Here is a 60,948-nt window from a genome sequence, read left to right as displayed (position 1 = left end):
TCTAAGTTGTATGCTAATGTTTCGAACTTCCTCAATTTCATTAAGGCAAAAATCAAAATTGAGAATTTCTTGTTGCATTTTCAACACTCCCTCTCCGCAAGAAAGGGATTATCAACCACCCTTATCTTGCACCTGTGTAATGTATTGCATGCAACACCTCTCACTATTTATTTTGTTACTACAACATCTACAATTGAGAGCATCCAAAAAAACGAACTGAATCAACTATGTCTACGACTGTCTATTGGGAAAATTGTGTTGTTGTTGACTCTACTAGTAAGCCTCCTCCTCTGTCATCAACATTCCTTTGCAGTCCGCAGTATCTGAATCACATTGATCCTCCTACTAGTGAATATTGTGGGACCCCGTAGCAAGGTAATGATCCATGAGGAGAATGACTTCATGGAGCCTGCCCACATTTCTGCAACTCTTGGACTAAGGATCTACATCACTCCATGATCTGAAAGGGGGGTTTGATAAATTTTTATGCTTACAAGAACCTCCCACTCAGTTAAACAAATAAATGATCTAGCTTATATATGACATTTGCGGAATTAAATACTTGAAACTGGTGTATGTCTTTTGATTTTTAAACTATTTAAGTGTTTTAAGTCCATTTGTTTTTGCTTATATTAAACACATATAACAAACATATAATGCAACAAATAAACATATACACATAACAACAAATTTAATCTAGGAGTTCACCCAAATATCGTGGGTTACGTCTCCTTGAGATTTTATCATCTTGATGGGCTCTCTGGGATTATGGTAAAGTTTCTTTTACAAGTTCCACACTTAACTCCAAAGGTTACTGAACTAAACCAATGGACTTAGAATACCATCTATATCCCTGTCATGGCTGTCATCACTTTGAAAACATATCTAAGCTCCCTTAGACTTGATTCATTCAATTAAGGCTTCCATATCATTTGTCCAACCAAGGCTCTAGGAACTAATAAATCAATCCACAACCATAATGAACATGGGCGCCAATATGAAAATAAATGGGAAAATACACATCATGTCTATCTAGGAAATGGAAAGGCTAGGTAAAGCCATTGTCAATCTAGGCAATCCTCCATGGCAATGACAAACCATAACCAAATAATCACATGCATATACCATGCATTCCAAAAATAGCAAGGAAATCATACATGCAACTCAGTACTTACAAAGAAAAGCTGTTATAATTGTTGATCCCACTATCCCCTTGCGCTTTGCTTCTTTTATGTTGCCTTCTTTCTCCAAATCCAAAGTGTACGAGAATCCTCCAAGAGTGCTCCAAAAAAAATCTAAGTGTGAAAGAGTATGAGAGAGAGAATAAAATGAGAGTGCCAAAGACTGAACTGATCCTTAAATGTATTTTTATCATTGAGGTCTATATTTTCTTCATTTTCCTCTATTTTCCTTCAATTTTCCTCGCATGCAATTTTGTGAACTTTCACCTTCCTTTTCTCCTATTTTCCATTATTTTCATAAGTAAATGTCAATTAATTCCACTTTACCTTTGCCACTTCATTTGAAAATTTCCATAGCCATAAATTAATCACAAGTGATCCCCATCGCTATGTTTTTGCCCAACATTCAACTTGAAATATGGGTCCCATGACCTTGGTCATATTATTCCTTTATTATCATTATTAGATGTGAGATTTGAAACTGCTCATGAAATTTACTAAATCACAAGACATGAAGCTACTCTACTGATATGTAGAAGTTAATTCACCATTTAAAACAAAAATCACAGACATGAAAAAGAAACATCACAAATGCATAAATATTTATCTAGAGGAAATCAACTTTTCAAAACCCCTTCCAACCTATATTGCATTAATCAGATAATACATACGAAATACATATGCTTGCTTAAGCCTAAGAACAACCTGCAAGTGTATAGTATATTCATTTGCCTATTTGACTAAATTTTTCCAACACTTAGCTAATTTTCTAGCCCTCCAAGTTCTTAATTCCTTGCACTATTCCTTGAGGAATTAGGCCTCTATTAATTGGGAAATTCCCTCATATGGATTGTGCAATTTCTTTAGGTCCTTCCTCTAACTGCGTGCACCACTTGTAAACTTCAGAATAGTCTACAACTGATAGTACACTGCCTTGAAAGCTCCATCTCAATTGGGTAATTTGAATTCTCTACACACATGAGCTAACTTAGGCTGATTGATTAGTTATTTGTATGATCACCGCGTGTGGTTTAAGTTCCACTTCCATAACTTGACCTTCCACTAGTTCCTCCAACAATTATAACTAGTTAAACTGACCATAGCTAAATTTAACTGAAATAAATTGCTACAACTGAAATAAGCTCAACCTAGGCTCCTAAAATTTAGGAACCTACTGCACACAACTGAACTTCATGTCCCTAACTCGAATTAACTAAGCTAAACTCCTATGTTTTAGGAATCAACTGAAGTGAACTGAAGTTCAACTCATTAACTAAAATTGAGTATTTTTAACTGTGTGACAAGAGCCATGTCACCTCAATTAACTCCTCTAAGTTGTATGCTAATGTTTCGAACTTCCTCAATTTGATTAAGGCAAAAATCAAAATTGAGACTTTCTTGTTGCATTTTCAACACTCCCTCTCCGCAAGAAAGGGATTATCAACCACCCTTATCCTGCACCTGTGTAATGTACTGCATGCAACACCTCTCACTGTTTATTTTCTTACTGCAACATCTACAATTGAGAAGCATCCAAAAAAACGAACTGAATCAACTATGTCTACGACTGTCTATTGGGAAAATTGTGTTGTTGTTGACTCTACTAGTAAGCCTCCTCCTCTGTCGTCAACATTCCTCTGCAGTCCGCAGTATCTGAATCACATTGATCCTCCTACTAGTGAATATTGTGGGACCCCGTAGCAAGGTAATGATCCATGAGGAGAATGACTTCATGGAGCCTGCCCACATTTCTGCAACTCTTGGACTAAGGATCTACATCACTCCATGATCTAAAAGGGGGGTTTGATAAATTTTTATGCTTACAAGAACCTCCCACTTAGTTAAACAAATAAATGATCTAGCTTATATATGACATTTGCGGAATTAAATACTTGAAACTGGTGTATGTCTTTTGATTTTTAAACTATTTAAGTGTTTTAAGTCCATTTTTTTTTTGCTTATATTAAACACATATAACAAACATATAATGCAAAAAATAAACATCTACACATAACAACAAATTTAATCTAGGAGTTCACCCAAATATCGTGGGTTACGTCTCCTTGAGATTTTATCATCTTGACTGGGCTCTGTGGGATTATGGTAAAGTTTCTTTTACAAGTTCCACACTTAACTCCAAAGGTTACTGAACTGAACCAATGGACTTAGAATACCATCTATATCCCTGTCATGGTTGTCATCACTTTGCAAACAGATCTAAGCTCCCTTAGACTTGATTCATTCAATTAAGGCTTCCATATCATTTGTCCAACCAAGGCTCTAGGAACTAATAAATCAACCCACAACCATAATGAACATGGGCGCCAATATGAAAATAAATGGGAAAATACACATCATGTCTATCTAGGAAATGGAAAGGCTAGGCAAAACCATTGTCAATCTAGGCAATCCTCCATGGCAATGACAAATCATAACCAAATAATCACATGCATATACCATGCATTCCAAAAATAGCAAGGAAATCATACATGCAACTCAGTACTTACAAAGAAAAGCTGTTATAATTGTTGATCCCACTATCCCCTTGCACTTTGCTTCTTTTCCGTTGCCTTCTTTCTCCAAATCCAAAGTGTACGAGAATCCTCCAAGAGTGCTCCAAAAAAAATCTAAGTGTGAAAGAGTATGAGAGAGAGAATAAAATGAGAGTGCCAAAGATTGAACTGATCCTCAAAAGTATTTTTATCATTGAGGTCTATATTTTCTTCATTTTCCTCTATTTTCCTTCAATTTTCCTCGCATTCAATTTTGTGAACTTTCACCTTCCATTTCTCCTATTTTCCATTATTTTCATAAGTAAATGTCAACTAATTCCACTTTACCTTTGCCACTTCATTTGCAAATTTCAATAGCCATAAATTAATCACAAGTGATCCCCATCGCTATGTTTTTGCCCAACATTCAACTTGAAATATGGGTCCCATGACCTTGGTCATATTATTCCTTTATTATCATTATTAGATGGATTTTTAACCAGGGTCATTACACTACCACTCACAAATATAAATATGGAAGTGTTGCTGCTCCTAGCCTTCAACAACCTACAAGGTTGACACCACAAAAATTGGAGGAAAAAGGAGAAAAAGGGCTTTGTTATAGTTGTGATTACAAATACACTAAAGGTCATAAATGTGCCAAGAAGAAGTTATTTTACATAGATTATGAAGAGGAGGAAAAAAAGGAACAAGAAACATCAAAAGAAGAGGATATATACCATGAACCAACCCTAGAGAAATAAGAAATGAATCCGACCATATCTTGTAATGCAATATTGGCAGGATTACCACTCTTGAAACTCTCAAGATAAAAGGCTATATCAAGAAGAAAAAGGTAATAGTGTTGACTGATTTAGGTAATACCCATAATTTTATTCATTGTACGATATCGAAGGAATTGGATTGATTTCTATATCCAACGCTAGAGTTTAGAGTGATGGTTGCAAATGGTGGAACTATAAATTTCTCTAGAAAGTGCCATTATATTAAGCTAACCATTCCAATGGGTGGTGCTGTGTTGTACTAGGAGTCAAATGGTTACAATATTTGGGGACAATAACCTTTAATTTTCAAGAACTTTTCTTGAAATTTTTTTTGGGAAGGAAATGAAATTGAATCAAGGGGTATCATAGGGAAACTAGGGAAGATAATCAGCTCCAATGGCATGAAAATTATTTTGAAGAAATAAATTCATGAAGTAATTGCACAATTATGTTCACTAGACGTTCAAACATGGAAATCATCTATTTCTCAGAATCTACAAAAAGTCTTGGAAAATAATTCCAAGGTGTTTGAGACTCCCAAAGGCCTCCTATCTATTTGTGATTATGATCATGCTATTCACTTGATTCGAGGAAGTGTTACTCCAAACATCATGCCTTATAGATATCCCTATGCCCAAAAGAGTGAAATTGAACATATGGTTGCAGAAATGTTAGCAGCTATAATTCAACCTAGTCAAAGTTATTTCTTTGCTCCAATAGTGTTCGTGCATAAGAAGGATGGGTCAAGGCATATGTGTTTATATTATAGGGAGCTCAACAAGCTCAATATTAAAGATAAATTTCCCATTCCTATCATTGATTAATTGTTGGATGAATTACATAGAGCAATTTACTTCACAAAGTTGGATCTTGATTCAGGATATCATCAAATTAGAATGAAGACCGAAGACATTTCAAAAACAACATTCTTAACTCATGAAGATCATTATGAGTTTTTGGTCATGCCTTTTTTCCTTACTAATGCACCTTCCACATTTCAGGGTTTGATGAATTCCATTTTCAAACCCTTCATTTAAAATTTGTGTTAGTATTTTTTGATGATATACTAATATACAGTAAGTCTTGCAAGGATCATGTTCAACATGTTGACAGGGTGCTCAAACTATTGAAGAAGAAACAATTATATGAAAAACCTCCACATGTTTCTTTGGAGTACAAGAGATGGAATATTTTGGTCATATTATATTTCATGAGGGTGTTAAGGTAGACCCTAAAAAATATAAAGCCATTAAGGAATGAAAAATCCCCACAACCCTAAATCATCTTTGAGGATTTCTTGGGTTGATAGGGTATTATCTCAAGTTTGTTAAGAATTATGGGAGAATATCAATGCCTCTAACAACACTACTGAAGAAATATGCATTTTCTTGGACTCTCGAAGCAACTAAGGTCTTTGAACATCTTAAACAAGAAATGTACCAAGCATTGGTCTTATCTATACCTGACTTCTCAAAAACCATTATTGTGGAATGTGATGCCTTGGGAAATGTAATTGATGTTGTTTTAATGCAAGAAGGAAGGCCCATTTCTTTTGAAAGTCATCCAATCAAGGGAAAGTATTTACACAAACCTATTTACGATAAGGAAGTGTTGGCAATACTACATGCACTAAAGAAATGGCGACCTTACCTAATGGGAAGACACTTCAAGATAAAAATTGATCATGATAGTCTTAAATAATTTTTGGAACTAGATTATCTTTAGAAGAGCAACAAAAATGGGTCACAAAGATGTTGGGTTATGACTTTGAAATAATCTACAAAAAAGGAAGCAAAATGTTGTTGCAGATGCACTCTCAAGAAAGGACGAGGATGTGGAAGCATTGATATGTGCCATTTCTATTATTCAATCTGATTGGATAACTAAAGCAAGGGATGAATGGAAGAATGACGAAGATGTGTGGACACTTATTCAAAATTTGCAGCAAGATCTGAGTAGATCTGATACATTTATCTAGAAAACTGATTCATTATGGTACAAAGATTGTTTATATCTTTGTAAGAATTCCCAACTCAAACAAAACATTCTTTTGGAATTGCACACCTACCCCTTAGGAAGGCACTAATGATTTTTAAAAACTTATCAAAAGGTCAAGAAGATTTCTTTTTGGGATGGCCTTAAATATGATATTCATAAGTTTGTGGCAAAATGTTTGGCTTGCCAACAAAATAAAGTTGAGACAATTAAGACCCATGGTCTGTTACAACCTTTAGCCATTCCAAGTCAGCGCTGGGAGGAGATCTGAATGGATTTTGTCATAGGTTTACCCAAGTATCAAGGAAATACTGTCATCATGGTGGTAGCTGATAAAATTACCAAATATGCACAATTTTGTGCATTATATCATGCTTTTAAAGGCAATATAATTGCTACCATTTATGGAAATAATTCAAAAGCCACATGGAAACCCAAAGATTATTGTAAGTGACAGAGATTCCATTTTCACTGGAAATTTTTGGAAAGAATTATTTTCTTGTCTTGGTACTCAATTAGCTCTTATCTCATCTTATCATCCTCAATCTGACGGGCAAACTAAGATAGTGAAAAAATGTTCGAAATGTTATCTTCATTTCTTTGTATCTGATAAACAACACAATGGGTCAAGTGGTTGCCTCTAGTTGAATGGTGGTATAACACTTCCTTGCATACTACAACAAAAATGACCCCATTTATGGCACTTTATGGGTATCATCCACCATCCATCTCATCATCTTTAAGAGAAAATTCTAAGGTTCAAGCAGTGGAATATCACATTGAGCATCAACAACAAGTTATTCAACTCTTAAAGGATAACCTCACTCTAGTGTAGAATCCAATGAAACAATAGGCATATCAACATCGCAGTGAAAGAAGTTTTGATGTAGGTGACTAGGTATTTTTAAGGCTCCAACCATACAAACAAATTTCATTCAAGCAAGCTAAGAAGGATAATAAATTATCACCCAAGTAATATGATTCTTACAAAGTGTTGCAAAATATTGGTACTATGAGATACAAATTGGAGATGCTCGCATCTTCCCGGGTACACCCAATTTTCCATGTTTCATGCTTAAAGAAGGTTATTAATGAGAAGCTCCCAGTTCAAACATTATTGCCAAAACTTGTTGAAGAAGGAAAAGTCATATTGGGGCCTAAAGCAGTCATAGAAATGAGAACCTGAAAGTTACAAATCGATCAGTTTCAAACTATCTCATTAAGTGGAAGAACTTACTTTTTGAAGATTCCACATGGCAGGATGAGAATTTTATATAGAAGCCTCCAAAAGTACTCAAGTGTTGAGGACAACATTTTTTTGAAGGAGAGGGGCATGTTAGGTCCCTATAATACTAGTGTATCTGTTGGTTTGAGGTACCATCGGATGTGCTCTAGATAGGAAAATTGGTGGAGAGTCTAATGAACATAAGATCTCCAATACCCAGAACACCAAGTTCTGAAGCAATATGTTGTATTTACACAAGAGATCCATTGATTACCTCCACACATGGAAGTGGATTTCTCCATATAATTGCTTCTAGGAAATGCACCAACATCTAAAGTTATATACTCGATGATTACCCCAAAACACATGGAACTGAAACTATTAGCTGAAAGAAATGTTGGACAACGGATACATCAAGCCAAGTGTGTCATAATAGGGTGCACTAGTCTTATTTGTGAAAAATAAAGATGGAACACTCAGACTGTGTATAGACTACAAGAATTTGAATAAAGCTACCATAAAAAAACAAATACCCATTACCTTGAATCAATGGCTTATTTGATCAATTGTGGGGAGCAACATTGTTCTAAAAAATCGATATAAGATCTAGTTATCACCATGTGTGTATATGGTTATCCTTTGTGTTGGAAACCATCATACATAGTAATTATAAATCAAGATACACATTAAATAAGATTGTTAATTTCAATAGAAAAAGAAAAATCAAACAAGAACTCTGTGCCTGCACAAGTAACAAGTGATATTCACTTAGAATAAATTAATATTCACTTAGACTAAATTAAAACTATTTACCTTAATAAAAAAGACAATCTTGGCTTATAGTTTGATATCCACATCCTAATTAAACGTATATGATTCTCTCAAATTGAATGTATTGTGTATCTCATGATTATCTACTATTTACCAACCTAGATCCAACTTAACTCTAGATCTATCAACCGCCAAGAGGGATCAAATCTCTCAAGGTGAAAACCTCTTTTTTTGAGTGCAAAACTTGAAGAAAGATTTGCACCTCGAGATATTTGATTCCTCTCGACGCTTGATATATCTAGAGTTAAGAATGATCTAGGTTAGTTTCATTATTAATAATTAATTATTATTATTATTATTATTATTTAATTTAATTTATTTTTATTTTTATGTAATTTGACCGAGTCAAAATGTTTACATAACATAACATAGCTTGACAACATCTCTTCCATACCAGGTCGGAGAGCGCCTCTCTGCGCAATTATTTTATGTTAAATTTTAACTCTCAAATCAAATCCACACTCAAAGAAATATAACCTACAACTAGAACTAGAAAACAATATTCAATAAATATAAGAGTAGAACAACCATATTTTGTGAGCTAATTCAAAACAAAATATAACTTTGCCTTGATGGGATTTCCCTAGGTGGTATGACTTAACAATGTAAAATGTTGTTAGATATTGGCTAGGGTCCAAGTATATTGAATGGTGTATTATTTCTAAAGTGTGAGTTAGAGAAGGGGTGGGTGGGGTACTATATACATCTTTGCTGATCAAACCTGTTTTTAATATTTGATAAGGTATTAATCATGTAATAGTCTTTTGGTGATGCATCCTAGTCCCAGGTTGAGCTTTTATCCTATCAATATGTTGTTATCATGGTGGGGTTATCACTAGAAAGAATAAATTAGTTACGTGATACAAAAATTATTTGAGCTCACCACCCTTATTAGCACACTTCTTGAGGGCACCCTTCTCTTCTACAAATGGTTTGGGAAGTTAGTTGACCATTTTGGCACTTCTTCCAAGGGCACACTTCATATGGAAGATATTTTATATTTGATGATTGGTTGAGGCAATTACATGGCACAATCTTCTAGGGCACACCCTCATAAGTGATCTCTCTTAATTATTGCATGGATATTTCAACTACACTTAGCATTATTTGACCTCTATTAGTGAGAACCCTCACATAGTTGGCTTAGCACATAAAACATTTTATTTGGAGGTTGTTATGGAGTTTTCATGTGGCATGTTAAGAGGACATATGTCCACTTCAATGCATCTTGCATGGACTAGAAGCTTGAGGGCCATACATCACTTTACATGCATGCATATTGGATAACACTATCTATGAGGACCTATAACATCATGTCTCGATTACTGTGCCTATTTTTATTGGTGCACCCTCAGTTACATATTCATATTTTTGTTCCTCTACCGAGAGGAGGGTGACCTCTTTTGGAGAGTCTAATGTGTACATATATTGATTTATGTGAATTGCACGACGTCGGGTATAGTGGAACCCACAATTACATAGCTCCTAACGTGGAGGGCATGACGAAGGATAACATCACACCAACATTTAAGACTAGTGACATCACCCTAAACCCTGGGTATATTGAATGGAGCACATAGTAGAACTCATGGGATTTAATTCCCTGGGTGACCTAGCACATGGGGCCTATTTGGTGGGGTCAAACACGACATAGCATGAATTGTTTTGCTTAAAAGTCAAGAGGGAGGCTAATCTTGTCACAAGTTGTATGTTTCCATGTAACCCTGACAAGGTCATGCCTAGTGGCTTCACCCGAGCTTTTATTCTTGAGAAGAGGTGGCTAGGGAGGGGCCCACACTTGCTTAACCTGCCTATGTCTATGTATGAGTGTTCATTTGTTTATAAGGGTATGTCATATGAGTGAATCAATAGTGGATACATGTGACCCAGTATAAGAACATGTCAACAACTTCGATGTGGCCCGATGTGGACAATCACGTAGGAACTGCATGGCAGGCCTGATGACGTGGTGCAATTTGATTGACCAAGACTTTAATCAACCACATCTTTTGATGGAGTCAAATTGGAGAAAAAAAATTATTGTTGCAAAGGTCTTGATGAGATGAAAAAAACAATGTTATCCAATTTAAGTTATGATATGCTTGAAAAATATCGAAAAATTTAGACCCCATTTCCATAATGGGACATTTGAGGTCAGGTCAACGTTGTAAAATGTTGTTAAATATTTCCTAGGGGTTAAGTGTATTGAATGATGTATTATTTCTAAAGTTTGAGTTAGAGAAGGGGGTTACTATAGACATCTTTGGTGATCAAGCCTCTTTTTATTATTTAATAAGGTATTAATCATGTAATAGTCCTTCAGTGATGCATCCTAGATTCAATCCTAGGTTGAGCTTTTATCCTATCAATATGTTGTTATCATGGTGGGTTTATCATTAGGGAAGATAACTTAGTTTCAAAATACAACAATTATTGGAGAACACCCCCCTTATTAGCACCCTTCTTTAGGGCACCCTTCTCTTCTGCAAATGGTTTGGGAAGTTAGTTGACCATTTTGGCACTTCTTCCAAGGGCACAATCCATATAGGATATTTCATATTTGATGAATGGTTGAGGTAATTACATGACACAATATTCTTGGGCACACCCCTCCTAAACACCCTCTCTTCATTATTGCATGGATATTTCAGCTACACTTAGCATTATTTGACCTCGATTGGCGAGCACACTCATGTCTTTGACTTAGCACATAAAATATTTTATCTGGAGGTTATTATGGAGTTTACATGTGGCATGTTAAGAGGACATATGTCTCCTTACAAAGAGGGTTTTTTAAACTTCTTGATTACTATAAGTTGTTCTCCATTCATCCTCTCACTATTGGGCAATGGTGGGGAACACTTCTTTGGGAGCGCACATTCAATTCCAACAATTCAAAATGAGTAGGGGCACACGTATTATTGGCAGTTACTACACATAAAGTTATCGATGTGATTCATCTTTCAACTGTGTTAAGATTGAGAATAATGTCAACTTGTTGTCATACCTTTTTATAAAGCAAGAATTTACATGATTGTTGTTGGAAATCATTCTTATCCTACTTTTCAAATTACAAATTCATATAGATGAAACCTAATCATTTCATTATTTTGATATTCTATGCATTTTTTTCTCTTTTCTCACATAATGCATTTCTCAAATAAATGCATCAAACACTTATTAGTCCAAGGATGATGTCCACAGTAAATTAAATTCTTCTTGACTCAAGGTTAAATCAATGTCTCAACAATAAACTCACACAAACACATCACAAAGTAAAGAAGAGAGAACTCTCAACCACTCAATCTACACCCTATGACCGCCAAACATGATGTTTAATTTGCATTATCAACTTAAATTTATACTTGTACACTAAAGTTCAATCAACTATTAAGAAAGCATGTATCATGTGTTAAAATTTAACACCCTTACTCTTCCTTTCCTTATTTAACATCCTTACTCTTCTTTTCCTTTTAGTTCTAGATAGTATTAGCAAACTTCTAAAAAAAAAAAGGGGCTTTATGGAATATTAAAGGGATTAAGAATAACAACAATTATATTATCTCACATATTTTAATTGTTGATGATATTCTAACTATTGATATTAATTTTATCAAAAACGTTGAAGCTATTAAATCTTTTTTGAGATTGTTATGTTTGGCACTACAAACATTGCCAAGTGTATCACTTGTTTCCATTTAATCCCTCCCTCAAGGAGGCAAGCTATTAACCAATTTTAGCTTTAGAAGATCACAACTTTGATGAAGGCTTCAAATAATATAGTTTTTCAGTTAAAGTAAATGATTATTTGTGAAGGAAATATATTTGGGTAAGGAACGAATCAAGAAAAAGATATCTTTAAGGTGTTATTAAGTACCCCATAGATCTCCCTGGCTAAGAATGAGAGAGACGAGAGAGAATGGGTAAAATGAGAGAAATGTTGTAATGTTATATTATATTACGTAAACATTTTTTATTTTCCTTTTTTTTGAAAAGATAAATATATTTTATGCTCATCATGGGTTCTAGCTGAGTCTTCATTCTCAGAAAAGTGTGTGCAGAAGGTTGATTTGTCAAAGGAGATTCAAGAGTTGACTACACAAAACTTCTAATTCATCATTTTGTCTTGTAAGCTTTGCTTCGAGGACTAGTTTTCCTCTTACACTTTTTTTTTCAAGGAGATTCAAGAGTTGACTACATAGAACTTCTAATTCACATTTTATCTAGCAAGTTTTGCTTCAAGGACTAGTTTTCCTCTTACACTTTTTTTTGCCAATCAGAAAAGACTCTTTCTATTAATAGTAAAAAAAGTGATTACAAACATAGAACTTGTATTTGGACTAAAAACAAAGTATGTTAATCAGTATTTCCTCTTGCACTTGGACAGTGGACATCATATAATCTTTTGTCTTCAAATTGAGAACCAATAAATCAACTTTCATAGAATCAATCTTCAGTTCAACTGTGCAACAATATCCAAGTTGACAAAGTGATATTCCAGTTTTGGAATCGGGATTAATTTAGCAAGAGCTTTGCCTCCCACCACCCACAAAGGACCCTCCCGCTTCAATTCAGAAATTTTGATTATCGTTCCACCTGCAATCGCCAGGATGAAAATGGGTTTTTCAGCCCAAGCTGTACCCAAGTAGGTAGGCATAGAGACTGCAAGACATGCCTAAATCCACAGCCAATGTTGTGCATGCTTGAAAATGATGAGTTATTGTGTCTGCATAGGGGAGGGGCCATCTTGAAATGACGCAGCCTGACGAACCACCTGTAGGGAGATTTAATGACATCAACTTGTTCATAATTCGTATGCCATGGACATCCATCATGCTTTCAAAAAGAAATTGAGTATTAGGGGGTTTACGCAGTGCATTATATTAGATGTCATTTTGGGATTCAACTGCATTAAGTAAGTCATTAACATATGACCATTTCCATGAGAGGTAGTCATAACTGACTAATTTCTCATGATTTTTGAATAGTTGACTTAGCACTCGTTGCATCGGGTGATGCTCACAGGGGTGAAGAAGTGGGATTGAAACTAGTGAAAAGAATCACATAGCGTCAATCATCACTTCCAGATGATTTTTGAATAGTTCACTTAGCACTCATTACATCGGGTGATGCTCACAGGGGTGAAGAAGTGGGATTGAAACTAGTGAAAAGAATCACATAGCGTCAATCATCACTTCCGGGGCTTTCACCCGGTAACCAGGACTTCCCGGGATGTCACCCATCCCAAATCGCCTCTGGCTCAAGCGCGCTTAACTGTGGAGTTTTCCCCACAATCAAGCCCACTTAGCTTGCTACCCCATTTGCAAAACTTTAGCAAGTATTGTGCCTCATGAACTATTCAAGTAGAGATCCCTTCACTCTTTTTGAATTTAAGTATTAGGGGGTTTACACAGTGCATTATATTAGATGTCATTTTGGGATTCAACTGTGTTAAGTAAGTCATTAACGTATGACCATTTCCATGAGAGGTAGTCGTAACTGACTAATTTCTCATGATTTTTGAATAGTTGACTTAGCACTCATTGCATCGGGTGATGCTCACAGGGGTGAAGAAGTGGGATTGAAACTAGTGAAAAGAATCACATAGCATCAATCATCACTTCCGGGGCTTTCACCTGGTAACCAGGCTTTCCCGGGAGGTCACCCATCCCAGATCGCCTCTGGCTCAAGCGCGCTTAAACGGTGGAATTACAATTTAATAAGGTGTGATTAGCGTTAGCGTAATGGTGAAGGTAATAATGTAATGCCATAATCAGGTGCAGTCTCCCTGCCACTTGTGGTGATTGATTCCCCATAATTAAGATTAGCACTAGAATGTTTTGCCTCTAAACTGGAGAAATTTTGTGGGTGTGGATCTTAGTATGCTTTATAACCATATGATTGAGTTTGAGGTTATGGTAAATTAAACCAACCTTGGGTGCTATTGGTTTCTAATTGCTTAACTTTGAGCTGAGAAGTTTGATTAGCACACTTATTAACCTCACTATTTTGTTTCTTTAAAATATAGAAGAAAAGCTTTAAAGGATAATTCTTCAAGCAACATTTTAATTTTAATTTTTTATTTTTTTATTATTAAATTTGGTAAATGATTTTCTTTTAGCTAGGTGTTTTTGTGGAGATGTTGAATAACCAGAAGTGAGTCTCCAAAGATGGTTACATTAGATACTCAAAGGATTCTTGGGAGCAACATGCCATGCAATTCAACCTGATTTTTGATAATAGAGCCCAATCCCTAAGCATACCTTCTATTCAAATTTTCATCAGGGTTGGTCATTGAACTCAATCCCCAAGCATACCTTGTATTCAATTTTCCTTCAGGGTTGTACAAAAACTTTCCCCTTCCTACCACCCTTATGTTATCTAAACAATTGATTTGGTTAAATTACATTTAAAAAAAAATAAAATAAAATTAATAATAAAAATAAAATTGTCATAAAATAGTACATATACCATTGGAAATTTTGGGTTGCAAATTTGACAACCCAAGTTTTTCCAATGGTATTATTCTCTATTGTAGTCCAATGGTATTCTTCTCTAATGTAGTCTATTTAAAGGTAATTTTTGCAACTAAAGCTTAAAAACTAAAAATCATAATTATGTGTATAGTATTGCACCTCCACCACAAACCTTGGGCAATTTTCATATCTAACAAAGAGAACCACTCAGTACAAATATAACCCAAAGACTTGTAGCTGTGAGGATGCATGTCTTCCACGTAAAATTTGGGAAGCACAATATTTGCCCATTATTTTCCTTATGAGTCCATTGAGTCCTTTTTTGCTTAAATTTGAACTTCATGGTTTGGGATTTCTATATTTCTCCTGATTTTACCTTGTAGATATCCCATGATTTTTTATTCTACAAAACCTAGTTATATGACTGAATTGTGATTTTACTAAACACTTATGTATGTTGGGCTCGACTAATGGCTCGTATCTACAAAACCTAATTATGAATAAATTGTGGGTTTTGTAAGTGTTTTAAGAACATTGGGATGCTAATGACTCATATATTAAATTGCCCTTTCTTTTTATGATAAATTTGGGTTTTGTGGTAAAAATTATCCATTATTTTCCTTGAGCCTTTTCCAACTTCCAATTCTATTAATCAAGTTCTTTTATGAGATAATTTGATTTTTTGGGATTTCTATTTTTCTCCAAATTTTACCATGTAGATATCTTATATTGTGGGGCTTCACTCAAAGCCTAAAATAATGATGACTACAAACTTAATACTCATAGATATTTTAATAAAGAATGTCATAAAGGGAATACACATATTATAGCTCATTTACAATCATCCCTAAATTTATTATGAATAAGTTCACCTAAATTTCCAATAGATTTCTATGGTCTAGAAGGAAAAAGCTAGCATCCCACTAAGTGGACATCCATTTACCAACCCAAAATTATGGGGATTAGGCACTAAATGACTCTTCCTTATTCATTCAAGCATTAGTCACAAAATCTATTTGACATTTGTTTTCTTCTTTAAGGATCTAGCATAAGATCATAAAAATGTCTCCTCTTTCACTCCCTATTCAAGCATCACTATTCTAAAGAGTTATAATTATATTATCCCCTCCTAAGAAGATAACTAAGTAATTTCAGTAGAAATGGGGAGTCTACTATATTAAGAGGTGACTCCTATAGTAGTGTAGATTATAAATTCCAAGCCAATGATGAATTTCTTTAGAGTTGGAACCAATGGGCATATATACAATGACAAATCCTTCAATGAAGTTACCAACTAATCCACCCACATTTAGGTTGAAGCAAGAAGTAGCATTGAAGTGGAGATTCCTAATCATCTCAAGATTTCATAAGACTTTTAAGAATCAACTAATCAGATAAAGCACCACATTAAGATGAGAGTTAAAAAATTATCAGTTAGGTCATAGTAGATTAATCATACACACTTTACAACAACCACAAAAAAACCCTTATTGGTCCTCCATGTAAAAGGCCAAGGATCAATTAACAGTAAGAATATGCTCTTAAATACAATGAAAAAGAAACTATTAACATATAAAACAAACAACTTCAAGATTCTAACTATTAGGCCTAAGGAAAAACCATTCAACGCTAAATAACAATATACTCTTAAATACAATGAAAAAGAAACTATTAACATATAATAGATTACCAAAAACAAACAACTTCAAAGTTCTAACTATTAGGCTTACAGAAAAATAATTCAACATTAATTTAAACATTGTCAAATGTTTTAGTCCAAATATCTAAGCATGAAGTAAACCATATAAACTTGAAATGAAAGATAAAAAACCTTGAAAAATAACATTTAAACCTAGATTAACAATGAAGCCTAGAAAAAAAATATGAAAAGAGCTAGCATATGGAATACACAAAACCTACGAACAATAATGGATTAAATAATTCAAGCATGAAATAAAGGGCTTGAAACAATAATAAACGTAGTAAATAGTACTGTAACATATAACAACAAAATGAGTTATTGTAAACCTATAAATCCTCGAAAGTTCAGCAAACTTGGAACCCTAAACTCTGGAGCTTAATTTTCCATACCTGTCGAAAGGGATTTATACCTAAAACAATATTTGAACAGGGCACACTACGAACAGAATTGATTTAAGACCTATATATATCTATAGAGTATTCACTAATAAGTTCCAAATTGGCTTTAGTAGAAAACAAAAATGCCCCCAGAGGAATAAAATTTTGTAGTTTAAACACTTTACCAATTAAAAATCACCAGATAACTTACCAACTAAATATATTTCTTTGGGTTTTACTATTAGTTTGAAGATAACTTACCAACTAAATATATTTCTTTGGGTTTTACTATTAGTTTGAATAAACACTGAAAAGTGCTTTACACTTTCCCACAAAGTTTTCCTTTTATTCTATAGATATATACATGCATGTTCCCCTCCCTAAGAATTTACAGCTCTGTAACGCCCAAGCAAATGCATGATCGTACGAAAAGTGCATAGCGCAATGGAGTTCAAGAACTACTGAAGATGATGTGCGGAAACAAAAAATGTGATCAATTCGGTTTGAAACAAAGAAGTGCGGGTATAGTTGTGCATTACGTAGTGCATAGGAGAAAAAGCATACTCGCCAGCTTCTGGATCAACATATTAATCAAAGATCAAATATAAACCCTAAACGAATTTAGCAGAGGAGAAAAAACATTGTCGCCGGGATCAACATATTAATCAAAGATCAAATATTAACCCTAAACAAATAAAGGGTTTGTTCACTTACCTCAGTTTGTTTGTTTGGCCTAGTATTGAGGTTCGTGCACTTTTCTTCTGCTATTATTTACCAGTTTCCACTGCCAAACTCGAATTCAGAAATTAAGATTGCGTCCACGGCCAAACTCGAAGTCAGACAATTAAGACTGAGTGATTGAGAGCTTAATGGTATGATTTATATATTTATACATTTATTTTTCAGGTTAAAGTGTTTATCTATAATCTTATTTTCACATATTAGATGTCACTTGGCATGAAAAAAACCCATGAACCATTGCCATTAATTAGCTAGATTCATTTTAATTCTAGGATTACTAAGTGTGGCATCAAATCTGAATATAATCATGAAGCTTGGTAGCTATAACTCAGATTTCCCAAAATTTTGGTCAGATTTTTGCCAAAATCATACTGAAATTTTCACTATTTTGCAGGCAAAATTGTGGCCTCCTTCCACTATGTCATCTCTTTTACTCTAAAAAAAAGTTTGCATCTAATATCTCTCGGAATTTGGTGGATCTAGAGTTAAAATGAATTTATGTTGGTTTTATTATTAATTATATTTATTACTTTTTATTTTTATTTTTAGTTTTAGTTTTATGTAATTTGAGGTAGTCAAATTTTTTATGACGATGGATATATGGTTAGCCAATCCTGAAAACTGGTCATCTACTTATGAGGATGGATATATGGTTAGCCAATCCTGAAAACTGGTCATCTACCATCTCACGTATTGATGGGTGATTCCGACCCGTCCCCATCCCTCTCTCCGTGAAAACTAGTCTTTTTTACTCTAAAAGATATTTGCATCTAAAAAATATTGATATTCTCTCCGATTTTGGTGGATCAAGAAGTAATATGGATTTATGTTGGTGTTATTATTGATTATATTTATTAATTTTTATTTTTATTTTTATGTAATTTGATGCAGTATGTTTTATGAAGATGGATACATGCTTAGCCAATCCCGAAAATTGACCGTCTACCATCTCACCTATTGATGGGTGATTCCAGCTCCTCCCCGCTCCTTTCTCAGTGAAAATTAGTCATTTTTACTCTAAAAGAGGTTTGCACCTAAAAAATATTGATATCTCTCCGATTTTACTGGAACAAGAAGTAAAATTGATTTATGTTGGTTTTATTATTAATTATATTTATTAATTTTTATTTTTATTTTTGAGTTTTATGTAATTTGAGGTAGTCAAATGTTTTATGAGGATGGTTACATACTTAACCAATAGCGAAAACTGGTCGTTTACCATTTCACCTATTGATAAGTGATTCTTGAACTGGTCATCTACCATCTCACCCATTAATGAATGATTCCCGCCCCTCGGTTAATTGCCTCTCTCCTGCCTTTGGTGGTATTTTCCCCACCTCAACCCCACTCCCACCCCACCTTCATAAATCTTATAATCATTTCCAAAAAAAATCATCATTTCAAATTGGAGGTTTTCTTTAACTTTATTTCTTAGATTATATTTCCTATTTAATTTAAATTAAATTGATCATCATCTTTAACCTCCCCTCTTTAATCAAACTTGATTAAATTTATTTAAAATTGGTTTAGTAATATTATTAGTTTTCTCGTTTATTTCTAAACCATTTTTACTTCATTATTTAATTAATTTTTAATTTACTTTCTAATGTTTCAATATAACATTATTAGAATTGGACTTACGAGAATTTGGTCATTCCTTTAATTAATTCTTAATTTATTAAATTTATTTTTGATTAAATTTATTTTTGTGACTTTGTTTAACTGTGGTGAAATAACGGTTTTAATCATTATTTATTTTTATCTGTTTTAACATTTATTACTAATTATTTTATTTTATACTTTTTAATTTTGGCCAAATTACGGTTTTAATCATTAGTTACTTTTTCTAATTTAATATTTATTTCTAATAAAATTTAATTTTACCAAATTTATTCCTCGCTAATCTTTAATCAAATGGGTACTTGACTTCTTTCTATAAATAGTCTCTTTAGCACTAGCTTATTCTTAAAGTTCTTTGTTACATTATATAGTTCACTTCAACTTCTTTTTATAAATAGTCTTTTTAGCACTAGTTTATTCTTAAAGCTCTTTGGTTGGGATCAAAAACATTACATAGTTCACTTTCGGAAATCTCCAATGATAATTATTATTATTAATATTTATTATTTATTTACTAGATAATTAGCAATTTTTTATTATTTTTTAATTGAACCAATATTTGGGTAAGTGTATTGATAAGCCATGGTAGTGGCCCATGGTATTGTAACAAAGCCTCTTTACAAGTTAATAATATCTATGGTAAAATAAGATGAATATCGATGGTTAAGAATCTTGTTATATGGCAAGTTTATTGTAAATATCGAGTTTTAATTTTAAAAATGGTATAAAAATAAAATAAATAAAAATATTTATAAAACATTTTGATTTTGAAATGAGTTATTGGTTTTAGGCATGTGGTATTGATAAGCCATGGTATTGGCCCATGGCATTGTAACAAAACTTATTTAGAAATTAATAATATCCATGGTAGAAGTTAATAATATCCATCCATCCAATATTCATGGTTAAGAATCTTGTTTCTTTTCCGAAGAAAAAGCGAACTTTTTATTAAGAGAATAAAAAGTTACATTGCATATGCTGAGCATTTCCGAAATTGCTGCTTGCTAGACCAAGCAATCAAAACAAAAAATCTCCTTTCTGTCTTTTTGATCACAGAATTCAGAGCAGTTTTTGCTGTAGTAATCAGCTGTGGCAATACAGCCAAGACCATAATATGACCTCGTCTGAAGAGACAGATCAAAAAACATTAAAACAGCATACATTCAAGTCTTTGGGTCTCCTCAACAGAGAGGAAAACAACCCACAAAAATATATAAAAATATGTATCAGAGTTTAGTATAAAGAGAAGTCTGTGTGAAATAGTCTAAGCATATAGATAAGAGATAAAAACAAAGACAAAAACATCAGCTGAAGAGTTATATATAAGGCGGCACATCTGATGATACGATCTGTCCTTGACAGTCTTCCACTATTTTCCACCCTCCCAAAGCTTGCTGCAAACCTTCCTTAGAAAGCTTGTCCGCGGCATCGTTGCTGTCCCTGTAGATATGGCATATGGAGAAAGAGTTAAAAGATGACTTTAATACCTGAAGTTCTTCCAGCATGGGTTTCAAAAATTGGTTTTTGCAAGTACTTTTTCCGTTAACCCAGTTTACAACATTGAGGGAGTCTCCAAAGATCTGAATAGTGAAGGTGTTTCTTTGAATAAGCCAACATAGGAGCAGTCTCAGGGCTGACAATTCTGCAAAATTATTTGTTCCTGACCCCAATCCGACTGAGGCTTTGAGGGAGTGATGTGCATTAATATGAATGACGATTCCTGCGCCTGCTATGTTGTTTTGGGATGCTCCGTCAAAAAACGCCCAAGGAATACCATCTTTGATTTGCACTGTCTTGTTTGGATTTTGAGGTCTTTTTTCTTCTGGTTCTGGGATGGAAGAGAATATGGAGACCGCTTGGATGGCTGTGACAGAGGGTTGGGTTCCCTTATCTTGGAAAATAGCTCTGTTTCTAGCAAGCCAGACTCCCCAGCAAATGATGGGCGGGAGGTTTCTCAGGTTCCCATCCGGATATTGCTGCCACCAATTTGACCAAGCCTCGTCCAGATTCCCATTTCCCCACTGAAATTTTTTATTCAACAGCTTTTCAACCTCCCTCCAGATTTTTGCAGTTTCCGAGCAGTGTAGGAACAGATGGTTTATTGTTTCCTCTTCATCTTTACAAAGGGAGCACCTCCCAGGGCCATACATGAATCTAGCCTGGAGGATGTCCCAGGTAGGAACTTTCCTTCTGAGGAGACACCAGAGAAAGAGTCTGGCCTTAGCTGGGCATTTGAGCTTCCAAATTTGTTTTGACCACCACTCTGGATTTCCCCACCCTTTCCTGGATTGAATGAACTTGTATCCATCTTTGGGGGAGTAATCGCCAGTTTCTCCATGGGCCCAGATCAGGCTATCCGGAGTGTCTTTTATTCTTACATTGGAGCGAACAAGTTCTTGTGTGAAAGAAGACCATTCATTCCACCACCTCTGATCCAGCTGAAGGTCCTCTCCATCTTTCCATGCCTGACACCAAATGCTCGAATGACCCACCTTTTCCACCTGGTCTAGAGTAAAAATGTTTTTGCCTTCTAAATGCCTAATTAGTCCAGGTGATAGGGCATAGTTTTCATTGCAGCCGATCCACGGATCTTTCCCAATCTTCAGGTTTCTGCCGTTCCCAATCTTCCATGCCAAACCTTGTTCAATTACCTTGAAAGAATCCACTGTTGCCTTCCATATCACCGATGCATTCTGCTTGTTCTTTTCCGGGTTCCTTATCCAATCCTCCAATGGGACCGGGTCTATATATTTTCTTCTTATCACTCTGGTCCATAAGTTTTCCATCTTTATCAGCCTCCAGCCCGACTTTGCTGCCAGAGAAAGACTGAAATCTGGAAGATTTTTAATCCCCCAACCACCCCAATCTTTGGACCTTGCCACTTTGTCCCAGCCCACCCATGGTAGCACTGGGTTTTCCTTGGAACCATCCCATAGAAATCTGCTGCAAAGTCTTCTGATCTTTTCCATGATACCCTTGGGGACCCACGTTAGAGCAGCCCAGTAAACTGGAATGGCCAAAAGCACTGATTTTATAAGAGTCAATCGGCCCGCTCTCGAGAGCCATTTGAAGCTCCAATGGGAGATCCTAGATTCAATTTTTGCAATCAGCCAGTTCCAGTCCTCCTTCTTGTAAGCATTTGGCTTTAGCCAGAAACCCAAGTACTTGAAAGGGAGTTCCAAAGTACTTGGCTGGAAAGGTAAGACAGATTGAAGCCTTCCCCTCTCCTGAACTGCTAGACCTGTCATTATCAGCTGGGATTTCCTATGATTTATCTGCATGCCAGTTGCTTTCAGAAACAGATCTAAAATAGATTTTAGTTCCTTTATTTCAATGAGCTCAGAATTTGTGAAGATCAATATATCATCAACAAAAAGGAGATGAGAGATAAATAAATTTGTGGCTACCTCAATACCTTTTACCTTCCCCTCTCTTCTGGCCTTATGGATCAGCTGGCTGAGACCTTCCGCAACTAGTAGGAAGAGCAGAGGGGACAAGGGGCACCCCTGCCTCAGACCCCTTTGACCTTTGAAGAATGGAGTGGCTGCTCCATTGATGAGAATTGCATAGCTTACATTCGAAATACAGCCCATTATCCAACTGATGAAAGCAGGTTTAAAGCCAAGGTGAGTTAGAAGCAACCTGAGATATAACCAATTTATCCTGTCATATGCCTTTGATAAATCAATTTTAATAACAGCACCCTTCTTATTCTTCTGCCTCACACTATGCATGACCTCCTGAGCAACTCCTATGGCTTCATGAATTTGTCTTCCCGATAAGAACCCAAATTGTTCCATTGATATATGTCGAGACAAAATTGGTTTGATTCTGTTTGCTATCACTTTTGCTATGATTTTGTAGATACTATTACATAGCGAGATTGGCCTGAAGTCTTCAAAACTTTCCGGGACTTCCTTCTTTGGAATAAGGGCTATAAACGTGGCGTTAAAAGGGCTATAGACTTCACCTTTTTTCCTGGCCTCCTCCACCACTTCTGTAATTTCTGCTCCTATAAGTTCAAAAAAGTGGAGGAAAAGCTCTATGGACCATCCATCTGGTCCAGGGCTTTTCTCTTTTGCCATGGATTTTATTGTAGCTTCCACTTCCTCCTTTGAAACCTCACAGTTTAGGTCCTCCGCTTCGTCCTCCTCCAAGAATCTCGGGAAGCATTGAGCTGTCCTTATTACCTCAGCAATAGTAGTCGCTCCTGGATCTGCAAAGAGATTTTGGAAGTGTCTCTGACCTAAATTTGACAAAGATTGAAAAGTCTGCACTTCCCTTCCTTCTTCATTTTTTAGGGCCCATATAGTATTTGCCGATTTCCTCCCTTTGGCATAATTGTGGAAAAACCTGGTATTTTCATCTCCAGCTTTAAGCCAGATTGCCCTACTCTTTAATCGCCATTCTTCTTCTTTATCCAGAAGGATTTTAGACTTAAGTTTCTCAAGATGGAGAATTTTTTCCTTTGAAGCCTGCGACAGATAGCCATCCTCCTCTATGCTTTCCAACTTTTTAAGTTCCTCACTTATCTTTGTGAATTCCTCATTCTGGGCTTCCTTTCTAGCCTTTGCCCAGCTTATGGTGGCTTTCTTCAATCTTTTGAGGTTTTCCATAAACAAGAAGCCTTTATCCTCTGGTGCATTGACTTCCGGGTGCTTCCATGTTTGTTTGAAAAGATTTGTAAAAGACTCCTCTTGTAGCCAAGAAGAGTTAAACTTGAAAGGGGCAGGGGGCTTAGGAGGGGGGGAGGAGAATTCTAAGAATATAGGGAAGTGATCTGATAGCCCTCCTTCTTCAATCCATTGTCTGAACATAGGGATCTTGACTGCCAGCTCCTCATTTATGAGAAAACGATCTAGCCTTTTTGCCACTCTAGCCTCCCCAGTTCTCCTGTTCCTCCAAGTAGGCTTTAATTTGAGCAAGTTTATGTCTAGTAGATTGTTGACAGTGAACATATTTAAGAAAAAGTCTGACAAGGGGTCTTCCCTGGCCGAAGGACCCCATGCCTCCGCTCTACCTATAGAGAAATTTAAATCCCCTCCTAGCACCAAATTTTTGCCCTTCAAGAAAGATTTTGACATCAGATCATTCCAGAAAGACACCCTATCCTGACAGGGGCCGTAAACATTGCAAATGGAAAGGGGAAAGGCAAGTTCTGAGGTCTGAACTTCCATTCCCATGGCCTGTTTCATCCCCCACAGATTGCTGACCTTTATCCTCCCTTCCTTATAGCCAATTGCCAACCCTCCAGAGTGGCCTTCTGAATCTATTGCTATGAATCTCCATCCAGGCATCAAAGCATTTAAGGCTGTTTCCACTTCAACTCCACTTCCAAGAGTCTCTTGGAGAAAAAGGATATCAGTTTTAGAGTTTAGAAACATCTCCCGCAAAACCAGTTTTTTGGGTTTACTGGCTAAACCCCTACAGTTCCATGAGGACAAGATCATTTGATAACCTCTTCTGGGGGTTGCGCTGCTCTAAGTGCCCCTGGGATAGACTGTTGTTTTCCATCTGCTACATCAAACTTTGCTTTTATCTGCGCCATGGAGAGGTTGGATTTTCTACCTCTTTTTTTCCTAGATTGGCTTTGGGAGGGGAGAGGGCCAATACCTCCTACTGAGACGGGGGTGATGGGCTTTTGATCGAGGGAACGAAGATTGTATGGGCAAGAAGGGAGAAGAGCCGAGGGCCCAGGATCATTAGAAACACCTTCACTGTTCAGATCAAGGGAGGGTAAGGCGGCCGAGATATCTTCTATGCCAGGTCCCTCATTAATTTCTTCATGATTTAATATACTATCCTTTATTTTTGAAGAAACAAAATTATTCGAAGGGGAATGCTCCATACAAACATCCATGGATTCAGCAATATGAACTGGAGGAATGGATGAATCAGAACACATACCCATTACTCCTTCAGATGGTTGCGACGTCCTTTCAGGTAGCTGTTCCTTTGCTGAGGCTTTCTCCAGGTCTAATTCCTTGTCCGTCGAGGTGACCTGATTGTCCTGATGAGCATGTTCCGTCGGCAGCACTTCCATCTGGGCCACTGTCTCCTTATCAGCATCATTCAGATCAGATGGGAGGTTCTGACCTTGAAAATGTTGGAATGGACTGTAAACGTTCTCCCACTGAGCCGACGCCTTTTGAAATCTCCGCCTTCGCCTTCCAAGAGGGCATTCCTTTGCCAGATGCCCGTACTCGTGACACCTGTGACACCTGAAGGGCAGATATTCGTAGTCCAATATCTGCTCGAAAACCATATCCTTGTATTGCAGGTTTATCTTCTTTGCAAGTCCTTTGCCAGGGTTCAAGCTGACTAGTATTCGAGCCATGGCTTTGTTTCGAGTTTGTTTAAAGGTCATGTCAGCTTCCAGAAAATTTCCCAGTCTATCCCCTATAGCTTTGAACACTGCTTCCGTCCATAAAAAATGGGGCAAACCAGGAGCCCTAACCCAGACAGGGTAGACATCAGTTTTCTCACGGCCTGCATCAAACAGCGGTGTCCATTTCTTCAAGAGGATAGGGATATTCCCAATCACCCAATTCCTTGCAATCACCCAATCAGCCGCATCTTTGCTCTCAAATCTGAACAAAAACCAACCTTTTGCCAGGGTTGAGGCTTCGAAAGCCCTTTCTTCTCCTACCATCCAGTTCTTTTCTCCCCATTCTTGCAGAAAACTAGAAGAAAATTTCTTCCCTCTCGCCCTGCCCACCACTGTGCAGTCGGCCACCTCCAAAGATTCTTCAATGCTCACCTCCATCCCCAAGACCAAATTCCCTTCCAACTCCTGCTCGCCAATGGGTCTTTGTTTTTTCCGCTTCTCACCTCTTTTCCTCCCGCCAATATCCTCCTCCCGAACCTCTCTGTTTACGTCGGCCCTTTCTGAACAAGGGTTTGAAAGATTGAACCCTGACTCGGGTCTATGAGAAAAAGGAAGATCCTCAGCCTCCCGGAAAGAATTATCAGTAGGAGGAAGGGTTACCTGAAAGCCCGGGACCTCTGCATGAGTTTCCACTTGTGGATCTGAGGATGCTGCTATCGCTTTTTCCGGCCGACCTCCATATCCTTTTGGGACGCCCTGTTCTTTCCCAATGGAAACCCTTGTTATGGCTGAGACTCTTCCGGCCTTTTTCTCACCCGTCCGCTCTGCGCTTGTAATGAAATTGACAATGTCTTCTAGGCCCCCGGATAACACTGGCTCTTCAATGGGCAATTTCCCTTTACTGCCATGGCTCGAGTGACGGAAGCTTGCATGCAGGGATCCTTCACCTGGGTTGGCTGGATGCTGTGCGCCGAGGAAATCTTGATGAAGAAACTCATTCTCTTCATATCCTTGGGTCAGTTGGATGAAAGATTGATGAATTCTGTGCGATTCTGGCGAAAGGGCTCCAGTTCTGCATGACCCGGTCTCTCCAAAGTACCTTTCAATGTTTTTTGCTGTCGGGTCTTTACCCCATACTGACAGTATGTCTTCCATAACCGGGTCCAGATCCACGAGCTCGTTGGATTTTACCATGGTTACAAAAGAGGATCACAGGGTAGAAACGAAAACGGGTTTACCGCCAGCGCTGAGGTCAAAGAGTTTTTACCCTTATTCCCAGCTGTCCTCCCAAACCAATAAGATATTACCTCCAGCTGCCCGTTCCTCCTTTACTGGTTACTGTGTACCCCTGAGCGTCTTACTCTCATCCTCCGGTCGACGCGCCCAATGGTAACCCTAGCCCTGTTCAGTCAGGACCTGGCTCCGTCCAGACCCGCGTTCGAACCCTCCGCCTTCCCATCGCTCCCCAAAAAATGAAATCATTTTTTTTTAAGTAGATATAGATTCACCCGGTTAAGAATCTTGTTATCTTATAAGTATTAAATATTTATGTGCCTATTAATTTAATTTAAATTTAGTTATGTAATCATTATTTTAATGTGTATGATAAAATGGATCTTAATTTATCACTACTATTTATATATATGTTATATATTTTAATGTGATATGTATATTATAATTTTCTTTTATCTAAAATTTTATTAATAAAAACAAAACTGCAATATAAAATGTTTACATCTAACACCTACACATCTCCCCACTACTAGGTTGTAGAGCAGCACCTTTGGATGGAATCATTGCTCTATCCACCTTTGCAAACCTATATTGTGTTTGTATAAAGTCCAAGTGTTGTTGCTAATTAGTAATTTTGATAGTTTGTTCTATTTAACATTAATAGATGATGATGAACCAAAGTTGTTGGTTCGAAACGCGTTGGCCAAAAAATACTCTCATGTGATTTCTACCAAAAGACATGAGTATAAATTTGAAAGTTATTAAAATATCTAGACATTCCATTTAACATTATGCTTGTACTTGTTAATATGTGATTTAGTGAAAAAATATAATTCTATGAAGTCATATTTTTAGCAATGGGGTTCTGCCATAAATTATGTTAGTGGAATAAAGGGTCTTTCAGTGCTAATGTTTTGTGATGATTTCTAATGAATAAATTACAATAGGAGTTGTATATTTGTTCAAAGAGAAGGAGGTGGATAATTGATACTAGTAGGCATTGTGGATGCTTGAACATTGGTGTTTAAATAGCTGGACTACTATTAATTATTGTTACTAAGCTTACACTAATGTAGAAATTAATGTGAGATTCGAAACTGCTCATGAAATTTACTAAATCAAAAAACGTGAAGCTACTCTACTGATATGTAGAATTTAATTCACCATCTAGAACAAAAATCACAAACATGAAAAGGAAACATCAAAAATGCATAAATATTTATCTAGAGGAATCAACTTCTCAAAACCCCTTCCAACCTATATTGCATTAATCAGAGAATACATCTGAAATACATATGCTTGCTTAAGCCTAAGAACAACCTACAAGTGTATAGTATATTCATCTGCCTATTTGACTAACTTTTGCCAACACTTAGCCAATTTTCTAGCCCTCCAAGCTCTTAATTCCTTGCACTATTCCTTAAGGAATTAGGACTCTATTAATTGGGAAATTCCCTCATATGGATTGTGCAATTTCTTTAGGTCCTTCCTCTCACTGCATGCACCACTTGTACACTTCAGAATAGTCTACAACTGATAGTACACTGCCTTGAAAGCTCCATCTCAATTGGGTAACTTGAATTCTCTACATGCATGAGCTAACTTAGGCTAATTGATTAGTTATTTGTATGATCACTGCGTTTGGTTTAAGTTCCACTTCCACAACTTGACCTTCCACTAGTTCCTCCAACAATTAGAACTAGTTAAACAGACCATAGCTAAATTTAACTCAATTAAATTGCTACAACTAAAATAAGCTCAACCTAGGCTCCTAAAATTTAGGAACCTACTGCACACAACTGAAATTCATGTCCCTAACTCGAATTAACTAAGCTAAACTCCTATGTTTTAGGAATCCACTGAAGTGAACTGAAGTTCAACTCATTAACTCAAATTGAATATTTTTAACTATGTGACAAGAGCCATGTCACCTCAATTAACTCCTCTAAGTTGTCTACTAATGTTTCAAACTTCCTCAATTTGATTAAGGAAAAAATCAAAATTGGGACTTTCTTGTTGCATTTTCAACACTCCCTCTCAGCAAGAAAGGGATTATCAACCACCCTTATCTTGCACCTATGTAATGTACTGCATGCAACACCTCTCACTGTTTATTTTGTTACTGCAACATCTACAACTGAGAAGCATCCAAAAAAATGAACTGAATCAACTATGTCTACAACTATCTATTGGGAAAATTGTGTTGTTGTTGACTCTACTACTAAGCCTCCTCCTCTGTCTTCAACATTCCTTTGCAGTCCTCATTATCTGAATCATATTGATCCTCCTACTAGTGAATATTGTGGGACCCCATAGCAAGGTAATGATCCATGAGGAGAATGACTCCATGATCTGAAATGGGGGTTTGATAAATTGTTATGCTTACAAGAACCTCCCACTCAGTTAAACAAATAAATGATCTAGCTTATATATGGTATTTGCGGAATTAAATACTTGAAACTGGTGTATGTATTTTGATTTTTAAACTATTTAAGTGTTTTAAGTCCATTTGTTTTTGCTGATATTAAACACATATAACAACCATATAATGCAGCAAATAACATCTACACATAACAACAAATTTAATCTAGGAGTTCACCCGAATATCGTGGGTTACGTCTCCTTGAGATTTTGTCATCTTGACTGGGCTCTCTGGGATTATGGTAAAGTTTCTTTTACAAGTTCCACACTTAACTTCAAAGGTTACTGAACTGAACCAATGGACTTAGAATACCATCTATATCCTTGTCATGGCTGTCATCACTTTGAAAACAGATCTAAGCTCCCATAGACTTGATTCATTCAATTAAGGCTTCCATATCATTTGTCCAACCAAGGCTCCAGGAACTAATAAATCAACCCACAACCATAATGAACATGGGCGCCAATATGAAAATAAATGGGAAAATACACATCATGTCTATCTAGGAAATGGAAAGGCTAGGCAAAACCATTGTCAATCTAGGCAATCCTCCATGGAAATGAAAAATCATAACCAAATAATCACATGCATATACCATGCATTCCAAAAATAGCAAGGAAATCATACATGCAACTCAGTAATTACAAATAAAACATGTTGTAATTGTTGATCCCATTGTCCCCTTGTCCTTTGCTTCTTTTCCTTTGCCTTCTTTCTCCAAATCCAAAGTGTACGAGAATCCTCCAAGAGTGCTCCAAAAAAATCTAATTGTGAAAGAGTATGAGAGAGAGAATAAAATGAGAGTGCCAAAGACTAAACTGATCCTCAAAAGTCTTTTTATCATTGAGGTCTATATTTTCTTCATTTTCCTCTATTTTCCTTCAATTTTCCTAGCATGCAATTTTGTGAACTTTCACCTTCCTTTTCTCCTATTTTCCATTATTTTCATAAGTAAATGTCAATTAATTCCACTTTACCTTTGCCACTTCATTTGCAAATTTCCATGGCCATAAATTAATCACAAGTGGTCCCCATCGCTATGTTTTTACCCAACATTCAACTTGAAATACGGGTCCCATGACCTTGGTCTTATTTTTCCTTTATTATCATTATTAGATGGATTTTTAACCAAGTTTGTTACACTACCACTCACAAATATAAATATGGAAGTGTTGTTGCTCCTAGCCTTCAACAACCTACAAGGTTGACACCACAAAAATTGGAGGAAAAAGGAGAAAAGGGGCTTTGTTATAGTTGTGATTGCAAATACACTGAAGGTCATAAGTGTTCCAAGAAGAAGTTATTTTACATAGATTATGAAGAGGAGGAAAAAAAAGGAACAAGAAACATCAAAAGAAGAGGATATATACCAAGAGCCAACCCTAGAGATATAAGAAATGAATCCGGCCATATCTTGTAATGCAATATTGGTAGGATTACCACTCCTGAAACTCTCAAGATAAAAGGCTATATCAAGAAGAAAAAGGCAATAGTGTTGATTGATTTAGGTAATACCCATAATTTTATTCATCGTACGATATCGAAGGAATTGAATTGATTTCTATATCCAACGCTATAGTTTAGAGTGATGGTTGCAAATGGAGGAACTATAAATTTCTCTAGAAAGTGCCATTATATTAAGCTAACCATTCCAATGGGTGGTGCTGTGTTGTACTAGGAGTCAAATGGTTACAATATTTGGGGACAATAACCTTTAATTTTGAAGAACTTTTCTTGAATTTTTTTTTGGGAAGGAAATGAAATTGAATCAAGGGGTATCATAGGGAAACCAGGGAAGATAATCAGCTCCAATGGCATGAAAAGTATTTTGAAGAAATAAATTCAGGAAGTAATTGGACAATTATGCTCACTAGACGTTCAAACATGGAAATCATCTATTTCTCGGAATCTACAAAAAGTCTTGGAAAATAATTCCAAGGTATTTGAGACTCCCAAAGGCCTCCTATCTATTTGTGATTATGATCATGCTATTCACTTGATTCCAGGAAGTGTTACTCCAAACATCATGCCTTACAGATATCCATATGCCCAAAAGAGTGAAATTGAACATATGGTTGCAGAAATGTTAGAGGCCGTATAATTCAACCTTGTCAAAGTTATTTCTTTGCTCCAGTAGTGTTGGTGCATAAGAAGGATGGGTCAAGGCATATGTGTTTATATTATAGGGAGCTCAATAAGCTCACTATTAAAGATAAATTTCCCATTCCTGCCATTGATTAATTGTTGGATGAATTACATAGAGCAATTTACTTGACAAAGTTGGATCTTGATTCAAGATATCATCAAATTAGAATGAAGACCAAAGACATTTCAAGACCAACATTCATAACTCATGAAGATCATTATGAGTTTTTGGTCACGCCTTTCTGCCTTACTAATGCACCTTCCACATTTCAGGTTTTGATGAATTCCGTTTTCAAACCCTTCATTTAAAATTTGTGTTAGTATTTTTTGATGATATACTAATATACAGTAAGTCTTGCAAGGATCATGTTCAACATGTTGACAGGGTGCTCAAACTATTGAAGAAGAAACAATTATATGAAAAACCTCCACATGTTTCTTTGGAGTACAAGAGGTGGAATATTTTGGTCATATTATATCTCATGAGGGTGTTAAGGTAGACCCTAACAAATATAAATCCATTAAGGAATGAAAAAACCCCACAACCCTAAATTATCTTTGAGGATTTCTTAGGTTGACAGGGTATTGTCTCAACTTTGTTAAGAATTATGGGAGAATATCAGCGCCTCTAACAACATTACTGAAGAAATATGCATTTTCTTGGACTCTGGAAGCAACTAAGGTATTTGAACATCTTAAACAGGCAATGTACCAAGCATTGGTCTTATCTATACTCGACTTCTCAAAAACCATTATTGTGGAATGTGATGCCTCAGGAAATGGAATTGATGTTGTTATAATGCAAGAAGGAAGACCCATTTCTTTTAAAAGTCATCCAATCAAGGGAAAGTATTTACACAAACCTATTTACTATAAGGAAGTGTTGGCAATACTACATGCACTAAAGAAATGGCGACCTTACCTAATGGGAAGACACTTCAAGATAAAAATTGATCATGATAGTCTTAAATAATTTTTCGAACAAAGATTATCTTCAGAAGAGCAACAAAAATGGCTCACAAAGATGTTGGGTTATGACTTTGAAATAATCTACAAAAAAGGAAGCAAAATTTTATTGCAGATGCACTCTTAAGAAAGGACGAGGATGTGGAAGCATTGCTCTGTGCCATTTCTATTATTCAATCTGATTGGATAACTAAAGCAAGGGATGAATGAAAGAATGACGAAGATGTGTGGACACTCATTCAAAATTTGTAGCAAGATCTGAGTAGATCTAATACATTTAACTGGAAAACTGATTCATTATGGTACAAAGATTGTTTATATCTTTGTAAGAATTCCCAACTCAAACAAAAGATTCTTTTGGAATTTCACACATACCCCTTAGGAGGGCACTAATGATTTTTAAGAACTTATCAAAAGTTCAAGAAGATTTCTTTTTGGGATGGCCTTAAATATGATATTCATAAGTTTGTGGCAAAATGTTTGGCTTGCCAACAAAATAAAGTTGAGACAATTAAGACCCATGGTCTATTACAACCTTTAGCCATTCCAAGTCAGCGTTGGGAGGAGATCTGAATGGATTTTATCACAGGTTTACCCAAGTATCAAGGAAAGAGTGTCATCATGGTGGTAGTTGATAAAATTACCAAATATGCACAATTTTGTGCATTATATCATCCTTTTAAAGGCAATACAATTGCTACCATTTATGGAAATAATTCAAAAGCTACATGGAAACCCAAAGATTATTGTAAGTGACAGAGATTCCATTTTCACTGGAAATTTTTGGAAAGAATTATTTTCTTGTCTTGGTACTCAATTATCTCTTATCTCATCTTATCATCCTCAATCTGACGGGCAAACTAAGATAGTGAACAAATGTTTGAAATGTTATCTTCATTTCTTTGTATCTAATAAACAACACAATGGGTCAAGTGGTTGGCTCTAGTTGAATGGTGGTATAACACTTCCACCATACTACAACAAAAATGACCCCATTTATGGCACTTTATGGGTATCATCCACCATCCATCTCATCATCTTTAAGAGAAAATTCTAAGGTTCAAGCAGTGGAATATCACATCGAGCATCAACAACAAGTTATTCAACTCTTAAAGGATAACCTCACTCTAGTGCAGAATCCAATGAAACAATAGGCATATCAACATCGCAGTGAAAGAAGTTTTGATGTAGGTGACTAGGTATTTTTAAGGCTCCAACCATACAAACAAATTTCATTCAAGCAAGCTAAGAAGGATAATAAATTATCACCCAAGTAATATGGTTCTTACAAAGTGTTGCAAAATATTGGTACTATGGCATACAAATTGGAGATGCTCGCATCTTTGCGGGTACACCCAATTTTCCATGTTTCATGCTTAAAGAAGGCTATTAATGAGAAGCTCCCAGTTCAAACATTATTGCCAAAACTTTTCGAAGAAGGAAAAGTCATATTGGGGCCTGAAGCAGTCATAGAAACGAGAACTTGAAAGTTACAAAATCAATCAATTTCAAAGTATCTCATTAAGTGGAAGAACTTACTTGTTGAAGATTCCACATGGCAGGATGAAAATTTTATATAGAAGCCTCCAAAAGTACTCAAGTGTTGAGGACAACATTTTTTGAAAGAGAGGGGCATGTGAGGTCCCTATAATACTAGTGTATCTGTTGGTTTGGGGTAGCATCAGATGTGATATAGCCACGAAAATTGGTGGAGATTCTAAATAACATAAGATCTCCAATACCCAGAAATGGTTTGGACAAAATCTCACCAGTTTGGGAGATATTCAAATAATTAATATTTTTTAATGGAGTCCCTAAGTATAAACTTAGGGAAAATAAAATATTGATGTGAATTGATATAAAACTAAGTTAGAATGGTCCAAAATTCATGGATCAAGCAAGATATAATCTTAGCCATTGGTTATGGACTTAATCTTGGCCATTGAATTGTCAACGAGAAAAGTATAAGAGCAGGCTTAAGGGTCACTTGGAGAACACATTGAGTTGATCAAGAATTTGATTTTTTGGGGTAGGGCTTGCTGAGGAAATCGAACGAGTGATCAAAGTAGCAGCTGAGGGGTAGTGAATACAAAAGCAGAAAAGTAGAGCGGGTATCAGGATCATCAACGAAGAAGCCGGAGAGAGGGGCGCAGAGCCAACTAGAAGCCACGTAGAGGCAGTCAGGAGTTGCACAGTGCCTGAGGAGAGCTAGTGTGGGTGACATAGAGGCTAAGGAGGCTGACGTAGGGCAATTTGGGCTTATGCCTGGATGACACTAGGCTAGAGAGGCTGACGCAGTCCCTAGAGGCAGACGCTGGGAGATTTCGTGGCGCAGATTAGAGCTGAGAGCTGTGGGTTGTTCATCCGGTGTTTTTAGCCAAAATATCTGTCTCCGACTGAGAGGTACTACTACCGAGAGCATTCTCTATTGGGTGAGCCATTTCTAGAACCCAGATTGTATTCTGAAACTACTTAATAATAAAACCCTCAAATAGCTGCATTGGTTTTCCCGCATTGGGTTTTTCTAAGGACATTAGTCCAAAAATAACGGTGTCACTTGTGTTCTTGTTTTTCCTTCAGTTGATGATATATATGTTTTGAGCATGTACTTGTATTTATTTTCAGTATTTACATGGCAAATAACTTGTTAATTAACAGAACAAGTAGGAAGAAATAAATTAGAAATTACATGAAGGATTTCTAATAGATAGACTTAGAAATTCCAACAGTATCCCCCTTATTGTTATTATTAGTGTAGCCCCCTTATTTTTATTTTTAGTGTAGACCCTTATTGTTTTTGGATTGCAGGTTTCTGTGGAGAGGTTTTTGAGAGATTGTATTTGGATAATCCACAGTATTCATCATTTTTTTTTTGTCGACGTTTCGAGTCTAGAGCAAGACTCATCATCAGGACACTGATATACAGAGAAGAGAAAAAGATTTGGGATAGATCCGATTCTTTTCTCTGTATTTTGACCCTTATTGTTATTGTTGTTCCCATGTAGCCCCCATATTTTTAGTTTTGTGCCCCATAAAAGCCCACTATTTTTATTTTTGTGCCCTTACATTGTTATGGTTATATAGGCTCTAATTATATTATGACCCCTTAGACTCCTATATATACCAAGGAGGTCTTGTCGTTTGTATCATCCAAGAATTTTTCATTTATGTGATGTAAAGGAGGTTTCCCCCTCGAAGAGGCTATTTTTCAAGTCGTTGATCTTTCTTTTCTTCAATTTTGTGAGATGGTTGCATAATATTTCTCCAGCATTAATGGAAACCTTGAGAAGTCTGGTGGCAAAGATAAGAGTTGTAAAGATGGCAATGGGAAGCTTGTAAGGGCAAAAGAAAGGCTTACCAAAGCACAAAGAGATAAATCTAAAGTGAATGTGGTTATACTATAGAGTCCCTCAAATTTGTAGAGGCAAAGGAAGCATGAGTTGGGGACTAGTCAAGGATCAAACAAAGCTCATCAGAAGAAATAACGAAAGACGAAAGAAGTAATGTAGAAAATCGAAGTAAATCCAAGAAAAGTCACAAACTATCAAGTGAAGAAAGTAAAGGGAGGTACTATATTGAGTACTCTAGAGAGAAGAACCAACACTCATAAAAAATGAACATGTACCAAAAGAATTAAAGAAGGCCAAACATCCCACATTTGATGGCGAGCTAAAGCCAACAAAATACATTGAGAGATGCTTTCTTGAGATGAAAGAAGCTCTTTAGAGTCCACACCTACTCTGATAACATGAAGGCAAAGGTGGTTACCTTTAGTTTGAAAGGCAAGGCCAATATATGGTGGGAACATTTAAAGAATGTGAAGAATATAAAGGAGGAGGATCAGATGCCTATAAGGAGTTTGAGAATAAGGAAAGTATCTATTTGAAAGGTATTTTGACAACAAATCTAAGGACTTCTATGAACTGAAGGTGGGGAAAATGTTATGAAGAGACAAAAACTCAAAGGTATATCAATGAGATGCCATAAGTGTTTAAGGATCGAATTTAGTTTGATGAGCCATAAAATCTTGAAGATGTAATCGAGAAATTAAAACATTGTCATGAGGAGTCTAGGCATGAACTTGAGTATAGAGAAAATTGGAAATCAAAGAGAAACAATAATTTTAAAGGAAAAGGGAAGAGAGTAGTCAAAGGGATAAGCTCAGTCCTTATCAACCAAGAAAATTAACAGAGCTTCAACACTGCCAACAAAGAAGGTTGACCTACCCAGACTATGAGAGAAGAGGCCAAAGGCCATGGAACAGGACCCTATAAATGATGGACATGTAGGAAGAGGCACCCGGGGAAATATTTCAAAATGTTGGCCCAAAACTGTACAACGCACAAGGGGCAAAAACAACTAGGGACGTGGCCCAAAATGTGCCAAGAATTTATGCAGTCATGGATAATCACCAAGCGAACCATTAGGAAGTGATTATCAAAATTGAAGGTATGCTTTGTGATCAAATAATTTCGACTTTAATTGAACCTCGTTCAAATTATAGTTATATAAGCCTGACGACGATGGAAAATCAAATTTGACTAAAGAAACACATCAGGAGTCATGGCTAGTTCAGTTAGCCAACTCGACCAAAAGAAGAGTGGAGTATATCAACATATCATGTCCTTTTATGCTGACGGATTTGGCTACAATAGTTGATTTTCACTTGTTGCAATTAGGTGCATATGATGCACTATTGGGGATGGAATAGATGTCATTGCATTGCACTAAGTGGATTGTTATAAAAATATGGTCAAGTGCATAGATGAGAATGGAGAATGAAGGGTGTTGCAAGGAAAGATGAAGCCAATATCAGTAAGGCAAATAAAAATGATGCAAGTCAAAATAACTTTTCAAAAATGACGTAAATTAATTGTTTTGGAAATAACCAACAATTTTGAGAATGATAGCAATGATAACTAGGTAGAACACCAAGTTCTGAAGCAATATGTTGTATTTACACAAGAGATCCCTTGATTACCTCCACACATGGAAGTGGATTTCTCCATATAATTGCTTCTATGAAATGCACCAACATCTAAAGTTCTATACTCGAGGATTACCCCAAAACTCATGGAACTGAAACTATTAGCTGAAAGAAATGTTGGACAACGGATACATCAAACCAAGTGTGTCATAATAGGGTGCACTAGTCTTATTTGTGCAAAATAAAGATGGAACACTCAGACTGTGTATAGATTACAAGAATTTGAATAAAGCTACCATAAAAAAACAAATACCCATTACCTTGAATCAATGGCTTATTTGATCAATTGTGGGGAGCAACATTGTTCTAAAAAATCGATATAAGATCTAGTTATCACCATGTGTGTATATGGTTATCCTTTGTGTTGGAAACCATCATACATAGTAATTATAAATCGAGATACACATAAAATAAGATTGTTAATTTCAATAGCAAAATAAAAATCAAACAAGAACTCTGTGTCTGCACAAGTAACAAGCGAAATTCACTTAGAATAAATTAATATTCACTTAGACTAAATTAAAACTATTTACCTTAATAAAAAAACAATCTTGGCTTATAGTTTGATATCAAAATCCTAATTAAATGTACATGATTCTCTCAAATTGAATGTATTGTGTATCTCATGATTATCTACTATTTACCAACCTAGATCCAACTTAACTCTACATCTATCAATCGCCAAGAGGGATCAAATCTCTCAAGGTGAAAACCTCTTTTTTTGAGTGAAAAACTTGAGGAAAGCTTTGCACCTCGAGAGATTTGATTCCTATCGACGCTTGATATATCTAGAGTTAAGAATGATCTAGGTTAGTTTCATTATTAATAATTAATAATTATTATTATTATTATTTTTAATTTAATTTATTTTTATTTTTATGTAATTTGACCAAGTCAAAATGTTTACATAACATAACATAGCTTGACAACATCTCTTCCATACTAGGTCGGAGAGCGCCTCTCTGCGCAATTATTTTATGTTAAATTTTAACTCTCAAATCAAACCCACACTCAAAGAAATATAACCTACAACTAGAACTAAAAAACGATATTCAATAAATATAAGAGTAGAACAACCATATTTTGTGAGCTAATTCAAAACAAAATATAACTTTGCCTTGATGGGATTTCCCTAGGTGATATGACTTAACATTGTAAAATGTTGTTAGATATTGGCTAGGGGCCAAGTATATTGAATGGTGTATTATTTCTAAAGTGTGAGTTAGAGAAGCGGTGGTGGGGGGGGGGGGGGTACTATATACATCTTTGCTCATCAAACCTGCTTTTAATATTTGATAAGGTATTAATCATGTAATAGTCTTTTGGTGATGCATCCTAGTCCCAGGTTGAGCTTTTATCCTATCAATATGTTGTTATCATGGTGGGGTTATCACTAGAAAAAATAAATTACTTGCGTGATACAACAATTATTTGAGCTCACCCCCCTTATTAGCACACTTCTTGAGGGCACCCTTCTCTTCTGCAAATGGTTTGGGAAGTTATTTGATCATTTTGGCACTTCTTCCAAGGGCACACTTCATATGGAAGATATTTTATATTTGATGATTGGTTGAGGCAATTACATGGCACAATATTCTAGGGCACACCTCTCATAAGTGATCTCTCTTAATTATTGCATGGATATTTCAACTACACTTAGCATTATTTGACCTCTATTGGTGAGCACCCTCACATATTTGACTTAGCACATAAAACATTTTATTTGGAGGTCGTTATGGAGTTTTCATGTGGCATGTTAAGAGGACATATGTCTCCTTCAATGCATCTTGTATGGACTAGAATCTTGAGGGCCATAAATCACTTTACATGCATGCATCTTGGATAACACTATCTATGAGGACCTATAACATCATGTCTCGATTATTGTGCCTATTTTTATTGGTGCACCCTTAGTTACATATTCATATTTTTGTTCCTCTACCGAGAGGATGGTGAGCTCTTTTGGAGAGTCTAATGTGTACATATATTGATTTATGTGAATTGCACGATGTCGGGTATAGTGGAACCCACAATTACATAGCTCCTAACGTGGAGGGCTTGACGAAGTATAACATCACCCCAACATTTAAGACTAGTGACATCACCCTAGACCTTGGGTATATTGAATGGAGGGCATAGTAGAACTCATGGGATTTAATTCCCGGGTGACCTAGCACATGGGGCCTATTTGGTGGGGTCAAACACGACATAGCATGAATGCTTTTGCTTAAAAGTCAAGAGGGAGGCTAATCTTGTCATAAGTTGTATGTTTCCATGTAACCTTGACAAGGTCATGCCTAGTGGCTTCTCCCAAGCTTTTATTCTTGAGAAGAGGTGGCTAGGGAGGGGTCCACACTTGCTTGACCTACCTATGTCTATGTATGAGTGTTCATTTGTTTAGAAGGGTATGTCATATGAGTGAATCAATAGTGGATACATGTGACCCAGGATAAGAACATGTCAACAACTTCCACATCGCCTATGATGTGGACAATCACGTAGGCACTGCATGGCAGGCCCGATGACGTGGTGCAATTTGATTGACCAAGACTTTAATCAACCACATCTTTTGATCGAGGAGTCAAATTGGAGAAAAAATTATATTGTTGCAAAGGTCTTGATGAGATGAAAAAAACAATGTTATCCAATTTAAGTTATGATATGCTCGAAAAAGATCGAAAAATTTAGACCCCATTTCCATAATGGGACATTTGAGGTCAGGTCAACGTTGTAAAATGTCGTTAAACATTTCCTAGGGGTTAAGTGTATTGAATGATGTATTATTTCTAAAGTTTGAGTTAGAGAAGAGGGTTATTATAGACATCTTTGGTGATCAAGCCTCTTTTTATTATTTAATAAGGTATTAATCATGTAATAGTCCTTCAGTGATGCATCCTAGATTCAATCCTAGGTTGAGCTTTTATCCTATCAATATGTTGTTATCATGGTGGGGTTATCATTAGGGAAGATAACTTAGTTTCACAATCCAACAATTATTGGAGAACACCCCCCTTATTAGCACACTTATTTAGGGCAACCTTCTCTTCTGCAAATGGTTTAGGAAGTTAGTTGACCATTTTGGCACTTCTTCCAAGGGCACAATCCATATAGGATATTTCATATTTGATGAATGATTGAGGTAATTACATGAAACAATATTCTTGGGCACACCCCTCCTAAACACCCTCTCTTCATTATTGCATGGATATTTCAGCTACACTTAGCATTATTTGACCTCGATTGGCGAGCACACTCATGTCTTTGACTTAGCACATAAAATATTTTATCTGGAGGTTATTATGGAGTTTACATGTGGCATGTTAAGAGGACATATGTCTCCTTCAATGCATCTTGCATGGACTAAAAGCTTGAGGGTCATATATCACTTTTACATGCATGCATGCTTGAAGAGCACTATCTATGTGGACCTATAAAATCATGTCCCAACTATTGTTCATATTTTTCATGGTGCACCCTCACTTGAAGATATGTGTTTTTATTCCTACATCAAGATGAGGGTGAGCTCTTTTGGAGAGTCTAGTGTCTTCATATCTTGACATGGTCAACCATTGATTGAGGATGGATCTAACTATTCCATGATCACTCTAAATACATTGAGGATGGATCTAGCTATTTCACGATCACTCTAAATGCATTGATATTGAATGTTATTTATTGAGAGAATGATAATTATTGGAGAATACCTACCTTACAACGAGGGTTTTCTAAACTTCTTGATTACTATAAGTTGTTCTCCATTCATATTCTCACTATTGGGAAATGGTGGGGCACACTTCTTTGGGAGCGTGCATTCAATTCCAACAATTCAAAATGAGTAGGGGCACACCTATTATTGGCAGTTACTACACATAAAGTTATAATGTGATTCATCTTTCAACTGTGTTAAGATTGAGAATAATGTCGACTTGTTGTCATACCTTTTTTTAAAGCAAGAATTTACATGATTGTTGTTGGAAATCATTCTTATCCTACTTTTCAAATTACAAATTCATATAGATGAAGCCTAATCATTTCATTATTTTGATATTCTATGCATTTTTTTCTCTTTTCTCACATAATGCATTTCTCAAATAAATGCATCAAACACTTATTAGTCCAAGGATGATGCCCACAGTAAATTAAATTCTTCTTGACTCAAGGTTAAATCAATGTCTCAACAATAAACTCACACAAACACATCACGAAGTAGGATTGAAACCCAAGCAAAAGAAGAGAGAACTCTGAACCACTCAATCTACACCCTATGACCACCAAACATGATGTTTAATTTGCATTATCAACTTAAATTTATACTTGTACACTAAAGTTCAATCAACTATTAAGAAAGCATGTATCATGTGTTAAAATTTAACACCCTTACTCTTCCTTTCCTTATTTAACATCCTTACTCTTCCTTTCCTTTTAGTTCTAGATAGTATTAGCAAACTTCTAGAAAAAAGAAGGGGCTTTATGGAATATTAAAGGGATTAAGAATAACAACAATTTTATTATCTCACATATTTTAATTGTTGATGATATTCTAACTATTGATATTAATTCTATTAAAAACGCTGAAGTTATTAACTATTTTTTGAGATTGTTATGTTTGGCACTAAGAACATTGCCAAGTGTATCACTTGTTTCCATTTAATCCCTCCCTTAAGGAGGCAAGCTATTAACCAATTTTAGCTTTAAAAGCTCACAACTTTGATGAAGGCTTCAAATAATATAGGTTTTCAGTTAAAGTAAATGATTATTTGTGAAGGAAATATATTTGGGTAAGGAACAAATCAAGAAAAATCTATCTTTAAGGTGTTATTAGGTACCCCCAGAGAACTCCCTGGCTAAGAATGAGAGAGACGAGAGAGAATGGGTAAAATGAGAGAAATGTTGTAATGTTATATTATATTACGTAAACATTTTTTATTTTCCTTTTTTTTCAAAAGTTGAATATGTTTTATGCTCATCATGGGTTCTAGCTGAGTCTTCATTCTCAGAAAAGTGTGTGCAGAAGGTTGATTTGTCAAAGGAGATTCAGGAGTTGACTACACAGAACTTCTAATTCACCATTTTGTATTGCAAGCTTTGCTTTGAGGACTAGTTTTCCGCTTACACTTTTTTTGTCAAGGAGATTCAAGAGTTGACTACACAAAACTTCTAATTCAGATTTTGTCTAGCAAGTTTTGCTTCGAGGACTAGTTTTCCTCCTACACTTTGTTTTTGCCAATCAGAAAAGACTCTTTCTATTAATAGTAAAAAAAGTGACTACAGACATAGAACTTGTATTTGGACTAAAAACAAAGTATGTTAATCAGTATTTCCTCTTGCACTTGGACAGTGGACATCATATAATATTTTATTTTCAAATTGAGAACCAATAAATCAACTTTCATAGAATCAATCTTCAGTTCAACTGTGCAACAATATCCAAGTTGACAAAGTGATATTCCAGTTTTGGAATCGGGATGAATTTAGCAAGAGCTTTGCCTCCCACCACCCACAAAGGAGCCTCCCGCTTCAATTCAGAAATGTCGATTATCGTTCCACCTGTAATCGCCAAGATGAAAATGGGTTTTGTAGCCCAAGACTGTACCCAAGTAGGTAGGTATAAAGACTGCAAGACATGCCTAAATCCACAGTCAATTTTGTGCATGCTTAAAAATGATGAGTTACTGTGTCTGCATAGGGGAGGGGCCATCTTGAAATGACACAGCCTGATGAACCACCTGTAGGGAGATTTAATGGCATCAACTTGTTCATAATTCGTACGCCATGGACATCGATCATGCTTTCAAGAAGAAATTGAGCTTTGTTTTGTGACTTTCGAACGGTGGAATTACTATTTAATAAGGTGTGATTAGCGTTAGCATAATGATGAAGGTAATAATGCAATGCCATAATCAGGTGCAGTCTCCCTGCCACCTGTTGTGATTGATTCCCCATAATTAACATTGGCACTGGAATATTTTGCCTCTAAAGTGGAGAAATTTTGTGGGTGTGGATCTTAGTATGCTTTATAGCCATATGATTGAGTTTGAGGTTATGGTAAATTAACCCAACCTTGGGTGCTATTGGTTACTAATTGTTTAACTTTGAGTGGAGAAGTTTGATTAGCACACTTATTAACGTCACTATTTTGTTTCTTTAAAATATAAAAGAAAAGCTTTAAAGGATAATTCTTCAAGCAACATTTTAATTTTTTTTAATTTTTAATTTTATTAAATTTGTTAAATGATTTTCTTTTAGCTAGGTGTTTTTGTGGAGATGTTGAATAACCAGAAGTGAGCCTTCGAAGATGGTTATATTAGATACTCAAAGGATTCTTGGAGCAACATGCCATGCAATTCAACCTCATTTTTGATAATAGAGCCCAATCCCTAGGCATACCTTCTATTCAAATTTTCAGCAGGGTTGGTCATTGAGCTCAATCCCCAGGGATACCTTGTATTCAATTTTCCATCAGGGTTGTACAAAACCTTTCCCCTTCCTACCACCCTTATGTTATCTAAACAATTGACTTGGTTAAATTACATTTAAAAAAATAAAATAAAATTAATAATTAAAATAAAATTGTGATAAAATAGTACATATACCATTGGAAATTTTGGGCTGCAAATTTGACAACCCAAGTTTTTCCAATGGTATTATTCTCTAATGTAGTCCAATGGTATTCTTCTCTAATGCAGTCTATTTAAAGGTATTTTTTGCAACCAAAGCTTAAAAACTAAAAATCATAATTATGTGTATAGTATTGCACCTCCACCAGGGAAATTTTCATATCCAACAAAGAGAACCACTCAGTACATATACAACCCAAAGACTTGTAGATGTGAGGATGCATGTCTTCCAAGTAAAATTTGGGAAGAACAATATTTACCCATTATTTTCCTTATGAGTCCCTTGAGTCCCTTTTTTCTTAAATTTGAACTTCATGGTTTGGGATTTCTATTTTTCTCCTGATTTTACTATGTAGATATCCTATGATTTTTTATTCTACAAAACCTAGTTATATGACTGAATTATGTTTTTTCTAAACACTTATGTATGTTGGGCTCCACTAATCTAGTATCTACAAAAACTAATTATGAATAAATTGTGGGTTTTGTAAGTGTTTTAAGAACGTTGGATGCTAATGACTCATATATTAAATTGCCCTTTCTTTTTATGATAAATTTGGGTTTTGTGGTAAAAATTATCCATTATTTTCCTTGAGCCTTTTCCAACTTCCAATTCTAGTCCTTTTATGAGATAATTTGATTTTTTGGGATTTCTATTTTTCTCCAAATTTTACCATGTAGATATCTTATATTGTGGGGTTTCACTCAAAGCCTAAAATAATGATGACTACAAACTTAATACTCATAGATATTTTAATAAAGAATGTCATAAAGGGAATACACATATTATAGCTCATTTACAATCATCCCTAAATTTATTATAAATAAGTTCACCTAAATTTCCAATAGATTTCTATGGTCTAGAAGGAAAAAGCTATGGTCACAAAATCTATTTGACATTTGTTTTCTTCTTTAAGGCTCTATCATAAGATCATAAAAATGTCTCCTCTTTCACTCCCTATTCAAGCATCACTATTATAAAGATTTATAATTACTATTATCCCCTCCTAAGAAGATAACTAAGTAATTTCAGTAGAAATGGGGAATCTACTATATTAAGAGGTGACTCCTATAGTAGTGTAGATTATAAATTCCAAGCCAATGATGAATTTCTTTAGAGTTGGAACCAATGGGCATATATACACTGACAAATCCTTCAATGAAGTTACCAACTAATCCACCCACATTTAGGTTGAAGCAAGAAGTAGCATTGAAGTGGAGATTCCTAATCATCTCAAGATTTCATAAGACTTTTAAGAATCAACTAATTAGATAAAGCACCACATTAAGATGAGAGTTAAAAAATTATCAGTTTGGTCATAGTAGATTAATCATACACATTTTACAACAACAACAACAACAAAAACCCTTATTGGTCCTCCATGTAAAAGGCCAAGGATCAATTAACAGTAACAATATGCTCTTAAATACAATGAAAAAGAAACTATTAACATATAAAACAAACAACTTCAAGATTCTAACTATTAGGCCTAAGGAAAAACCATTCAATGCTAAATAACAATATACTCTTAAATACAATGAAAAAGAAACTATTAACATATAATAGATTACCATAAACAAACAACTTCAAAGTTCTAACTATTAGGCTTACATAAAAAACAATTCAACATTAATTTAAGGGTTGTCAATTATATTAATCCAAATATCTTAGCATGAATTAAACCATATAGACTTGAAATGAAAGATCAAAAAACTAGAAAAATAACATTTAAACATAGATTAAACAATAGAAGCCTGAGTAAAAAATGAAGAAGGAAAAAGCACAAAAAAAACAAAAAACTTAAGAACCAAATATCTAAGCATGAATTAAACTATATAGACTTGAAATAAAAGATCAAAAAACTTGAAAAATAACATGTAAACCTAGATTAACAATAGAAGCTTGAGTAAAAAATGAAGCAAAAAGCAAAAAAAATAAAAAATTAAGAACCAGCATATTGAATACACAAAACCTACGAACAATAATGGATTAAATAATTCAAGCATGAAATAAAGGACTTGGAACAATAATAAACGTAGTAAATAGTAATGTAATGTATAAATCCTCGAAAGTTCAGCAAACTTGGAACCCCAAACTCTGGCGCTTAATTTCCCATACCCTTCGAAAGGAATTTATACATAAAACAATATTTGAACAGGGCACACTACAAACAGAATTGATTTAAGACCTATATATATCTATAGAGTATTCAGTAATAAGTTCCAGATGGGCTTTATTAGAAAACAAAATGCCCCCAGAGGAAGAAAAAGTGATGTTATAAAAAACATCAATTTGGCGCATAAACATTCTTCACTTTCCCATTCTTCACTTTCTCGATGTACTTCTGGGAGAAGAGAGCGTAATGAATGATTTCCATCGCTCCACCACTGGCGATGGTCACATTCTCGAAAAGTTTATCCAAATCCTCATCGGATCGGACGGCTAGCATAATGTGGCGAGGGATAATTCTGGTCTTCTTGCAACGACGGGCAGCTTTTCCGGCAAACTCCAACACTTCGGCGGTGAGATATTCCAAGACAGCGGCAAGGTAGACTGCCGCCCCGGCTCCAACCCGGTTGGCATACCGCCCTTTCTTGAGATATCTGGCAATCCTCCCCACTGGAAAGGTCAATCCGGCCTTCACTGTTTTGGTTACTCGCTTCTTCCTTGAGCCTGCTCCATTCTTCCCTCCCTTTCCGTCGCTCTTTCCTGAAGTCTCCATTTTCTGAATACTGCTCCTCTGCCGCTGATTGTACCCGCAAATGGCGACCGCGAATTGCTTTTGGCACAAAGCCACCGACACTCATGAGAATGGAAAGATATTTGGTAGAATTTTGTGTTACTGTTTAAATTTTTGGAATCTTAACAAACAATATGAAAGCAAATCTCATCAGCAACTCCTGCAAAGTTTTCAGATTTAAAATCGATTTACAATAATCCCACCTGTATTTTTACTAAAAATCAATCGTATCGACTCAAGATATGAGTAGACTTTTATAACTAAAGCACTTTACCAATTAAAAATCACCAGATAACTTACCAGCTAAATATATTTCTTTGGGTTTTACTATTAGTTTGAATAAACACTGAGAAGTGCTTTATACTTTCCCACAATGTTTTCCTTTTATTCTATAGATATATAGATGCATGTTCCCTCCCTAACGCCCAAGCAAATGCATGATCGTACGAAAAGTGCATAGCACAATGGAGTTCAAGAACTACTGAAGATCATGTGCGGAAACAAAAAATGTGATCAATTCGGTTTGAAACAAAGAAGTGCGGGTATAGTTGTGCATTACGTAGTGCATAGGAGAAAAAGCATGCTCGCCAGCTTCTGAATCTAATCAAAGATCAAATATAAACCCTAAAAAAATTTAGCATAGGAGAAAAAAATTATCGCCGGGATCAACATATGAATCAAAGATCAAATATTAACCCTAAACAAATAAAGCTTTGTTCACTTACCTCAGTTTGTTTGTTTGGCCTAGTATTGACGTTCTTGCACTTTTCTTCTGCTCTTATTCACCAGTTTGTTTCCACTGCCAAACTCGAATTCAGAAATTAAGATTCAGTCAACTGCCAAACTCGAACTCAGACCATTAAGATTGAGAGATTGATGGTATGATTTATATATTTATAAATTTACGGTTCAGTTTAAAGTGTTTATTTATAATCTTATTCCCACATATTAGATGTTAGATGTCACTCGGCAATTAAAAAAAATATTGATATCTCTCCGATTTTGGTGGATCAAGAGGTAAATGTTGGTTTTACTATTAATTATATTTATTAATTTTTATTTTTATTTTTAGCTTTATGTAATTTGACATAGTCAAATATTTTATTAGGATGGATATATGCTTAGCCAATCGTGAAAACTAGTCATCTACCATCTCACCTATTGATGGGTGATTCCCGCCCGTCCCCATCCCTCTCTAGGTGAAAACTAGTCATTTTTACTATAAAAGATATGTGCATCTAAAAAATATTGATATCTCTCCGATTTTGGTGGATCAAGAGGTAATATGGATTTATGTTGGTTTTGTTATTAATTATATTTATTTATTTTTATTTTTATTTTTATTTTTATGTAATTTGATGGAGTAAAATGTTTTATGAAGATGGATACATGGTTAGCCAATCCCCAACACCATCTCACCTATTGATGGTTGATTCTGGCTCCTCCCCGGCCCTCTCTCACTAAAAACTAGTCATTTTTACTCTAAAAGAGGTTTGCATCTAAAAAATATTGATATCTCTCTGATTTTGGTGGATCAAGACGTAAAATGAATTTATATTGATTTTATTATTAATTATATTTATTAATTTTTATTTTTATTTTTAGTTTTATGTAATTTTAGGTAGTCAAATGTTTTAGGAGGATGGATACATACTTAGCCAATCATGAAAACAAGTCATTTACAATTTCACCTATTAATGAGTGATTCCCGCCCCTCCCTTGATTGCCTCTCTCCTGCCCTTGGTGGCATTTGCCCCACCCCACTCCGACCCCACCTTCATAAATCTTATAATCATTTCCCAAAAAAAATCATCATTTCCAGTTGACTTTATTTCTTAGATTATATTTCCTATTTAATTTAAATTAAATTGATCCTCATCCTTTAACCTCCCCCTATTTAATCAAACATGATTAAATTTATTTAAAATTGGTTTAGTAATATTAGTTTTCTGGTTAATTTCTAAACAATTTTTACTTCATTATTTAATTAATTCTTAATGTACTTTCTAATCTTTCAATATAACCTTATTAGAATTGGACTTACCAGAATTTGGTCATTCCTTCAACTAATTCTTAATTTATTTAATTTATTTTTGTGACTTTGTTTAATTTTGCTCAAATAACTATTTTAATCATTATTTATTTTTATCTATTTTAACATTTATTACTAAAAAAAATATTTTATTTTACATTTTTTAATTTGGGCCAAATTACGGTTTTAATCATTCATTATTTTTTCTAATTTAATATTTATTTCTAATAAAATTTAATCTTACCCAAATTATTCCTCGCTAATCTTTAACACTTAACTTCTTTTTATAAATAGTCTCTTTAGCACTAGCTTATTCTTAAAGTTCTTTGTTCTGGTATCAAAAACATTATATAGTTCACTTCACTTTTTATAAATAGCCTTTTTAGCACTAGTTTATTCTTAAAGCTTTTTGGTCTGGGATCAAAAACATTACATAGTTTATTTTGGGAAATCTCCAATGATAATTATCATTATCATTATTATTTATTATTTATTTTTTAGATAATTTGCAATTTTTTATTATTTTTTAATTGAACTAATATTTGGGTAAGTGATATTGATAAGCCATGATAGTGGCCCATAGTATTGTAACAAAATATATTTACAAGTTAATAATATCTATGGTAAATACGGTGAATATTTCAATTTTAAAAATGGTATAAAAATAAAATAAATTAAAATATTTATAAAACATTTTGATTTTGAAATGAGATATAATTTTTAGGCATGTGGTATTGATAAGCCATGGTATTGGCCCATGGCATTGTAACAAAACTTATTTAGAAGTTAATAGTATCCATGGTAGAAGTTAATAATATCCATCGATCCAATATTCATGGTTAAGAATCTTGTTATCTTATAAGTATTAAATATTTATGTGCCTATTAATTTAATTTAAATATGGTTATGGAATCATTATTTTAATTTATATGATGAAATAGATCTTAATTTCTCACTACTATTTATATATATATATATGTTATATATTTTAATGTGATATGTTTATTATAATTTTCTTTTATCTAAAATTTTATTAATAAAAACAAAACTGCAATATAAAATGTTTACATCTAACACCTACACATCTCTCCACTACTAGGTTGTAGAACAGCACCTTTGGATGGAATCATTGCTCTATCCACCTTTGCAAACCTATATTGTGTTTATATAAAGTCCAAGTGTTGTTGCTAATTAGTAATTTTGATAGTTCGTTCTATTTAACATTAATAGGTGATGATGAACCACACTTGTTGGTTCGAAACGCATCGGCCAAACAATTCTCTCATGTGATTTCTACCGAAAGACTTCGTTTAATTAATAGATGAGTATAAATTTGAAGGTTATTAAAATATCTATACATTCCATTTAACATTATGCTTGTACTTGTTAATATGTGATTTAGTGCAAGAATATAATTCTATGAAGTCATATTTTTAGCAATGGGGTTTTGCCATAAATTATGTCAGTGGAATAAAGGGTCTTTTAGTGCCAATGTTTTGTGATGATTTCTAATGAATAAATTACAATACAAGTTGTAGAGTTGTTCAAAGAGAAGGAGATGGATAATTGATACTAGTAGGCCTTGAACATTGGTGTTTAAATAGTTGGACTACTATTAATTATTGTTACTAAGCTTACACTAGTATAGAAATTAATGTGTAGAATCGAAACTGCTCATGAAATTTACTAAATCGCAAGACTTGAAGCTACTCTACTGATATGTGGAAGTTAATTCACCATCTAGGACAAAAATCACAGACATGAAAAAAGAAACATCACAAATGCATAAATATTTATCTAGAGGAAATCTACTTCTCAAAACCCCTTCTGACCTACATTGCATTGATCAAAGAATACATATGAAATACATATGCTTGCTTAAGCCTAATAACAACCTGCAAGTGTATAGTATATTAATCTGCCTATCTGACTGACTTTTGCCAGCACTTAGCAAATTTTCTAGCCCTACAAGCTCTTAATTCCTTGCACTATTCATTAAGGAATTAGGCATCTATTAATTGGGAAATTCCCTCATCTAGAATGTGCAATTTCTTTAGGTCCTTCCTCTGACTGCATGCACCGCTTGTACACTTCAGAATAGTCTACAACTGATAGTACACTACCTTGAAAGCTCCATCTCAATTGGTTAACTCGAATTCTTTGCACACATGAGATAATTTAGGCTAATTGATTAGTTATTTGGATGATCATTGGGTGTGGTTTAAGTTCCACTTCCACAATTTGACCTTCCACTAGTTCCTCCAACAATTAGAACTAGTTAAACTGACCATAGATAAATTTAACTGAATTAAATTGCAACAACTAAAATAAGCTCAACCTAGGCTCCTAAAAGTTAGGAACCCACTACAGACAATTGAACTTCATGTTCCTAACTTGAATTAACTGAGCTAAACTCCTATTTTTTAGGAATCAACTGAAGTGAACTGAAGTTCAACTCATTAACTCGAATTGAGTATTTTTAACTGTGTGACAAGAGCCATGTCACCTCAATTAACTCCTCTAAGTTGTCTGCTAATGTTTTGAATTTCCTCAATTTGATTAAGGCAAAAATCAAAATTGAGACTTTCTTGTTGCATTTTCAACACTCCCTCTCAGCAAGAAAGGGATTATTAACCACCCTTATCCTGCACCTATGGAATGTATTGCATGCAACAACTCTCACTGTTTATTTTGTTACTGCAACATCTACAACTAAGAAGCATGCAAAAAAATGAACTGAATCAACTATGTCTACAACTGTCTATTGGTAAAATTGTGTGGTTGTTGACTCTACTACTAAGCCTCCTCCTCTATCGTCAACATTCCTCTACAGTCCTCAGTATCTGAATCACATTGATCCTCCTACTAGTGAATATTGTGGGACCCCGTAGCAAGGTAATGATCCATGAGGAGAATGACTTAATGGACCTTGCCCAAATTTCTGCAACTCTTGGACTAAGGATCTACATCACTCCATGATCTAAAATGGGGGTTTGATGTATTGTTATGCTTATAAGAACCTCCCAATCAATTAAACAAATAAATGATCTAGCTTATGTATGACATTTGCGGAATTAAATACTTGAAACTAGTGTATGTCTTTTGATTTTTAAACTGTTTAAGTGTTTTAAGTCCATTTGTTTTTGCTGATATTAAACACATATAACAACCATATAATGCAGAAAACAAGCATCTACACATAACAACAAATTTAATCTAGGAGTTCACCGGAATATCGTGGGTTATATCTCCTTGAGATTTTGTCATCTTGACTGGGCTCTTTGGGATTATGGTAAAGTTTCTTTTACAAGTTCCACACTAAACTCCAAAGGTTACTGAACCGAACCAATGGGCTTAGAATACCATTTATATCCCTGTCATGGTTTTCATCACTTTGCAAACAGATCTAAGCTCCCTTAGACTTGATTCCTTCAGTTAGTGCGCTGAGCTACCTTGAGCTTCTTGATGGCACTAACTCCTTCAAAATTATTTAACTGTCACTGAAACCTCATCTACTGTCTCCAACACATATCAAACACCAAAAATAGACTGATCATTTGCTCAAAATGAGCACTGCATCCCCAAACAAGGCCTTCCTCCACAGTTGGTACTCGGTTGCCTGAAACTTCTTGTAGCATCTCAACCTTTAGAAGTCTTCAAATGCTTCTACAAATCCCTACAATGGATTCAGAATGCTCATTACAGTCAGGAATGACTATTGGTTCGCTGAGAATGAGTACTGGTAGCTCCTACAACTGCCTCCAACTCCTGGTGGCCTTGAGCTCCAAAATATCCCTGGATGAAAATCTCTATGAATATTACTTCTTCAGCTCCTCTATACTATTCCATTGGCTTCAGAAGGCTCCAATTAGCCTAGCTAGCCTCTTATTTCACTCTCTCTGGTCGAAAATTGTTCCTGGAGTGCATTTAGTCAACATCCCCTAGGGATACTCCACCAAATTTGGTGAACTACACCTAACTCCTGTTAAACTTAGCATATCCACCTAAGTTTATCTACTCTGCCAAGCTAAACCGTCGAAGGTGAGCTGTTACAATAAATGTTGGGCATGTATGGTGGTATAGCCCTGGCGGTTAGGCTAATGTTGGCGGTCGTGGTAACATGCAACTGCGTGAGAAGGTGTTGCAATCGATGATTAATTCGCATCGGGCCACGTGAATAGTTTTCGGGGACAGCTAGCGGTCCTAATCCCCAATCCTCCAACCGTTACTAAAAAAATATGTCATGTATCCATAACATGTTAAGAAACAACGCCGGGCAGAGTTGGTAGAGCGTTGTCCTATCTTCTCGGAGGTTGCAAGTTTGATTCTGTCGAACCTATACAAATTTTGCATAACCATTCCAGGACCATGTGGCAACCTCTAGGCTTGCCACATGTCGACACTTGATTGGTCTCCAAAAGGGAATACTCCAAGAATATTCCTTGGAATATACTCTTTTTAATATTTCCAAAAACCAAATTAATATTGGTCAAATGTCCAAAAATTGCAGTTTATTGGACTTTTCAAATTGCAATAACTCCTTCATATGGTGTCAGTTTTTTGAACTGTTCACAACACCAGAATCAGGAAGACGAGATATATTCAATCACTTAGGTTCAACACTCTTTCGAACACTTTGAAATCTGAGCTATCACTTGGGTCATTGATCAATATCTTATCACTCCTCACCATTAGGAATCTTTTGGACCCCAAAAGACGAATATATTGATCTGTACAGTAGATTAGAGTACAACACCCTCTTCTTTTCAGCCCCCATACACTTTCCTTGCATGGCTAGTGCCTTTAAACCAAGACTTGAAGGTAGTTGACACTTCCATTCCTGGATGTGCTTGTCCTCCTGTTAAGAATTGTCTTCCTTGAACTCATTTGGAATTTCTGTTGAGAAGTTTACAGCATGGGAAATTTTAGGGGCAAATTTTCACCCTTGGGCGAAATTAAGGGGTTTTATATTTTTAATGGGCGAATATTTTGTATGGCAGTACATTGTTACAAATCACCTCAAATTTATTTTATAAAAAAATTAGGTATGGAGGTTAGCCCACCTTATTTTAAGGGAGAGAGCAAAAAAAGTAAATTTAGCCCTTGAAATTAGGAGTTACAACCTTCCATTCACCCTAATTTTCAAGAAGAGGTATTTATGATGGTTATTTCACCCTCCACATCCAGTCTAAAAAAGGTTTTTTTTCTTTGATTTTCCCGTATTTCATGGTGTTGGGGTTAATTTCGAGAAAATGACCTTATTTTTTGGAACAAATGGTCACAAAAGCATAATTCATTTTATTTAAAAATTCAAGTCTCTTATTTTCATGTTTTTCATGGTATTGGGGTTAATTTCGAGAAAATGACCTTATTTTTTGGAACAAATGGTCACAAAAGCATAATTCATTTTATTTAAAAATTCAAGTCTCTTATTTTCATGTTTATTTAAAGATTGAATAATGTTCTTGCCATATTCCAAGTTTGCATCTGTTTGGTCATAATCATATAAAGAATAATGGAAAACATTTTTTTTATATTTACTCCATAAGTCACCTTATATTTACGCGTGAATAAATTAAAATATAAATAAAGTAGAGTATGGTAAATAAATAAAACCTCTTTTTATACTTAATCCAAAGGTATGGTAAATAAATATAAATATAAATAAACTAGAGGTATGGTAAATAAATAAAACCTCTTTTTATATTTAGTCCATAACCCTCTTTCTATTTAAGAAGGCTCAAAAAAGAGGTTTTATTTAAGTGAATCCTATGGGCCAAATACCATATTTATAAAAGAGGTATGGTAAATTAATAAAAATATAAATAAATGAGAGGTATGGTAAATAAATAAAATCTTTTTATTATATTTACTCCAGAAGTCACATTATATTTAAGAACACTCAAAAAATGTGTTATATTTAGGTGAAGCCTATGAGTCAAATACTATGGGCCAAATACCATGGGCCAAATTATTATTAATACCATGCAAAAAAACATTATTAACCCATTATTAACCCTAATATTAGTATTAATAATAAAAAAAGATGGCACATGGTGTTGACCCATGGTATTCACGTGGAGTGTAGGCTATTTAAAGAGGAGAATAAAACCAGCATAGATCCATCTTTACTCTGGATCTACTAAGCCATTGGAGGGATCAAATATCGTGATATGCAAACTAGCATAAAGTGAAAAAATATTTGATCCTCGGGCTTGGTAGATCAAGGGTAAAAATGGATCTTGTAATTTAATGTCACTTAAACATTTTAATTTGGTTAAAATAAAAAAATAAAATAAAAATCAATTATTAATTTTATTAATTTTTATAAATTACTAATAGTAGTTTTAAGCTCTAGCTTTATGATAACCCATGGTATTGACCCATGGTAATGTCATGGTATTCATGTGAGCATAAACTATTTAAAGGGGAAATTCTATCAGCTTAGATCCATCTTAATTCCGGGTCTACCAAGTGCTAAGAGGGATAAATAGATTTCATCCCTCCAAGAGTGGTAGAAGTGGAGTTAAGATGGTAATAGGTTGGTTTTTATGATAATGAAGATATTAAATAGACTTAGGAAATTATATTATAAAAAACATCTTAAGGTGAATGGTTAAAGCTACATTTAGTCACTTCACAAAATTTAGTAAAAAATACCAATATCTCCATTAATATTGGTTTTTCTGATTTAACAAAAAAAAATCAAAACAGTGAAATCTTATCACTCATTCCGCATCACCCTCGCAGAAGAGAGATAGTTAGTGCCCAGATTTCCCACCATTTTTCAAACGTTCTCAATATGATATCTTCATGAAAAAGATAAGGTACTGATGTTGGATTAGTTGTTTGAAAAATTTGTTGGTTTGTACAACCTTTCATCTTCTCTATTATTCTTAATTTGTCGTAATGATCTGTAGGGGTTGGGCCAGTGCTTGAACAATATGCTAGTTTGTACAACCTTTCATCTTCTCCGTTTTTCTTAATTTGTCGTAATGATCTGTAGGGGTTGGGCCAGTGCACCATATTGTCCTAAAAGGTGGAGATTGTGCACCAAAAAGGAAATTAATCCACTTGTTACAATGTTGTTAAAATATGCAAGATGTATGAAGGTAGTGAATTATGCTAATAAGCAATTTAGATTGCGAGAGAGGTAATTAAATTTTATTATTTAATTGAAGATTTCCAATTAAATCAATAATAAATCTATATGTATAAATTAATATATTGATTTGAAGGCTTTTGACAACGGTCACTTCTTTCCATTAGATCCCCTTTAGGCCTTTGGGATACCTACTACTTTCTTATATTATATAGTTGGGGCTTGCTACTTGTTGGCGTGTTGGGGTAAACAAAATGTGTTTTTTTTTATCTCGCAGTTGGAGTCTATGGAATAAGAAAGAAATTTGATAGCTTGAAAAAAGTGGTACAAAATATGTGTTTTTTTAATTAATTAATTTTTTTTTTTATTTATTATTATTATTATTTTTATTATTTTTATTTTTTATTTTTTTATTCGTAGTTGGACTCTATGGATTAAGAAATAAATTTTATAGTTTGACAAAAGTGGTAGAGAAAAGATTAATATTTCCTACCTTGACAGAACTGGTGGTCAAGATCAACACCTACAAGAACTTTGTTGTGGAATATTATCAAAACTAATAGAAGGATATGAAAGACTATATAGTGAGAACCTTGACAAACATGGCCACTAAAACTTGCAACATTGTTTGTAGGAAGAGAAAATTATGTTTCTTTTTTCCAAACATGTATGTAGTATATTACAATTTAATGAATATGTTTTCCTATTATCATATATCGTTTCATACTTTAACAAAACATTTTCCAAGACTTCACTTTTTATTATTCAGTGAAATATTTGCCAAGATCTTACAAGATTTTAAAATTTAGTGATAGATTCGCCATGACTTTCAAGATAATATAATCCAGTGAGAGATTCGCCAAAAAAATTATATATACATATTATATTATTGATAAAATCGCCTCCCAATTTTCCTATGTATCATGGGGTTTCACCCATTTATTATACATATAAATTTAGGGCGGTTCTTAAAATTTTCCTTGGTTTACAGAAGGTAATTGAACATCGCTTCCTTGATCATCGACCTAAGGTGGCTCAAAAAAATGTGAGATTACATCATAAATATATGCATACTTAACTGAAATTTGCATATGTACCAATGAAAGTATGTTTTACTATGTCAAGAAGTCCAACCACTTCTTACCAAGCCACTTCTATGGTGACTTTTGTTGTTGCAAATCTTCTTCTGACATCTTGTCAAAAACAACATAATGCCAGAAACAATTTGATGACATAAATTCACATCATGTGAATCATCATCATGTCTCTTACATCTTGGTGTCTAAATGTTCGACTAAATCACAAGTCGACAAAAACATACCTTTTTCAAACAACTGACTCTCCAAGTCAAGCATGTACAAAAGAACTTGAATTCCACCTCTTGTGAAACACTTCATCATTATCTCCCTTTTTCAATCTTGGAGACAAAATCAACTTTTCCAAGTCGATATGACATTGCATGCATGTTTAAACAAAGCAATCGACCATCAAGTCAATTACACATACATGTTCAAATACAATGAAATCATCAACATTCCTTTGTTCATACATACCATTCTCATGCATGTATTCCATTCTTCAACTTTCTCTCAAGCACAATCATAAGTACAAGATCCTCAATCATATGTAAATGTACTTACAAAGCTGAAATGAACATAATTTTTCTACAATAAAGCGAGTCTCATACTCAACTTTTTCATTCACCTTCTTGATAAAACCCCGCAACTTGCATTACATTGGCAAAGAAATGTATCAAATCAAAAGACACGCAACTTTAATTGGATAAGAACTCTAACCATTTCTTACCAATCCACATCAAAGGCACTTCCTTTAACTGCACATCGACATCAACATGTGAATCATCCTGAAACACATCAATTATGGAAACTTCCTTTCCATTCTTTCCATTCTCTTTTTCCACCTTCTTCAAATTTTATGGAAGCATTGTTGGATTCAAAATCCAACACTTTTCAGAAATATGTCCTTGCTTATGGCAATAAGTGCAACACATGTTCCTCCTCTTTACAACATAATTTGCCTTTTCCAATGGACCTTTGGCTTCTTGTCTCCTCTTCTTCAAAAGTTTCCTATATGTGGTCATTTTCTTCCAATATCTAGAAACACTATGGTTAACCAAACGACAAAAGGAACATGCAATTTTTTTCCAATTCTTATGTGGAAATTTACCATGCTTAACATAATCAAAATAAATGTGATTGAAATCAGATTTATACCTTCATGTTTCACCTTTGTTGCCTTCATGAGAAGGTGAATCGCATGATGAAGTGGCTCCCTTCGGAACACCATCAATCTCTTCAATGATTTTAGAGATTTCACAACTCCCTTGCTCAATTGCATGCTTATGAACACCTTCTTCTTGCAAATTACGTTTCAAATAATTGCATTCTCCATGAATACAATCCTTACAAACTTGAAGTAGAGAACTTAAAATGAACCTCCTTCTAGGAACTGTTTCAATTGCCTTCATGGCTGCTTTGGAACTTTCTCCACAAGATTGTCCATAGCCAAGACCCAAATACTTAGGCCTTTCCTCAACCATTATTGGCTCAACAATGCCTTGTCCAAGTTTGCCCAATCCTTTTCCTTCATAGCCCATTTTTGACATCAACTTGGACCCTATAACTCTTGTATGTTTTTCAAAAGAACCAACATAAACATTCTTAGAGGAAATTGAAGACAAACTAGGATTGTTTACCTCTTCTTCAAACTGATGCTTGACTAAGGATTCTTTGGCAACAAGGAGTTGTGTCTCCAACTCATGCATCCTTTCTAGGTTCATATTTGCAATATGAAGTTGGCTCTCTATTTCCCGCAACTTGTCAAAAAGCAGTTGCCTCTCTTCCTTCATGGAATTCAATTGCTCTCGAAGTTTTTTGCTCTTCCTTTCATCTTCATACATTTGTTTCACCATATCCATCATGATGAACAAGTCACACTTCATGTCTTCATCAAAGAATCTTGTGAAGGAGGAGGATTTTGAAAACTCACTTGTAGAAGTTGTCATTATAGAAATGAACAAAATAACTTCAACAAAATTCACAAAGCTTTCAAAATCTATTCACAAAATCTCTAAAATAAATGGTTGTAAAGTTGAACTCTTATTCAAGCATCCTTTTGCAAACAAACCCTCTTGTGCTTCAAGGGTTTCCTTGAGGTCCTTTGGGTAAGGAGAATGCCTTCAGCCCTTCTTCCTTCATAAACTCAAGCAACAGTCAGTTTACAAATAGTCAAATAGTCAAATTCTTTGTACTGTTTAAACACCTTTCAAGTCAAACAAGCAACCTATTGCTCTTTCAATCAAGCAACTTTCTCTGGTACCACCTAATCTGAAATGGGGGTTTGATAACTTTTTATGCTTACAAGAACCTCCCACTCAGTTAAACAAATAAATGATCTAGCTTATATATGACATTTGTAGAATTAAATACTTGAAACTGGTGTATGTCTTTTGCTTTTTAAACTATTTAAGTGCTTTAAGTCCATTTGTTTCTACTGATATTAAACACATATAATAGCCATATAATGCAGCAAATAAAAATCTACACATAACAACAAATTTAATTTAGGAGTTCACCCAAATATCATGGGTTACGTCTCCTTGAGATTTTGTCATCTTGACTGGGCTCTTTGGGATTATGGTAAAGTTTATTTTACAAGTTCCACACTTAACTCCAAATGTTACTGAATTGAACCAATCGGCTTAGAATACCATCTATATCCCTGTCATGGCTATCATCACTCTGCAAACAGATATAAGCTCCCTTAGACTTGATTCCTTCAATTAGTGCTCTGAGCTACCCTGAGATTCTTGATGGCACTAACTCATTCAGAATTTTTTAATTGTCACTAAAACCTCATCTACTGTCTCCAACACATATCAGACATAGAAAATAGACTGATCATTTTCCCAAAATGAGCACTGCATCCCCAAACTAAGCCTTCCTCCATGGTTGACACTAGGCTGCCTGAAACTTCCCTGTAGAATCTCAGCCTTTAGAAGTATTCAAATGCTTCTAAAAATCTATGAAATGGATTCATAATGCTCATTGCAGTCAGGAATGACTATTAGTTCACTGAGAACGAGTACTGGTAGCTCCTACAACTGCCTCCAACTCCTGGTGGCCCTACGATCCAAAATCTGCCTGGATGAAAATATCTATGAATATGACTTCTTCAGCTTCTCTGGATTGTTCCATTGGCTTCATAAGGCTCCAATTAGCCTATCTAGCCTCTTGTTTCACTCTCTCTGGTCGAAAACTACTCCTGGAGTGCATTTAGTCAATATCCCCTAGGGATACTCTAGTTAAACTTAGCATATCCGCCTAAGTTTATCCACTCCACCAAGCTAAACTATCGGAGGTGATTTGTTACAATAAATTTTGGGCACATATGGTGATATAACCTGGTGGTTAGGATAATGCTGGCAGTCGTGGTAACATGCAACCACGTGAGAAGGCGCTGCAATCAGTGGTTAATTTGCATCGGGTCATGTGAAAAGATTTCGGGGACCACTGGTAGTCCTAATCCCCAATCCTCCAATCGTTAAAAAATAAATATGCCATGTATCCATAACATGTTAAGAAACAATGTCAGACAGAGTTCGTAGAGTGTTGTCCTGTCTTGCCGGAGGTCGTGGGTTTGATTCCGTCAGACATATACAAATTTTGCATAAACATTCCAGGACCATGTGGCGGCCTCCAAGCTTGCCACGTGTCGGCACCTTATTGGTCCCCAAAATGGAACATGATAGGAATATTCCTTGGAATATACTCATTTTAATATTTCCAAAAACCAAATTAATCTTGGTCAAATGTCCAAAAATTGCATTTTATTGGACTTTTCAAATTGCGATAACTCCTTTATACGGTGTTGGTTTTTCGAACTGTTCACGGTACTAGAATTAGGAAGATGAGAGCTATCCGGTCACTC

General features: G+C 35.1%; 1 protein-coding gene and 1 pseudogene across 1 annotated transcript; both read right to left on the bottom strand.

The window, feature by feature from the left end:
• Positions 1-20,389: 20,389 nt before the first annotated feature.
• On the bottom strand, positions 20,390-24,809 carry LOC149230423 (uncharacterized). The gene is made up of 5 exons (XM_089381313.1): positions 23,212-24,809; positions 23,001-23,067; positions 21,064-22,700; positions 20,806-20,865; positions 20,390-20,549 (listed from the first exon to the last, which is right to left on the bottom strand). Exons 1-5 carry the CDS (start codon positions 24,807-24,809, stop codon positions 20,390-20,392), a joined length of 3,522 nt encoding a protein of 1,173 aa, XP_089237439.1.
• A 21,602-nt stretch (positions 24,810-46,411) lies between these two features.
• On the bottom strand, positions 46,412-46,846 carry LOC149230422 (putative histone H2A.1 pseudogene; annotated as a pseudogene).
• Between the last annotated feature and the right edge of the window lie 14,102 nt (positions 46,847-60,948).

This window comes from Pinus tabuliformis, chromosome J (assembly GCF_031772625.1).
Source record: "Pinus tabuliformis cultivar Carrire ecotype Pingquan chromosome J, CPIR1, whole genome shotgun sequence".
In the NCBI taxonomy this organism is placed as follows: Eukaryota; Viridiplantae; Streptophyta; class Pinopsida; order Pinales; family Pinaceae; genus Pinus; species Pinus tabuliformis.
The sequence above is the reverse complement of the archived record's forward strand: the minus strand, read 5'-3'. Positions and strand labels throughout refer to the sequence as shown.

What these genes read in the sequence shown, in the direction of transcription:
- LOC149230423 (XM_089381313.1), bottom strand. Translation starts at nt 24,809, where the DNA reads ATGTTTCTAAACTCTAAAACTGATATCCTTTTTCTCCAAGAGACTCTT. An exon ending in ATATCAATGGAACAATTTGG is followed by an intron (nt 23,068 to 23,211) that starts GTTCTTATCGGG and finishes GTTATATCTCAG; the next exon opens with GTTGCTTCTAACTCACCTTG. An exon ending in TAATGGGCTGTATTTCGAAT is followed by an intron (nt 22,701 to 23,000) that starts GTAAGCTATGCA and finishes ACTGGCATGCAG; the next exon opens with ATAAATCATAGGAAATCCCA.